Source organism: Diadema setosum, chromosome 19, assembly GCF_964275005.1.
Source record: "Diadema setosum chromosome 19, eeDiaSeto1, whole genome shotgun sequence".
NCBI lineage: Eukaryota > Metazoa > Echinodermata > Echinoidea > Diadematoida > Diadematidae > Diadema > Diadema setosum.
In genome coordinates, this window is record NC_092703.1 from 3,405,179 (window position 1) to 3,477,267 (window position 72,089).

General features: G+C 37.3%; 2 protein-coding genes across 2 annotated transcripts; one reads left to right on the forward strand and one right to left on the reverse strand.

Annotated features, from left to right (window-relative positions):
* The first annotated feature begins 6,585 nt into the window (after window positions 1-6,585).
* Window positions 6,586-33,234, forward strand: LOC140242899 (protein white-like). The gene is made up of 17 exons (XM_072322646.1): window positions 6,586-6,739; window positions 15,892-15,940; window positions 16,805-17,000; window positions 18,682-18,753; window positions 19,472-19,564; window positions 21,933-22,099; window positions 22,645-22,819; window positions 23,163-23,252; window positions 24,415-24,446; window positions 26,159-26,267; window positions 27,124-27,261; window positions 27,878-27,970; window positions 29,219-29,354; window positions 29,855-29,960; window positions 31,355-31,455; window positions 31,921-31,985; window positions 33,127-33,234. Exons 1-17 carry the CDS (start codon window positions 6,586-6,588, stop codon window positions 33,232-33,234), a joined length of 1,884 nt encoding a protein of 627 aa, XP_072178747.1.
* A 6,298-nt stretch (window positions 33,235-39,532) lies between these two features.
* Window positions 39,533-48,441, reverse strand: LOC140242900 (ileal sodium/bile acid cotransporter-like). The gene is made up of 4 exons (XM_072322647.1): window positions 48,280-48,441; window positions 47,153-47,346; window positions 44,006-44,210; window positions 39,533-40,081 (listed from the first exon to the last, which is right to left on the reverse strand). The coding sequence occupies exons 1-4, from the start codon at window positions 48,439-48,441 to the stop codon at window positions 39,533-39,535; spliced, it is 1,110 nt and encodes a 369-aa protein (XP_072178748.1).
* Between the last annotated feature and the right edge of the window lie 23,648 nt (window positions 48,442-72,089).

The following is a 72,089-nucleotide window of genomic DNA, read 5'->3' on the forward strand; positions in this document are numbered from 1 at the left end:
GCACTGTAGACATCCTTGCCAATATCTTTTCTCATATATACCTTTACATTGGAGTGGCCATGTGTCATTGTTTAAACGTTCATCACAGCGCTAACAAATTCATGAGCTTGATTATGATGTCTAAAGTTCAATTAAGCTATTAGGTAAAAATAGTACGTTTTAGAATTGTTTAAGCTGTTGATAACAAAAAGCATTAGGCAAGATCTCAGTACGTTTTATGAGAGGGAATTCAAGTAAATGCGACTAAGTTAGGGACAACATTTTTTTCACAGCCATTGTTGATTTCCTTTATCAGATTAGAAACTCGTCTGGCAGCCCAAGCATGGCCTCAGCAATGATGAGGCTATTTTTTTTTCTCCTCATCACTTACCGTTACATTTCGTTGCCTTGTACGAAGATCACATTAGGTCTGGATATCTGAAGAATGATTACGGAAATCCTACAAATGCAACTCTCTCCCCTTGGGCCACGACATTTATTTGACAACAGTTTTAACTTACAATAGCATGAATAGATTTGATGAAGCTGATTTTCATAGGTTGTCATTGTATGTTGACAACCTATGAAACTCATGAACCTAATAGACTCATGAATTTCACAAATAGCTTGTGGTGAATATTCAATGAACATGCCATGCGCTGGTTAATGAATTCATCAATTTGCATAGATTCACTTTGGGCGATTAAAGTTGACCTTGTGATTAGTGTTAAAAAGCATTCATTCGGGAAGTAAACAAATGGATTCCACTGATACAATAAAGAGCAAAAGTTCAATTAAGCTATTAGGTAAAAATAGTACGTTTTAGAATTGTTTAAGCTGTTGATAACAAAATACAAATCTTACATTGCACAGAAAGCATTAGGCAAGATCTCTGTACGCTTTATGAGAGGGAATTCAAGTAAATGCGACTAAGTTAGGAACAATATTTTTCACAGCCATTTTAAAGGGCCCCTGAAATCCAAATGCTGTTGATTTGTGTTGATTGATACTCTCAACACACTTTTGCGGTGATACGAATATCTACAAACATTCCATATATTTTTTACGATTTTTTCTTCTATTTTTCTTCAGATAACTTGGGAACGCCCACAAAAAATCCTTCCAAACCAATATTCCTCAGTTTACCTCATCAGTCAATCATTGCTAAAGTACTGAAATGTTTAACAAAAGACATTGGAATGCACCTTCCCCTCGACTCAGCATAACTTGCATGTTTCTGTGATACATGTATCAATGTGACTAATAAAAGACATGGCGAGGGAACATGCAAGTTATGCAAATATCTGATCAGCTGGTTTTGTGTGCTTATTCTGATGAAAGGTATTACCCAGGTAATCCCTACTCTATATGAAAAGTGAAATGGGTCCTTTAAAATTAAATTAAATCAAATTCAAATGAATGTGTTAGGAATCTTCTACATGAAATATATATACAATTCAAATGAAATACAGTCATTTCTTTTGTTTTCAAGACAATAAAACAGACAGTGTGTACATCCGAATATAATTGAGATAAACATGTACAGGTTGAAGAAAAGAATAAGAAAACACGTCAATTTGGGAACCACTCGGGATATAGTGAATCAAATGATCTGACTAAATTAAGGCACATGTATTGGGAGTGTGAATGAAGGAGACTGTCGTCAAATAAGCATATAGTTTGAAGATACGACAGCCTTAAAAGAGAGGGGGAAAAAGAAAATGGGCAAAACATACATCGTGTTTACTTATCGAAAACAAAAGAAAAAAAGAAAAATCCCGAGTCATTCTGTTTTGTTTTTTTTTTTTTTTTTTTACACAGGTTATGACTCTGACCTGGGGCTGATAACCTGAACTCTCCTCAGAAGTTCTAGGCAAAGACCATCAAGTGCCTTCCTAAAGACTGCAAATTAGTCGAAATTTGTACTGTAACCAATGGTGCCAACACATTTCCAAACGTCGTTCGTTCGCATTCAATTTCTAATAGTTCGAAAATTCTATTGAAAAACAATGATAAGATTGCAATATAGGGCTCACACCTGTAAATAAAATGGACTGTCCCAGACCCCTTCACAAATTCGTACCAAAGATACCAAAATAAATGAAGAAAAAAATTAATTAAAAATCAATGATGTAGTTTGGCAAAAAACTGAAAAGCTGTAGATATTGAGTATGAATTCCTCTACAAACTGCATTTTGGTTGGAAGATGAAAGCTTTTCTGATGGAATTTGAGGGGACTATATTTCATTGGGTACGTGTACGGAAAATAGGTGATTTTTTGAGTGACAAGAACTCGTAGTCTGGCTTTGCGGACCCCTGGACAGAATTAGAGCAGAACAACCCACCCTGGCAATCTGATGGATGAAAGGTAATATCTCACTTATTCAGGTTAGTGAAGATGAAACACCTCATTTCTCCCAGCTATTTTACAGAATTTTTTGAAATTTGAATTTTAACACACGTCTCTATGGGGAATTATTTACCCGTGTGAGCCCTTTAGCTTGTGCATTTAAATGGCGCCACCTATGCCAAAAAGTAGACAATGATATACAATACTTTGTACACCAACTATTTCTGTCTGTATGGTAAATATGATGTTGGTGAGAGTCAGCCGATCGACAAAGCAAAGTGAGACATTTCATAGGGTCACTCTCCGTGCGGCTGGAACGGTAGAGTAATTTCGCATTGTCAAAGTATAACCTTGTTCCTCCTTCTGTGGACATCGACACACGACGCATCCTTCCCACGCTCGCGCCGTGTATCTACCGGGAGAGTGTAAGCATAGCAAAAAGGTAGGCCTCGTTCTTCATTGTCATTTTTGAATAAGATTGATAGCTTTTGAAATTGTCCTTTTCTGAAATGTGCTTCGGCCAGTATATACGTAACCTCACTGCGACCATGCAGTCCGAACGCGAAGTTACAATAATTGTGTGCAGGAGCGCCCCGGGGTTATACGAAGGGTTTGTTTGCAAAAGCCGATAAGTCCATTTTTGAAGATTTTGAAGTACGATCTCTGTCAAAAAGTACAAAATGATACCTTTTAAATGATATATTGGTCACTACATATAAAGGTATATTTTTGAAGTTATGGTCAAAAGAAGCAACAATTTTCTTATTATTTTTATTTTTCTTGAACTTTAATCGCAAATATCTCCATTTGGCAAATATGGACTTATCGGTTTTTGCAAACAAACTCTTCATAACCCTGCTTACACGAGAAATTATCACACTGTAACAGACAACCTCGAAAACAATAACAACAGTAAAGTACAAACCATAATAGCACTCGCTGTAATCCACGTAATCAATACCTGCGATAAAATTTGACTGCCGCGATAAGTTACCGAATAGTTCATTGCGCAAGCTGCGTCTTATAAAACACTTGGCTAAATTCATGTAACTTCGGTTGGCAGAAGATCTCGTCTATTTAAAGGGATAGTCTCAAAGTAAAGAAATAAAAAAAAATGAGCATAATTTCTCTAGAAAACTAGGATTGAGCAAAAGGGGAATACATGAGTAAAAGTCATCGCCAACCCACTGAACCGTAAGTTTCACTTTTCTTAAATTCCAATAGTAAACCGTTTGCCCTTGTACTAGTAAATTTTACATGACTCGATAGATTTTCCGTATGCAAAGAGTAATTCGCGTCTCGCCGATAGACCGTTCCGGTGATGCATTTAACTACTTTTATGAATGGTTAGTTCACAAAAGTTGTCCATAACAGCCTCAAAGTTTGCCGGTGAATTTCCTGCCTTATTTACTAAGTTGTAGGGAGCAAGTAAATGAAATGCTTCGTTTCTATACGATGTAAGTAAAGAAACATCGTATATTTGCTCTTTAGGTAAATTTCGCTGCAGCTAGTTATGGCATTCAGTTATTTCTTTTAAAAACTCTGAGATCGTGGCTGTTAACGAAATTGTCATTTCGTGGACGAAATGGTCATTTAGTTACAAAATCATGTCATTTCGTTACAAAATAATCATGTCATTGACGAAATGACCAATTTCGTAACAAAATATTTCATGCCACACTTGGGGCTCCATGGTTTTTGTCCATGGTTTAAACCATGGTTTCATTTGTACCACCTTCGTGAATTCGGGCCCATGAGGCTACGACCGTTACCCTCACCTCCCCACCCCCTACCCCCCCCCCCCAAAAAAAAAAACACCACACACACAACTGAAATTAAAGGGAAATATTTTGTTTCAATTCTTAGGGAGTGTTTGTAATGAAAATGGACTGAAGAAAGAAAAAGAGAAAGGGAAAGACAGAGAAAGGAAAAAAGTAACGTCGAAGGTGACGAGACTCACCGGAGCAGAAACATGAAAGGTGCGAAGGTTGTCGTGACGAACACCAGACACTCAACGTGTCATTCTGAGTGATCTGTCCTCAGAATACAATACCTAGGTTGTACAGTCCTCTGCATATAATTAAAGGGCCCCTGAAATCCAAATGCATGTTGATTTGAGTTGATTTATGATACCCTCAACATCACTTCTGCGGTGAAACGAATATCTAGAAACATTCCATATATTTTTCACATTGGACATTGGAATGCGCCTTCCCCTCTATACTCAGCATAACTTGCACGTTTCTGTTATATAAATGTGACTAACAAAAGACAAAGCGAGGGAACATGCAAGCTATGCTGAGTCGAGAGGAAGGTGCATTCCAATGTCTTTTGTTGAACATTTCAGCACTTTAGCAATGATTGACAGAATAGGTCATCTGAGGAATATTGGTTTAGAAGGATTTTATTTTGTTTTGTGGGCGTTCCCAAGTAATCTGAAGAAAAATCGAAGAAAAAATTGTAACAAATATATATGGAAGGTTTCTCGATATTCGTTTCACCGCAAAGTGATGTTGAGGGTATCATAAATCAACACAAATCAACATGTATTTGGATTTCAGGGGTCCTTTAATTAAGCACGTTTACGCTTAGTGTATTATTTTGTTCCTGCTCCCCCACTTGAATAGCGAAAGTAAGGTATGTATAGGCAGTCCCTGTGCGTCTTCTATATACACGTTTCCACTCAACACTTTCATATTATCTACATAGATATGTGTTGAACATGAGCAGCCAAACTTGATTTGACCTACTACACAGGGACATTAATCGCTCGTTTATTAAGTCAAACATCTGTTTCTGATAAAAGCGTATATAGGGGCAGGGCATAGCTGGGGCATCACAACCCGTTCGACTTCTCCAAAAATCGTTAAGCGTTGCCTAAATTCCAGTGGCACCCGGGCAGGCTGCAAATTACCTGGTTGCCGCTCTGAGCTGTGACCATAGCCTACCACTTGGGATTACTTAATTCAATTCAATTCAATTCAATTCAATTCAATTCAATTCAATTCAATTCAATTCAATTCAATTCAATTCAATTCAATTCAATTCAATTCAATTCAATTCAATTCAATTCAATTTCGATATAATTTCCACTTTCAAGTATATAAGCATGACGCGAAATGAACACAATCATAAGCTTTGCAACATAACTGGCAAAGAATAACACGCAGTGATACAGTTAAGTATGATAGCAAAATCGTTTAACATTTAACAGTTTAAAGACATCTTACAATAAGTTCATAATCAGATAGAGCAAAATAAAAACCTTTTCTCTACTACTTCACTTGTTGCATAAAAAGGAATAGATTTGAAATTATGGGGGTATAAAATATTCAACATTTTCTTATTATTTACGTTGTTCTTTTCACAGATTTTAATCGCAAATATCTCAACTTTGACAAAAATGGAGTTGACTCGTTTTGCTGTCAAATTCTTCATTTGTATTGACCAATAAAAATGATTATTACCAGTTTTAATGAAGGTACACTACAAGCATAGATAAATTCTGAAAGTGCGTAACGTTAATATGACATACTTATGCGGAAACTGTCTATGAAACTAACTGGATCTTACATTAATTTTAGTGGGAATGTTAGTTTAAAAGCATCTCGGGAGAGAGAGGGGGGGGGGGGGAGAGAATGAAAGAAATAGAAACAGTCAAAGAAAGAAAGAATGAATGAATGAATTTTCTTCGTGATATCAAAGAAATAATGACACTTCATAAATAATTAACGTCTTGTCAAAAACACTACATAAATAATTAACGTCTTGTCAAAAACGGAAGTTATGACATAATATATGAACTGCGACATCGCGGGTAGTGCCGTTTTGACGGGTTTCTGCTTCCATAGTTCACTTTATTTTCTCAACTTGCTCCTGACACAATCATTTCCCCTGCCTTCAGAAGGCGGTAAGTCAAGTGGTCTTTCATTGTGCTCTAAAAATGAAAATATGCGGAATCCACTTTTATTAATATCTATTATCTATGTTACATACTTCCATGTTGTGACATCACGAGCTGCAAACCGGTATAAGGATTTAACCAAAAATGCTAAAATATATCCTTTAAATGGATCGTTCAATTTTCCTCGACCTTCATTATGCGTTCTACTGGTATATATTAACCCGTTTCTGTATTTATATTTTATTTGGACTCAATTATTCCTTTTGGTTTTGTTTTTGTTTTTTGTTTTGTTTTGTTTTTTCCAAGAGGCTTAACTGGCTTTTACATATCGTGTGCTTTTCTCTTCAGGTCAATGGCATACCACAGCAGCTTGAGTTCCATTCCTGTCGACCGGCGATTGACACTCGCCTGGAGTGACATCACCGTGACCTTTGATCCCAAGCGAGGTCCCATTGACAAATTACGAGGGCGCCCTTCACCTCCGCCAACGCGTATTCTGAAAGAAGGTAGGGCGTATGATAATGTAGACCAACACTTGTCCCAAATAGGGTAATATTTGTTATTCCGAAGGTTTATTAATCCGAAAATGAATTAAGGTTTCTTAATCAAAAAAAAAAAAAAAAAAAAAAAAAAAGGGGGGGGGGGAGAAGATGTGCGTACTAACAAATCTTCGGAATAACGAACCTTATTTCATTCTCGGATTTACGAAACTTCGGAAAAACGAACCCTTCTTTTTTTTCATTGTCGGATTAATTAACCTCCGGAATAACAAACCTTCATATTCTGATTATTAAACCTTCAAAAAAAAAAAAAAATCTCTGGAGTAACGAACCTTACTTCATATTCTGCTTACTAATCCTTCGGAATAAAAGATCTCTGGAGTAACAAACCTTCGAAGTAACGAACCGCAACCATCCCTAATGATTGTGTCTGACTCTGTAATGATTAAAGATTTCAAGTTCTCTGTTTATTTCACATTTCACTTCGACTTTAATCAGAGGCGTAATTTCAGATTGTAAGAAAGAGTTGATTACAGGAAGTGTATTGTATGCATTGTATTCGTTGTGTTTTTTATTTGAAATGGAAATAAATAATCGAAACGAAAACGAAAAAAAAAAAACAACGAAAAAGATGTGAAAGATGTTACAACTAATTGGACGTAGGGTCTAACAGGTTTTAGGACTGCTAGATACTCAAGCTTATTGTTTAACGCAATCATGACTGTAGCTAATGCTCTGATTTCAACTTGGCGTTTACATCCTTGGGACACGAAAATTGATAACGTATTCTTCTTTCTTGATGTAAATGCAAACAAACTGGGTTACAGACAGTACTGGAGTGTTGATAACGGCAGGCTCCTCTGACATAGCTCATTGTGTAGAAGCTAGCATACTAATTTTCATTATCGTTGTGCTTAGAAGTAGCAATGAGTTCTTATCACAGATGTCTGAATGTGCGGGTGTGTTGAAGGGGAGGGGGTTGTTCTTATAGTGACTGTATGCAGGTCCGATACCAGCACAACTAATTAGCCGAGGTTACAAGATTTAGCATAATACATCTATTATCTGCTTCTTCTTGTATATGGCACCACATGTCTGGTTTTTATATACTGTTCGCTGACAACTGTCAGTAGTGTGGGACAAATCAAGAGAGTTCGGTGTTCCTCGACCGTTTTCCTGTATGTAAAGTGTAGAAGGCCATTACAACGGGTTTGCACCCTGTCATCGTTTGTGCCTCTCCTTTACAGGTCCACCTTTTTTCTTTTTTTTCCCTATCCAAGGAATAGATTGTTTTGCCCCTTACAAAAGAAGGTAAAATCTACAACATTCAAAATCATTACATTCAAACTGACTTTCACATTAATGCATGTAGTTTATTTTATCTACTTGAGCTTTAAACACTAAATCTAATTTACAAAATTTGCATAAATATCTGATATCAAGTGTGATGGTGGCGTAATCATTAGAAGCACAAAATGATAATTATAGGCCTATTGAAAATGATCCCTTGACAAATGCTATATGATATTGCAAATAAATAGTAACTTCTGATACATCAAAATGATTTTATAGTCAGCCTGAGATCAACATAGATTAATTGCAATGCATTACACAAGAAACATGGAATTTGTAACGGAAGGCAAAGAAGAAAGATAGAGGAAACCTTACATCGGGCTAATTAATATCAAAGTTAATTAAATATCAAAGTTAATTGTCTAGTTAATTGCATCGAAAAGGCTCAGCTACACACACTGGATTGGAATCCTGCGTTCATTTGATTGCAAGGGAGGCAGGCTAACGACGGACTCACTTTGCCGCGCCCATTTCTCACATTTTAGTCATTAGATTTATACAGTGCACCACCGGTCATAACGAACACGGTTATAACAAAGTTCTGATTACAACGAAGTAAAAAATTCAGGCCGCATTATTATTCGCTCTTTTTTTTTTTTGTTTATTTGTTCGATTATAACGAATTAGGACTTCGTTATAATGGGAGTCCACTGTATCTTTCGAGATTTACAGCGAGAAAAGATGAGCGTGCGAGACAGAAGTGCCGTCTCCTGACGTCACGTGGTTAGGCCTGTACCCGCGTGTCTCACAGCTCTATAGTCACAGTTTTAGGGCCTAACGGTTCTCCTTTGTAACAACTAGGTAAATATTGGCGATGGGGAATATAAACTTTAGCCTCGATGCCTGACGAACTAGGATAATGGTTTTGTAGTTTTCTTTTTCTTATCGTTTACCTCCTCCAAACTATAGGAGTTTATGTTTTGGCCAGCGTTGGTTTGTTTGTTTGTTAACTTCAAGAGTTATGACCGGTTTTGGACGAGATTTTCAGGGAAAGTTGATAATGTCACTAAAAACAAATCACACCAATTTTGTAGTGATCCGCACCACTGTCTGGATCCAGATTTTTTGTTAACTTTTTGAAGGATTTTGTGAAAAGCTAAATTAGTATTGATCTAAGTTTGCTTCCAAAAGCAAAGGGTATATTCTGATGGTCAAAAGATTTAAAATGCAGAATGATAACAATGAATGTATGACTACAATATAACGTGAAAATAACTAAGGTGGGTGGAAATGAGTTGCTATAGGCGGAGGTCTGCGCTCTACGAGTGTGTTTCTAGTTTTAGATACTACTCTAAAAGGAGATTAGGTGATTCGATCCACCAAAGAGCAACTCGGGAAGTCGCAGTGAGTAGTTATAGCAGTCTAAATGGCGACGCCCTTTGGGAAATCGCGTGTTGTAGGCTAATCGGGGGTGTTCGTTTTCCATGGGCCCTGTGTTAAAGTTGGACTTAGAATTTCTCCATAGACGCTGTAGTTAAGAAATTGGCCGAAATTTTCGGTGACGGTCCTATGTTATAACGTGTGATGTGATGTTGATATTTTTCTAAGTCCGAGATATGGTGGAACTTAGAATTTTTTTTGGTGATGTGTTGAGTGAATGGGTGAAAATGTCTTGGTGACGGTTGTATGTTATAACGTGTGATGTGGTTGTGAAAATGTCTTGGTGACGGTTGTATGTTATAACGTGTGATGTGGTTTGGATTCGGATGGTGAGGACCGTGTGAAGATTGTACATGAATGTGTTAGTACCGGTTTTGGTGTTGCGTTGTGTGCGTTGTGTGCGTGTGTGCGTGGCGTAATGTGTGGTTGATGTGGGCGTGTTTTTTGTTTTGTGTGCGATGGGGAGTGGATTGGAATGTGGTGTGATTGGTCGTAAAAAACGATTGATCTTAAGACTACGAGACTAATTAGTTACACGTACAGGACAAGGGTTGTGAAGAAAAGAGTCGTTGGATATAAGGGGCTCTTTCATATTTCTTTGTTTTCTTCTTTATTTTCTTATTCTTTTTTTCTTCTTAATGGTGGACATGCGTGAAATATACATCAAACATCGAGGTAGAGAAGTTCGTTGGTATTTCTTTATTTTTTTTCTGAATGAATGAGGAGTATGATATATACAACGAATAGTTTGGAATGGCGTTCTTTTACATTTCTTTATTTTCCTCTTTATTTTCTACTTCATATGTTAATACGTGTGGTATAATTATGTTAGGTTTGAAAGCATTGTAAACACAGTTAGAATATATCATCGATAATAAATCTATCGAATTAGTAAGTTTTAATGATTCTATGCTTGTAATGACTAGATATGACTATTTTATACAGCTTAGCTACAAGGCAGCGAAAACTCGACATTTTTTTTTTAAATCACTTTCCTCTGTATCGGTTATACAAGCGAGCTATGTCTATAAAACAAATAGCGACCGAGTTACATTGATTTCCGTTCTTTATCTTCTTTTATTGGTAACACAAGTGATATACGAGAAACATGGTAGAGACGCATGTACTTGGTTTAAGAATTAGTATTACAAATGTACTAAAATTTATCAGAGATATAGCAATAACATTATATATCTAGGTCTATATTACAAAGGTACTAAAAATTAACCCGAGATATACCAATAACATATATATCTATAGGTCTATATTACACTATACCTTAACCCGTTCCTTCCGCGTCGATGCCCCCGATTCCTTTACGCGTAAGAACGAGAATGGACAATATTGGTCATCCGTCAATGCACTCACATCGTTGAGAAGCTCCTTGCTTGTTCTCTGTCGTTTTTATATACCTGTACATTGGGCCGGATGCATAAACGCTAGCAATTGCTTGTGCTAGCCTTTTACTCGAATCCGTATGCATAAAAACAAGCAATTGCTTGCGAGCAGAAGCTCTTGCTAGCAAGTACGTGTACAAGCAATTGCTTGCTGTCCGCAAGCAATTGCTTCGAAAGCAAGCATTTGCTTAAAAACGTATGCATAAAACATACCTTTTGCTAGTTCTTGCTAGCAATTGCTTACGATTTTCCAAGCTCTGTAAAATGAGCTTGAGCTTTTGCTTATCTGGGACGTTCCCTTTTAAGTATCATTTTCATATTCATGGAAGAAAGACAACAATTGTGAAGGAGTGGTATAAATCTACAAGAAATTACTCTTAAGTAGAGTAAGAAATTTTTCATTTCAACAACGGGAATGTCCAGTGGTTAGCACGCAAAATTTGATGAAAAACAGGTAGGATGTCTCACTTCGGTGGAGAGCAAGGAGACCTCTCTCCGCGTGCGATCTGGCAGATCTGGGCTACTGTAAGCTGCAGTGATGGGAATCAGCCAGTAATACGTGTGTGTGTGTATAGATGTGTGTGTATGTGTCTGTGTGTGCATTTCATAGCTCTTCTGCTATGTCAGGACACAGACATGCCCTTTCAAATACATGCTGCCACACTGGCCTTTGTTCTTGTGTTCGCACAGGCGTGACGTCCCTTTTGTTGAAAACGCAAGCAATTGCTTGTGCGGGACAAGCAAAAGGTATTAGCATAAGCAAAAGGTTATGCATATGGATTTAAGCAATTGCTTGAGCTAGACCTTTTGTTAGACGAGCTTGTGCTTTTACTTGAAGCAATTGCTTACAAGCAATTGCTTGTTTTATGCATTCAGCCCATAGTCTTGAACGTATGGTTTGAATTCTGCCGCGACTGTATTGATAAAGTTGTATTGTAGACCTATGGCAGCGTTTATACATTGAATATAATTATTTCGTATCGTATCATGCACGGACAGACAATGTCATAAAAATGGGATATGGGTGTGATGATTGCAAATAGCGTGAAATAGTAAGATCATATCGTATTTAACATTTTCTGTGAATATTTGCAAATAGCGTGAAATAGTATAGATCATGAGCAAAATACGAACGTGAAAACAAAAGCTGTCAATCGTAATTACAAAGAGGTAACGCGCCAAAACTAACCCTACATGGCGATGACGTATGCAAACTCGTCGATTTCTCACGACTATAACTTACATCGATTCTATGACGCCGCAACCCATAGGGCAGTGTATCCAAATATCGCAGAATGATTGTGTACGAAACAATATTATGTTTTGTGTTCCTTACGAATTATTCTATTTGACCGTGTGATTTTTTTTCTCACTTCTCTATGTTTATTTTTATCTTCGTGCAGGAGGGGGCATGATCGATGAATCCATCAAAGTATCTTTATTTCGGAAGAGAGAAAGTACGGATTTTATTGATTAGGCTTGAAATGGTTGAAAGTCTGGGTGTGAATGAAAACGGGATGTATCACGATTGCCTAACTGCAGAGGGATTTTCCGCTTCAAGCACCAATGATTTGATACATTACATAAGGCAATTTTAACGAAATCTAAAGAAAATGCAATGGATATATTTTGAGATCAAACGTTGAAATCAGAACACTGTTGAACCACCAATGCTATCCAGACGTACGTTAACAGTTGAATCAGTTGAATCAAGCTATCAGTTGCACTTCGAATGTTAACTTTTTTTGAAAAGTTGCACTCATGACTGATTTGTTCGTAACCGCTTTCGAGTATACAAAATGCACATTATGGTTGTTTTTTTTTCATCATTATTGTTTCATTTATTTTTATGTTCATGCGTGTGTAATTATTTTTGTATTTTAAAATTCACTTTCCTACTGCTGCTAAACTCCTTGAGCACATTTTGTCATGTGGAATTGTATGGCGCATCATTGCCCGGTATACTGATTATTATTAGAATATAAGAGAATATTTTCTATGCAAAACAAAATAACAGTAGGTTGATGTGAAAACTGCAATGATATGGTATAACATAAGAATAACGTACTTCTTCTCGTGCGCTTGTATTGAGGAAGAGTGTGAGGTCAAGCAGTTTCGTATACGTATTACATAACTTCTTTGCTGTCGACCGACGGCAGATTCGATATCATTGTGCTGGTGGGCTATACACTAAAACTGAAATGAATTGAACAAAAAAGCGTTTCGCTTACAAAGCGCATCAACGATTGCCCGGTATACTGATTATTATTAGAATATAAGAGAATATTTTCTATGCCAAACAAAATAACAGTATGTTGATGTGAAAACTGCAATGATATGGTATAACATAAGAATAACGTACATGTACTTCTTCTCGTGCGCTTGTATTGAGGAAGAGTGTGAGGTCAAGCAGTTTCGCATACGTATTACATAACTTCTTTGCTTTCGACCGACGGCAGATTCGATATCTTTGTGCTGGTGGGCTATACACTAAAACTGAATTGAATTGAGAAAAAAAGCGTTTCGCTTACAAAGCGCATCAACGAGTGCCCGGTATACTGATTATCATTATAGTTAGCCTCTTTAAAATTTTACATAACGCGCTTATAGAAACGTGAAATGATGCATCGCGAGAATATTTTCTATGCAAAACAAAATAACAGTATGTTGATGTGAAAACTGCAATGATTATAGGGTATAACATATAGAAAGAACGTACATCTTCTCGTGCGCTTGTATTGAGGAAGAGTGTGTAGTGAGGTCAAGCAGCTTCGTATACGTATTACATAACTTCTTTGCTTCCGACCGACGGTAGATTCGATATCATTGTGCTGGTGGGCTATACACCGTGACAAGTCGATGTCGTGATTTTATATCGCTTACTGATTGTTTTTACGAGTTTGTTCTACTGATTTGGTGAATTGTAATGGAAGGATACCTGTGAGATGTCTATGTTAGTTCTTCAAGAAAAATACCATCATTTCATTTCATTTATTTCCACATTAAAACCAACAATCATTACATTTCAAGTCATTGTATAAACAAATTTATTGTAGGGGACCAATTAAGGTCTTTCAGGCTGGTTGGGAATAGCCACCAAAGTAAATACAAGACTTTTTCAACTTATATAGGTACACAATAAATAGGACAAAAACGGTACACAATCAAAACAGGCTGAAGAAGGAAAAAAAGGAAAAGAGTGAAATACTGCCAGAATATACAAAACTATGTTGTTATTAAGTACGAAAGTGCGTCCTAAATTCTTTCTGAAATGCGGCAATGACTTGCAGTTTTTCAGTTCCTTTGGTAAATCATTCTACAAAATGGGACCTTGATATAAAAAAAAAAATGTTGACTCGGCTAATTCGGTTCGGTAGAGGGGAGGGCGAAAATTTTGTTGGTTTCTTGTATTATTAGAATGAATACTGCTGTTGAGATGTGAACATTGTTGTATATGGGGGTTGGTAATGCACCGAATAAATAATGTTGCATAAACAGAGATTCCTGTTTGAAAGCAGAGTATTATCTTGAATTGGTAATGTATTCATTTTTGGAACAATGCAGAAGTTTGCGACAAGTAATGTGATTGGGTTATAATACGAATAGCTTTTTCTTGCAACAAATGCGTTTCACATTCTTTTTAGTTAACAATAACTCAAATGAGATGAAATGGAAATGGTCGTCTGAGTATTTCAGCTATCGTGGATTCTGATATGAAACGAGAATCCCATCGTGTGAGATCCCTTCTTTTTAAATTTACTGAAGTGAAGGAATCAAACAAAAAACACTGCTAATCCCGCAAGCTGTATACATTCGGTATATACATAAGAACCTGACTGGGATTTAAATGTATATAAAACTCACGTTGTTACTCTTCGGACTGTTTGATGAGCAAAAAATAGTAAAACTGAATTGAATAGAACAAAAAAGCATTTCACCTACAAACTTGCACGGCACATACAGGGATTGTATATAATAACCACCACTATACGAATTGATGACATTCAATCCATTGGGACTCACCTATATACCAAGGAAACATACTCTGTACAAATCATATAAGAATGAATTAACTTAACCGAAGCACATTAATCAGACACTCTGCTTGTTATTACCTCTCACAATTAATGTAAAGCACTATGCCCCAGGGAAAGTCACCTGACAGTACGATAGATTTACCGAAATCAGTGGAAATGATATGAGCACATTCGACCGTACATGGTGAATGAATTTAAACGATGTGGGCGAGGTTTCTCCCCCTTCCAAGTTGAAGAGAAGTTGTGGCTTACAGAAATCATTTTGGAGATAGCGATGTTGCATAAAGTCACCATAAAGTGTAGATAGCAGTAATGCCCGATTAAAAAAAAAAAAACAACACCCAAATCCGCCCTTCCCCCCCCAAAAAAAAAAACCACAAAAACTAAAACACCCTCCAAAAAACAGAACCCCCTCCCGCAACAACAACAACAACAACAACAACAACAAAACAGAAACAAGCAAAAGAAACGTACCTACCAAAGAAAAGGAGAATACAAATCAAGGAAACAAACAAACAAATGGAAAAACAAAACAAAACAAAACAAAGCAAAACAAAACAAAATTTTGATTATATCATCTCACAGTTGCAACGGTGCCATTCCAGAGGAGAAGATTGGAAACTACGTCTTTTAAGACATCCCCCCAAAAAAGAGAAAAATCTTAAAGAATTCAGAACATACAGATTCTTATCATCGATGACCTCTCATCATTCGAAACACATTTTCTTAACGAACCATTTGCTACAGCAAATTGTCGTCCCACTTCGCAGTCACTTCATTCCGAAAGATTGTATTACAATTGTCTTCATGTATATGATATAATATATTAAAAACTTAACATCGACAGCCCTTTGCTCATCCTTTTCAAACATTATCTTGCTTTTGTGTGTTTGTTTGATAGTTGTTGTTGTCTTCCTTCTTTTTTTTTCTTGGAGGTTTGTCAAATCAAAAGTTACAAAATATAAGGATTCTCATTTTCTTCTCTTATCAGTATCTGGAGTGTCCGGTCCGGGGCAGCTAATGGCATTAATGGGAGCAAGGTAAATTGGAAGATTTTTAAGATACCAATATAAAGGTGATGATATATACTTCATTTTTTATGGAATTTTCAATTGCCCCCTACTTACTACAAAGTTCAGGCAATTATATGTGATGGTAATAAACCATTATATTCACTAGCGAAGTCAAATTCATTGGGTATTTGTAAGGACTAATTAACAGTACACATAATGCAAATAACTATTTCATTCGCTTGTACAAAAAAAAAATTCCATTCATTTTCACAGGAATACATCTGTCTAGCAATTGAAGGGATGGTAAAATATTTGTGGGGATGAGGACTGAGCTTTTAACTTTTTGCAAGAAACTGAGACACCACTTATTTGATAAAAATCTGTTTTGAAATGGCTGAGGAGTATAACAAAGAGATCCTAATAAAAGGCGGGTCCCACCTTATATAAATATTGCTTGTTTTGGATATGACAGCCATTTCAAAATCAATTTTCATCAAATGAACATTGAATTGCTCTTGAAATTACATGCTCTTTCATATTTAATAAGATGTTTCTCATTTTCTCACGCCCTCCCCCCCCCCCCAAAAAAAGTTAGAAACCTGAAGCTAGGCGTCAACCAAAATTATACCATTCTTTTAAGTTTCATGCAAGCTTCGGGAAAGTTTTGTGGTTTTCAGGAACCGTCTCTTGTGTAATCTAATAAGATGGATTTCGAATATGTCAGAAAACTGATCGACGTTGTACAGTAGGTAGTAGTACGACAGATTTTGTGTGTGTGTGTGTAGGGGGGGGGGGGGGATGGCCCCCAGTTCCGCGGCCTCTGTTAAGTGTGTGCATATTCTAATTTACAGTATAGTGATTACCATTCCATTTTCTCCCGTAATCGACTAGCGGGGCAGGAAAGACCACGTTGCTGAACGTGTTGACCAACCGAGGAACCTCCGGGCTGGAAGTGAAAGGCACGGTGTTGTTAAACGGACACCCTGTCGCCGAACTGGGCTCGACAGCCGAGGAATTGATTGGCTACGTTCAACAGAATGATATACTGCCACCAACGTTGACAGTCAGTGAATATCTGATGTTTTCTGTGAGTATGACAAGTGCAGAGTCTTGTCTTTTAGGGTATTAATAGCTTTATTGAGGTGAGTGCGACAGAAAGAACTTTATGCCTAATCCTGTTAGTCTGGAACGAGCAATAAAATTGGTTTCTTCCCAGTTAAGTTGTTGCTGTTATGATTTGCCAACAGAAGTAAAGATCGAAGTTTCTTCTAAAATGTTGCGATAATTTTCGGTTATTGACAGTTAACTATAAAAGCCAATAACACTTATTTCACAATCCTTTTTATAACCCCGGTGAGATAACGGGATGGATAGAAATCCCCCCCCCCGATGTCGACTGGACGGCGGTTAGGCGGTCAGTCGGTCGGTGGGGCGGTCGATCTGTCGGTCGGTCAGTTGCGAGTCTTGTGGATCAAACTACTCCGTCATTTTTTGTGCAATTGACCTAAACTTTGGCATGACGCTGTGTGACCGCTATCATGGGTAGATGTATTGTGCGAGACACCTTTTCTTCAGTATTGAGTGATGCGTGGCTGAGGTAACGACTAATTTTCATGAAAATGATATTAAAATGTCGTGGATCGAACTACAACTCTGAGTTTCAAAGCAATTCAATCAAAATTCGGTACATGTGTGTAGTTGTACAAGACACCTTTTCTTTTGAATGTCAAGGAATGTGTTATCATGGCAGCAGCAGTTTATATACAAATTATGCAAGCTTTTGTGAATGGATTTACTCTCAACTTTTGAAATTGGACTTTGAAATTGAGTTGGACTTGGAGACAGAATTATGATCGCCATAATACTTTAGTGTGAAGAAGCACTGTAAACATGTGAAAAAAAAGAAAATCGTCAATGGCAACTCATGAGTTGCCATGGTAACTGTTTTTAAATGAAAATCATACAAAAATATTGTGGATTAACTCCACAATTTAGGCCCTAATAACTCCCATCAGTTTTTGAGCATTTGACTTGATATCTGACAAAATGTGATCACTGATACATGTGCAATCTTTATCTTTTATCAATGTAGAACCATGTGTTGTCGTAACTTTTTGTTTGGAATGAAAATCATACAAAATATTGTGGATTGAGGTAACTCCAACAGTTTTTGAGTATTTGTCTTAAAATTTGATACACGTGACCACTATAGAATGTAAACCTGTAAAACATATTTTTCGTCAATGTCGAATTATGTGTTGCCATGTTAACAACATTCTTTCAATAACACGGTACAAAGATATTGTTGAACGCGCAAATAATTTCCTCAGTTCTGAGCATTTTACTTGAAATCTTTTACCTGTGACTGCTAGAGTATACTTTAGTATAGGTGTGTTAGCTTAATCTTTCATCAATGTCAAACAATGCATTGCCATTGTAACAGCACTGTTTGAATGAAATCATATGAATATATTGTGGATCGAGCTAACACCCTCAGTATTTGGCGGGAGTATTCATTAATCGCAGTGATATTTCTAGTTGAAAATACTGTAAACACTGAAATAATATTCAACACACACCTGTCATTCACTTTGTCTTTTTTTTTTGTAATTTTCCCATTTCCAGCGAGAATTCATTATATTACGAAACCACAGCTGTTTGTTATATCATGATAATTATGCATCGTAAATGAAATTAACGTAAATTGAATAACGCGATCACTATTATATCATAACTTATCTCGCATGCTGTATCTATTTATTCCAAAGGCTACGATGACGATGTATAAACGTCTCTCACCTCAAGACATAATCAATAAGGTCGACGAACTTCTAACCCAGGTAAAATGAATGTTGACGTTTACATAAAAAAATTGTTGAAGTATAGCACATTCCGACTGCCTAAATGGGCCGGACGCATGTGTTCGCCAACAGACCTCGATCGATAGTGAATGTGCCCTGGACGCGCAGCTACTTCTTTTACTCCGTGAACAAAATCTAAACCACGAAATTTGATTTGAACTAACTTTCTAAATTCACGCCAGTGATCCGTTTAATTATGCTCTAATGACAATTCTTTAAACTCTGATTATGTAAATATGTTACATCATACCCTATTCTCCTTCTAACTTGCAAGTGATTATGATAATGATTTCGGAAATAAAAGAAGGAAAAATAATACATGCTGTTAATCCACTTATAAGGCTATTAAAAAGAATTGCTGAATAGAAAAAAAAAAACAACTTTCCAAATATGTTTTTAACCTGTCCGTACTAACTTGTGGGAATCTTATTCCTCATGTGAAGCCTCATTGCTGGTTTCATTGGCAAAATATCGATTTGTATTTCAGAACATTTTCAGACACACATTAATATTCCTCTGTGTGCTATTGCATTGTCTCCTGAGTGATGTAGTGTATTAACACCGGTGATGGCGATTCAACATTTTTTTTTTTTTTTCAATGGATGTTAGAGTTATTCATGACTGGCTTTGGAATCGGAATATTGTTGTTGCAGTGCTGTGTCGTATGCAAATATAAATCAATTCTGTTTATCTTCAGTTTTCCTTACTGGATTGCGCTGACTCCCTCATCGACGTAGGACCCGCACGAATCTCGGGGAGTGAGCGAAAACGCGTCTCCGTTGCATGTAAGGTATGTCATCGATACATATCGATTGTCTATCGATGCAGGGGAATGTGAGCGCTGTCATCTACTTTTTTTTTTTTTTTTTTTTTTTGCGATTACTACGGGTCCACTGACTTTACTTCGATCTTGGCAGATTCCCTGACACCATTCTATATTGACTTCTTCTGATATGACATTGGTCTACAATCACAAATCTTCTAGAATAGTGTTATTTATTTCAGAACGTTTTCTATTTTGTAATGTTAGTCATACCTGCTTTGTAATCATTCTTATACTCAGTGTTTTGTTTCTACACCTAAGCCGCCCCCCTGAGTGATCTTGTCTTTCATGATCTGGTTAATGATAATGTCTGCTGAAGATAAGCATCAACATTCCTGATATGATGCGCCGATACGTTGGCTATTGCTCAAAGTATCATCAAGACAGTCACGTGACAGTTAGGACAGTTCAGAGCCTTTCAGTTATGCTCTCCACAGCTCTGCAGAAAATGGTCCAGAACTGAGTAAGTAACTATTACCTCTTACTACGGTAAGAAAGGTGTGGAATAGTATTGCATGAAACCTGTCTTGCCTTTGTTAGCTGGGGATCCTGGGGGCATTTCATGAAGCGTTTTGTCAGATATTTCGTCTGCGTCTGACAAGATGTTAAAGCTACTGAAATCCTTGCATCTGATTGGCTGAGAGCAAATTTGTCCGACACAGTAATTTGTCGGACAAAATGCGTTATGAAATGCCCCCGTTAACGGCCATACACGTCATGATGACATCACGAAGGAAACAAACGTATCATACTTTTGGGCTGCAGTTTAGTGGGTGCAAAAAAAGATAGGAAAATTGTATAATCAAGCACATTTGAAACATATACCATGTATACACTTATAGGTGTCATTGTCATCAAATGTATTCCTGACTTTTCTGAAGTGAAGACCCAGTCACATCAGCAGAAGCAATTACATAGTGTGATTTCGCAAGACTTTGATTGACCTGTAGATTTAAATACAAATTAAGACATAGGGAAGGTGGTATACGACATTGCACGCTAACATAAAGTTCATTGCATATGATGACACTAGTCACTCAATGGGGTATATTACATTCATCATCATAGATAATGACTATATAGAATATCTTTTTACATGATTCTTATCAGTTACAACTGAGGGCTGCTAAATATAAGATCAAAGGACAATGTTCTCATGCTTTTCTCGATTTTTTTGACGATTTGTTTATTCCCGATTGATTACCAAATAATGCGATTTAACGACTTGCATTTTATGTTGTTCAGTTGTGCTTTTCGAGTTTATTGTTATGATAACATTTGACGCCCCTCATGAGCGTTTCTAGATCTACAAAATGTGACAGTTGTGGAAGCTGCTTTAAATTCGTAACTTTTTAATGCTATGTCTATTAAAATTTCATCAAACCAATAACTTACATGTTCTACAAATTGTACTTCATTTACACGTACTGAATTACAAATATCTGAGGTAAATTCTCATAAAGCCAACCATAAATTCGAATGTGTATCCTGTTTTGTCTACGATTTACAGAATGGGTGACCATTGTGCCTTTTTCGTAAAAAATGAAAATTCCGTCATTCCTTTCATAGCACTTGAAATCTGATGGGCGACTTTGTGGGATAAGGAGGCACATATATATCAATCATTTATTATTATTATTATTATTATTATTATTTATTCGACTTTCAATCACAAATACATTTTTCGAAATCAGAAAATTGTACATTGGAGTGGTAAGGGGGCACCAGGTTTCTCATATAGTGGGGAGTGTTTAGACACGGAACTTGTTGATTTGTAATTTTAGATTGTTAAAGAGATGGCATTATAGTTTTGGTTGAGATCTACCTTCAGGTTTCTAACTTCTTTTTTTGTGTGTGAGATAATGAGAAACCTCTTATGAAATATGAAAGACCATGTAAATCTTATTAAGAGGGATTCAATGTTTGTTTGATGAAAATTGGTTTTTGAAATAGCTGAGATATCCAAAAAAGAGTAATACTAATGAAAGGTGGGACCCACCTTTTATTATAGGATCGTTTTGTTTTACTTCGTTTTTGGATAATTATCTCAGCCAATCCAAAACCAATTTTCTTCATCCAATAAACTTTGAATACCTCTTAGAATGGTATGCTCTGTATAACCAAGGAGGTACATAGTGAACTAGTATACCTCCTTGGTATAACTAGTTTCATAATTGTTTTTTTTTTTTTTGGTATCTTGCAAAAAGTTAAAAGCCTAATCCTCATCTCCACCAATACTATACCATCGCGATGCATGATGGGCGTTCGTTTTGTTTGTTTGTTTCTTTGTTTGTTTGTTTTTTATTCGTTTGTAACGCAATATTCTCCTTACTAGCTTTTTGGCGAGCGCCGTCTGCTGATTCTCGACGAACCGACAACCGGACTCGACTCCTTCGTCGCACAGCGACTTGTAGAGAGTCTACGCTCTCTGGCTGAACTGGGTTATAACATCATTTGTACCATCCACCAGCCTTCTTCACAAGTCTTCAGTATGTTCGACGAGTAAGGATGTACATTAACTAACAAAAAAAATCAGTATTGTGACTTTGATCCTTGAATATGAAAAAAGAAAAGAAAAATGGGCCCATATACTTGAGGATGAAATGTTTCAACTTCGGTCACAAAGAGCTGAGATTATCTCATGTTTTTAGTACAAAATTAAGAAAGTTATTCTTGCACTAAAGCCAATCAACAGTGTTACATTGACGATATGTACTGTATCAATAAGTCCATGCAAAGTCTCTTGGAAAGATTTTCTGTCTGTTCAAATGTTGTGCCACTTTATTCCAGGGCTTTGTTCCTGATGAATCCTATTCGAATTTGGTTAATTTAGTCATGTATATTTTGCCCATCGTGAAATCCATTATACAGTCAAACCTGTCTATATAACGACCACCCAAGGGAGACGAAAAAAGTGGCCGAAAGGAATTGTTTTTAGTGGTCGTATAGGGCAGGTGACCGCTATAGACAGATGGTCGCTAAGACAGATTTTACTGTAGTTCACTCTTTGCCACATCTTCCACTGTAACCAATCTCTCGTGGCCCAGACTATTTCTCATGGCGGACGGGAATTGCGTGTACTTTGGCCCCCGCCAGGATGCAGTGGCATATTTCTCTGAACTAGGCTACACGTGCCCGGACACCTTTTCACCAGCGGACTATCTCATCGATCTCCTGGCGATCAAGCCCGGTTTTGAGAGCGCGTGCCACGAGCGAATCTCTGTAAGTGACTCTTGGTGCACCCTTTTGCGATATATCATATCATATTCGTTCAGGAAAGTACATTACAAATGCATTAGAACCGTATCGTTAATTGGGAATCTACTATGAAACAAACACTTCATGTATAAAACCAAAATACTGCCCGCCAACTCTCTGACTGTAGCCAACTCTAAGCCTAGTTATTGTAAAAATGGTGGTTTCTCGTTTTGGTAATGATTCCTATAACAATGTGCATGTACTTCAATTGATAATACGAGCTATGTCGATTGGTTTATACATAATAGTAAGATACCTTCTTCTTTTTGTCCTAACTCCTCTTCCATGTCCATGTCTTCTGACACAGGCTGTCGCACGGGCGTATGAGGGCAGCAGACAGGCATCCGTTGTGACCCAGAGGTTGAAGGCTGAATACACGAAGTCAAGCGATGAAGACGTGAGGCTTAAATCATTAATGTAGATACGAAATGTTGCTCCTGCAAATGATGTTACATTTCCATAACTACACATTAAGTACCTTTACACTAGAAATTAAAGTAATTTACTGGCAACTCTGTTGCACAGTAATTTACTGTAGTTTTATTTTACAGTAAGTTACTGTAAGTGCTATCGGCAGTAAATTACTGTACATTCCAAGTATGCTTCTGTCAATTACTGGCAACCATGCTGCCCATTAATATATGCTATACAGGTGTACTTCATCTTTGACACAGTAAGTGAATAACACTTAACAGTAAAATATCATTTCACCATTGGAACTATAGTCGTGATAGCACCTTACAATAATCTTATGAGGTAGTGATTACCTTCCGGATTTATACAAAATACGAATGTACAATAATTTTACAATACGTGTATCTTTACATCAATCGGTCAGATGATAATCACCTTGAAGATTATTGTAGAATACATTATTCGATTGATATCATAGTATTACGTTACAGCTGGGATCGCAAGAAACAAAATGTGAAGAAGAAACCGCAATAAATAGACTTTATTCAAATCATTGTTGTGTTGATGCTCAATAGGACGTTCTCATCAAAAACTATGGTCACAAACTGACATGATGGTGAAGGTTGAATTGATAATAAGTGAAAGAAACTGCAATAATTATCTAGCCAAGTTGTGTGACTTATAGAGATACATGGTACATGTATAATGCATAAGAAATCGTTTGTGCAGGGAGTGGGTTGCAAACGGGTGGTTATTGACGAGTTCGGGTAATACAGCCGCGCCGGGAGTCCACGGCTTAAAGACCAAAGATAGTTTATGATTTGGATCATTGTATCTATGATGACAGCATAATGGTGATGATGTATTTGATAGGAATTTTAATAACTTAGTTGTGATGTGGTGTTTGGGGACTTTATCTTATCACGAGCGAGAATTCCAATTTTGTCAATTCCATTGCAAACTAGCGGCCATGGCAACAACAACCTAATATTCTTGCAAATCAGCTGCTTAAACACAAAATGGCTATCGATGCGTAATTTCTGTGAAGGACGCGAATGGAATTGATAATAATTTTGAGTATCCATACGGTAAGCATGATATCACCGTATTTCCCTCCCTCTCTCTCTCTCTTTCTCTCTCTGCAGAGCTTTTTACTGGACGAAAACTACACTGGAAGGTAAACGGCAGAGATAAAAGTAAACTTTCCTAATAATGTCGTCAGAGAGTCGAGTGAGTATGTTATGTTTGTAATAGTCATACTTATTAAACCCGGGCCGTACCATGTACAATGGATTTGAGTCACCCAACATAATTTCATCGGCGTGGATAGATCATGCGCGCGAGATGCTACGCAATATTACGCAAGTGACACCAGTCCTGGCGCCACACCATCAAAGTTTAAATAGAAAGCACTCGGGTGCAAATGCCTCCGTACAAGGTTCCGTCACGCCGTAGAGGCGCCATTTGCAACATAGCACTTTGCATTAAAGTAACATGTGCGCGCATCATCAGGACTGGTAACATAGAGGTTAGCTGTATTACTGATCAAAGAGATTGTAGGGTCCTACAATCAAGTCTTCTTTACTGATACATTGTTGTAACCTTAAAAGAGGGAGCTTGTCTTCCTTTTGGGTTCCGAATGATACAGAAAGCTCACGGTGTTGTGCACATTTTCCGAGGTCCCTGGCAAAACAAGGGTTGTAAATGGTTACAACGTTAGCTTCTTGGTACATTAAACTCTTTACCATAGAACAAGGACAACAGGAGAATAATGTCCTCAGTGTAATAACTGTTTGTATAAACAAGAGATGGAGCACTGTTCTAAATTCTGTTTGGTCATCAGGGTCCTCTTGTACATTACTTGAGTGAAAGAAACATTTATATTTCCTTTTTCTAATGCTATAATCCAAATGGATCGATAGGTTAAAATCTTACTTTTGCTTTCAAATTATATACGTAAAACGTGGTATTCCTCCATTCCTTTTAGTCATTGTTATTTCTCCTTGTTATTAATTCAATGGATAAAATACCAGGGTAGCAAAAAGTCAATGTATAAAAAGTGACTGCTACCGGTAGGCCTTACCACCCGAGTATACCAGATCACTTCACACCAGGATTTCTCAATAGGCCTACTCTTTACGAAAGAATTGAGATGGACTCCCGACGACAGACATTGCATTGAGGATAAAGTGCCACACCTTGCGTGGACTCGAATCTCATGGGAAACCCTGGGCACCGTTTCATGAAAATTATCAGCCCTGACAAGTTGTCAGTTTCTGACAATCATCATGGTAACAGTCAGACTCCAGAGCTTTCATCCAATCAAAACCAAGGATTTTACTAAAGTTGTCAGAGACTGACGACTTGTCAGGGCTGACAACTTTCATGAAACGGTGCCCTGGTCTTATTTGTGATGTTTTGACTGCTCATGCAGCGCACGCCATCTCCTTATCAAATACCTGAAAATGTTATTACTATATCGTCCTTTATTAAATATGTATAACCTTTCTGCTTTAGAGAATGATTGAACGTATTAATAATTAATGGCAAATTATAGTTTTCACCGGAAAAGAGTGAGTTTGTGTCATTCTTTACAATCTATGATACAAAGAACAGAAAGTTAAAGTGCAGTACACTCCCGTTATAACGAACGTCCTGTTACAACGAAACAAAAATTCAGGCTGCAACATTATCAGCTCTGTGTTTTTGTTTATTGTTTATTTGTTCGCGTTTGACGAAATTTCGATGTAACGAAAGAAAACTGCCGGTCCCGAAGACTTCCTTGTAACGGGAGTGCACTGTATTCGTTGGAAGCAGTTTTCAGTACGATATTGATACTTTGATGTGAAACCTTATAATGTTGTATAGCGATTATTGTATGACCCACAGAAGTCAACCGATGCCCTGGATGAGTCAGTTCGTGTATCTATTTTGGAGATGTGCAGTTGGTATCTGGAGATATCCTACACTGATCCTCATTCGCTTCCTTCTAATCTCGGTAAGAAGCCATTTGGGTGGAAAGCAAACTTTCTGAATAAAGGTTGAGAAATTGTAAGTAAATGCTATTCTGTTGGGACATGATTCCTCGTATTAAGCTTGATACTTAACCTATTCTTATTTGAACTTCAAAAGTGAATTTTATTTAATCCTCGTTTAATTATTCGATTACTTGACTGCAGCTAATATTTGCAGTCTACCCCTTTCAGACTACCCGTTTGCCAAAGTTATACCATCGTGAAATAATTGACGAGGGATTGTATTCTTTAAGCTATGAAATGATGACGCACATGAGTTTGCCACATGAATGTCCCCTGCTTTTTATATTTTTCTTTTTGTACTCTCTGTTTCCAATGAAGATAGAGTAATGCAATCACCTGTAATATGCAATTACTCGTTAGTTACGTTTCATATTTAGTGAGAAAACTCAGTAACTCGGGAAACAGTCGTGCTCCAGCTGAAGTTCCCTGATCAAAAACAAACGACAAAACAGTAGCAAAAAGGCAAGCATAGCAATAAAAAACAAATTAAAGTAATGATAATAAAAAGCTCCATTAACCAAAGAAGAGCAATCATGCTGTTGCACATCAATCACGCCAGCTTGTAACTACATCGCAACTAAATACAAGCGGGTTCTAAAATTGATACACGTATCACAATAACAGAAATCTTTCACTGTCTGTGTGGTTCCGTCGCTGTGTTATTATTCTTCACTCGTCCTTTTTCCTGAAAATACTATATAATGTCGTTGCATCAGGAATAATGTAGTGCGTACACCTCACAGTATCGGACGAGGAGAAAGACCATCCTAACATTGGTTGATTTTTTGTCTTCTCAACATCGTGTTCATCATTCAGTGCGCATGCGCCCTGCTGATGGTGATCTATTTTCATCCTGCGCCTACTTACACCAGCTCCAGGGCGAACGGAATCCAGGGTCTTCTCTTCTTCCTCTCCTCTTTCTTCATTATATTCAACTCACTGCTCATCTTATCAGTAAGTCACTGAAACAAACTAATGGGATACCATATTTTAGTGTTGTCCAAGTACCACCAGATAGTTGTGGGTGTATAGTACCACCAGATAGTTGAGGGTGATCTCCCAAGACTATCACCAAGTCAACATTATAATCCCGATATAACCGATGCATCAAAAGTGTAGTCCCGACTCTGTCCCTATGGTATGATACTATTCCCGATAATAGAAGTTGAAACGTGATTCCCAAGGTATATACTGCATGATCATCTCTGACTTGATCGTCGCGTTGTTCGTAGAATCTGGAGTCTATATGAGTTCACTGCCAAATCCTCGACATCAGCAACACGTGAAGGATAAGTTATCATCATTGAAATGATTTTCCCGTAAGTCCGACTTATCAATCCGGAAACCGTGGTAATCTTTATGATTTACTTTAACATGTGGCTTGAAAATTAACTTTCTAGCAAAGATGAACAAAATTTACAATTTGCTTCAATAATTGAGAGCGCTAAACTTATAGTGTTTTTATGATTTAGTCAATGTAACTACAATTGTATGCTGATTTTGAGGAGAGTGATAGTGAAGAAAGGTTATGATTGTGACAAAGAACTCTGGTCTTCGTTCTTGGCACCAGGTTCTTCCAGCTGAGCTGCCCCTCGTGATACGAGAACACCGTGACGGTTTGTATCGCTTGAGTGCGTTCTACGTCACCACCTTCCTCCTTCAGGTGAGACTGAGGTCAAGACTAGCTATGAACCGAGCTTTTTCTTAACTTCGCAAAGAGTAGGCCTATACAAATTGCGTATTCAATTTTTATGCATTTATTGGTAACGAAGGTTGTTATCGCTTGCTCTAAAGCCCCTTTTTAAGAGAGCTGTTCATACCGCGACAACGGTGTCCGGGTAAATTTTTTCCCCATCCCGCCTGTTGAAACGGTCCCTGCAAAATGTTACTCGGACGTTGATGCTCGGTAACTGTTGCCGAATTCTACCCTAGCCAGCTAGGGTAATTACTTCGACATTACCCGACGTTACCCCGACATTACCCCGACATTTCCCCGACATTACCTCCAACAACCCTTTTAATATCAGGTTAAGTCACTAGCTATGAACCGAGCTTTTTCTTAACTTCGCAAAGAGTAGGCCTATACAAATTGCGTATTCAATTTTTATGCATTTATTGGTAACGAAGGTTGTTATCGCTTGCTCTAAAGCCCCTTTTTAAGAGAGCTGTTCATACCGCGACAACGGTGTCCGGGTAAATTTTTTCCCCATCCCGCCTGTTGAAACGGTCCCTGCAAAATGTTACTCGGACGTTGATGCTCGGTAACTGTTGCCGAATTCTACCCTAGCCAGCTAGGGTAATTACTTCGACATTACCCGACGTTACCCCGACATTACCCCGACATTTCCCCGACATTACCTCCAACAACCCTTTTAATATCAGGTTAAGTCACTAGTATTTGAATGGAAAAACAGTGTGCGTGTGTGTGTGTGTGTGTGTGTGTGTAAAATTTGTTTTTCTACAATGACTTTCAGCTTTCTCCGGGGACATTAGATTTACTGGAAGCTAGTATTCAGTGGTGTAAAGTTGGGAGAAGTTTCGTAACAAAGTGTTCCCAGGACGAGTCCTTCGACACGATAAATGACGTCAGACTAAACCGATTGCCATTGGTCAAGATCCTGTCGGACTGCATTTTTTTTTTTTTTTTTTTGGGGGGGGGGGAGGGGGTTTCTAGGCAGGATTGTAACGATATTTATTGATTTGTTAATAGCCATTCCTTTTTGAAATAATCGCCATCAATGGAATACATGTGATGATCTACATCTATACATCTACATCTACATCTACATCTACGTTGGTACTCAACAAAGTCCAATTCTGGATATGATGCTAAGGATAATGTCATTAAGACTTATGATATGTTTTCGACAATGACAATTTTCATTCCATGTTTTTATCTCGGATTGAGCAGAGTATCATTGGTGCTCTGTTCATGGTGCTCTCAGTTTTAGTGGTGTACTTCGTCACGGGACTTAGACGTGATCCAGCCGCTTTCTTCATTGCTACGGGTATCCTTATCATCATATTCCTTGTTAACGTTGGATTCGGTGAGTACCAAGCGACGCAAGACGAAAAACATCCGACGTAGGCCTTACTTATAGGACACACTCCTGCAGACACCCTCGGCTACTTAGTATAATTTGGTTGAAATTCACCATATTGTTGACCGGTTTCCTTTTTTTTTTGTCGTAATGCAGATTGAATAAAAGGCAAGGCAGCCTTTGTTAGCCGCGAAAACAAGAATTTTATTCTCTTTAGAATTGCAATTCAATTCAATTCAATTCAAAGTTTATTTCATTTTCCGACAAAACATAAGTTACACTTCTTTTGACAACAGAGAATAAGGTAAACAGAACATTATGTATTGAAAAGAATGTACAACAATTGAGGACCTTATAGTAATTGCATGTACAGAAAGGCTTTCAAACCTAATATTTGATAAACCACAAGATATATTAGTCTCGACAGGTAGCAGTTCAATGCAACTGAATGCTTCATAAAGTTTTCATAATGTATAATGTATTTTTTTTTCTTCATCATATCCCAGCTGCACTGGTATCGTCCATATATGAGACAACAGGTAAGACGGTTTCTCAGGCTATTCCACTGGTCTTCCTCTCAAACGTCCTTGGAGGCTACTTTTGTCTACTCAAGTGAGTCATGCTGCCCTGCTGGAAAGAATACAGTGTCCCACAGTGTGAGAAACACAGTGTGAAACAGTGTGAACACAGTGTGAAATCTCTTCACACTGTTAACGTCGAGCGTTTTAACAGTGTGAACACAATGTGAGTGGTCAATATTCACAGTGTGAAACAAAGCATTACTAAGTGAACATTGTGAAAACCAAGCCACAATGTGAAATCATCTTCACACTGTTAAATTTTTCACATAGTCGACCATAGTCGACCATGTGAACGCATTGTGAACACACTGTGAACACACTGTGGGACACTGTGTTCTTTTCATTAGGGTGGATCTACATCCCAAGTTATTACGTCAGCATTTTATCAAGACTATCCTGATTTCCTTCTGATTGCATAATATTTGAGGAGAATTCAGACCCCTGCTTCCTACGACAGATTTTTATTTTTTCACTGGTTCGTATCGAATCAAAGACATGTGTTTAGTTGGAATAGTGGGAATTGCAATGTAGGTAGGCCTTCATTGGTGACAGATTACACTAATCGAAATGTAGCAATTCTCTCGCCAAGACGTTTTCTTCATTTTTTTTTATTCTCTTGAACACTATTTGTTATATCTCTGTGATAGATGTAAATTCAACTTTCCTATATTAAAGGCAATAATTACCATTTGCAGATGAAACAAAAACCCAGCTTTAGTGCTTCAAAATAATTCTAGAATTTCAGTTTGGGATACAAACATCCAATGTTCAAACGTTAGTCGGTATAATCATGTTAAGTATTGTTGAATATGCAAAATGTGAACGATAGTTATATAAAAAGTGTTTCTAGTCTGAATCGTCTACACCCAGTTATGTGAGAAAAATTTTGATATCTCCCTATCTTTTAGGCTTTATTGGGAAAACGTTTATATGATAGGATGTTTTGTGATACAACTGACATACACGTATGCATCAAAATATTATGGATAACTCGAACATTTTTGAAATCACTGCTCCCAATGGTACGCAATACCTTTATTGTATGTTAAGATATACTTTGCACATAAATGTTTGTCATCCGTTTGGTTTTATGCTTTATATCCTTCAATCATTACCCCTCCAAGTTACCTGAAACGGTTTTGTTTGTCGATCTCATGTATTGATATCGTGATTTTATCAATATATTGACCCAAACCACTCTGATGACCTTAAAACGTTTGAATCCATAATATCTTACATGTACCAAATGTTACAATATTAACTATAACAAGTAGGACATTCTTTCAATTGTCGCATTGAACAATGTTGCTGATATTGTTTGCTATGCACAGTATTTTCACGGCAAATGTACAATGAAGGTATTTGTTGCAATGGAATTTTATTAAGAGTTCTTTTTTGTTTTTTGTTTCTTACTACCCCTCTTAGCTCCATACCACAATACCTGGATCCAATTTTGTACATCAATTGGTTGCCATGGGGATATGAAATGATGTCTATAAACCAGTGGCGTGGCGTGAACGACATAGGTGGGTAGAAAAAAAAGAAAATAAGAGATATCCTTAGTTTGTTGCTTTATCGTATACGAGAGTCAAAATGGAGTATGTGTCTCATATCTTAAAGTCGGCCCAACTATGTAGGTAATCGTTTGTCTTGAGTTACTCATTGAATGTCCTCTTTGTACATTAAACCGTTATGCCGAAGCGTTCCCAGTTGAAATAAGATGTAACCAGATGAGATAAAATGTAACCTTATATTCCTCTGAAATAGAAATCGGCTTTAAGCTCAGTGTAAGATTACATTAAACATGAATGTGAATTACTTTGTTCATACGCAGTGTCGGAAATTCTCATGGAAGAAGCAAAATAAAATAGTATACATAGGATAGCTTTGTCTCATGCTTTTTTTCATAATAGCACAGCGTCCGGACAAAAACTAAAAATAAAAATCGATTGAAAGAATTATCCAGACTTACTTTTATCTTGCCTCACCAGTTTGCGTCGAGCAGCCGTGCTTACGGACTGGCGACGCGGTACTGTACCGATGGGGCTTGAACAAGGTTGGTGATGAAGCTCCGTGTCTTTCATATAACATCGTCTACAATCACTCTTCAGTAGGATAGGAAACCATAAGTCTATTAGAAATGCCGTTTTTTACAGTTCAATATTTTTAGAAACAAATCCTGGTATATCTCACTGATCACTATTCTGAAGTTATTCAACCAGGAATAATCAGACTTCATTGACAAAAACATTGAATTTCCGTCATTTTTTTTTTTTTTTTGCACACCATCAATATAAAATTGTGAGGTTATGACATGGTTAGCTCACTCATTTGCATATCATATCCACTGTACAAGAACTGTTTTGCAGAAATTAGCAAAACTTCAAAATGTCATAACTTCCTTATTTTTCTTCCAATTTCAGTCAAATTTTCACCGTTGAACTTGTTAGACTTTACTCTTTTTTATCAGACTAACTTATTTGGACTGGATTTTTCCCCTTAAAGCCACCACATCTCTCTGAGCCATGTGACACCTGCAAACAATGGTCAATGCAGGAATAAAACATAATGGTATAGGGCTCGCTGGAATACCATTGCTAACACTGAAGACGCTCCCTTGGGTAAATTTTCGGGGTGGTGTTCGTTATTCTGAAGGGTCGTTAATCCGAAAATTAGGTTCGTTATTTCAAGGGCTCATTTTTCCCTAAAACCACACGTCGAATTCCTATTCCTAGCTCGTTAATATAATTATACAGACATGAAATAGGGTTCATTACTCTGAACATTTGTGGCGTTAGTCCGAAAATGAAGTAAGGTTTGTTCTTCCAAACGTTCTTAAATCAGAAAATGAACAAAGGCATATTTACAAACACTGACTAAACAAACTTTAGGGCATTACAAACCTTATTTTCGGATTTACGAACCTTCGGAACGATAAACCCTATTTCATTTTCGAAAAGGAATCTTTCGAATAACGAACCCGATTTTTATGAACTTTCGAATTGACGAACATTTGGAATAATGGACCTTTTTGTCATTTTCGGAATTATGAACCTTCGGAATAACAAACTGAAACCAAATATATATGGCCCATCATTACTCCCAAGAAATATTGCTTTTCATATCCTTAGAAAGTGTCATTCTAAGTTGACCTTGATACCGTCCCAACCTAGTCTCTTTTCCCTGCTCCTTTGTAGGATGCCTTTACGAAGGATCTTATTCTCATCATCGTCCAGCTAGCTGGCTACCACATCGTCGCCTTCATCATCCTGTCCTTGAAGATGAGATACAAATGGTCTGGATAGCAGACAGACAGACAGACAGGTGCAGAGAAAGACGGCTAGAGCAACGGACAAATAACCGGCATTTTGCAATAATTGTATATTATACTAATACTCTTACATTGCAGGCGAGAGCGAAAGGTACACAAAAGACAAAGAAAAAAAAAAACCCAGACACAGGTTAAATGGCGAAAGCACAATTTTTAACAACACACTCCTTAAAGGGATTGTACACTTTCAGGTGAGAGAGGGCTTCAGGTTTCCACTGTTTTTATGATGATTGTTTTTTTGTTGTTGTTGAGATAATGACAAACTTTTCTAAGAAATTAAAGAGCATGATAATTCTAAGAGGAATTCAAAGTTTTTATGATCGAAGTTCGGTTCTGAAATGGATGAGATATCTAAATCAGACTACCCTAATAAAAGATGGGACCCGTCCTTTATTATTATCGCTTGATTTTACTTTGTTTTTGGATATCTCAGCCATTTCAAAACCGATTTTCATCAAATAAACTTTGAATTCCTCTAAGAATTGTATGCTCTGTAACATTTCATAGAGCTAGGGGTTTTTAATTATGTCGCAAAATGTTAAAAGCTGAATCCTCACTTCAACCAATACTTATACCATCCCTTTAAATATGGGTAGACGATTGGCAATGTTCATAACAATATCACCCTTTGGACGTCAGCACCATGTGACACTGTCTCACTGAGTTGAAATCAGTATTAAAAAGGTGGTTCTATTGTACAGGCAATGCTTTGCATGTTATTCTGTCTGTGTCTGTGACCATTTGCATTTCCATTATAGGCCTCTCCCTATTGCATATACACTTGTGTATACAATGTACATACTACAATGTATAGGCATTTTGATGACTTATAAACATAGCACAACATTCCATTCCGATCGCCTTCACCCCCTTTACATTTATATTCTTATAACGGTTCTACTCAAGATGAATTGGGAGAATCATGAGGATCACGGAAGATTGTAATGACAAACAGTTTGACTCTTTCTTTTCAAATCTGCCGAGTAATAGAAACTTGATAGATCAGTACATTCCTTCCACGTTAGAACGTTGTGTTAATCAATATGAGAGTAATGACACCGCTTCACGAGATTGGGAATAAATCACATTGGTTTAAGTTGCGGTAATAATCTGGCGTATGGCTTCCTGGGATTGAAGAGATTATCAGTCTTAATTTGTTGATACAGTACTGTACGAGTTTGTATTTTCAAGACAGTGGTGGAATAAAACAAACGTCAATAGGCCTACGCTAAACCGTTTAGCTCAGTTCAATTTGATTTTATTTCTGCACTTTCTCATGAAACTCGTACATGAATAAACACCTGGGCCCGTTTTATCAAAAGATACAATCGAATATAAATTTCCATTATGTACACAGGCTGTAACTCTTCATAAAACAGGGTACTGGTTTGGATTGAGTGAATGCATCAATATTGAAAGAATACACCAATGAAAATTTGAGGAAAATGCGCAAATCCATTAAACACTAATGACTCTTTAAAGTTTCTGTGCAGCCATTGCTTGATCGGAAGATTACTACAGCTTGTAATGTCACGTATGCACAAACAATATAGAGAAAATTTCAAGAGAATTCCAAAAAAAAAAAAAAATCAATTTTTAACGAAAAGTTCACGTTTTCTCGGCTTGTTACTGACATATATGCTAAATGAAGTTGTTCATGTTGCCTTCTTAAAGAGGAAAATAAAGTCTAGCGCTGCATCATTTATGGAAATATGTTTATTTTTTTCTTTATATCGCTAAAATTGCATAGTCAGTTGCATTAACCCTGGTTTTTGCCGCAACTATATTCAGAACTTGTTGAGATTCAATAGTGTATAAAAAAAGAAAAGTCAGACGTCTATACAGCTATTTTATATATATATATATATATATATATATATATATATATATATATATACAATATGTATATACATACATGTATTTGTTTGAGAAATTTTAATCTGCTAGGTCATTACTAAATAAAGAAGGATCAATGTTTTAGATGTGCCTAAATTTGATAACTCTGTCAAGTTTGACATATAATATGACTATATATATATATATATATATATATATATATATATATATACACATATATACATACATACATAGATATGATACTTTCTAAAATACTTGAGAAGGTGGTTTATAATCGTTTACTTAAATTCTTGATTCAATGTGATAATTTAGCTGATAATCAATTCGGATTCCGGAAAAAACATGCAACCACCAATGCTATATCATTACTGGTAGAGAAAGTTGCGAAAGCTATAGACTCAAAGTCGCATACAGTCGGTCTGTTTCTTGACTTCTCCAAGGCCTTTGACACAATAGACCACGAAATACTTTTGTACAAATTAAATCATTACGGCATTCGTGGAAAGGCCTTGGAGTGGTTCAGAAGTTATCTTACCGGAAGAACTCGGTTTGTTACTGTGAATAACCATGACTCAGAAATAAGTTCGATTTGCTGTGGCGTTCCACAGGGCTCCCTCTTAGGTCGTCTTTTATTCATTCTTTATATCAATGACTTTCGCGACTCATCCTCTCTGCTGTCTTTTCTTCTGTTTGCAGATGACACAAATCTTTTTTATTCTCACTCAGATCCTTATGTGTTGCTTGATTCCGTGAATAACGAACTGCAACTGGTATTTGAATGGATTCAGGCGAATAAATTATCGCTCAATATAAATAAGACTAATTATATGGTTTTCAGTAATACAATAAAGTTTCTTCCAGGTTCAGTATTAGTGAATGGATTGCAGTTAAATCAAATAGATTCAACAAAATTTTTAGGTATTTATATTGATAGTAATCTTTCTTGGAAGGTTCATATTGATTATCTATGTATGTTGTTGTGTAAAAACGTTGGAGTTATTCACAAATAAGTATTATTGAAGTACCTCTTCTGCAAGCCAATATTGCATTCTTTCTATTCAACTCTAATATTACCTTACTTAAATTACGGAATATTGGCCTAGGGGAATTGCTCTAAGACTATTAATTGATTCGTTATTTTTGATTCAGAAAAAGGCCTTGCGGATTATAAATCGTGCAAATTTTTTGGATCATACAAATGGATTGTTTGTTTCCAGTAAATTACTAAAAGTTTCTGATTTGTATTTGTATCACGTTGGAATTTTTATGTATGAGTTGAGCATTGGCGATCTTCCTAGTTTATTTTCCTCAATGTTTGTTAAAAACAGTGAAATCCATTACCCTACAAGACACAGTGGATCATATCACTTTTCCTCCGTTCGTACAGTTTTAGCCCTTAAGACAATTACTTCTACCGGCCCTTCTTTCTGGAATGAGTTAGATTTTGTTCGGCTGCAATCAAGTTCTCTAAGTTCCTTTAAGCAAAATCTAAAAGCCATTTTTTTTTAAATCCTATGATTAGTTACTTGCCGTGATCATTTGATTTAATTATCTGTCCTTATTCGCAATGATGCCTCGCTCGGGTAACTACATTGACTACATTTGTTTGACCAATATTGCAATTTTATGTAGCATTGAATCCTTGAGTTTTACCTTGAACATTATAAACTATTTTGTACATTCCGTAGATTTTATTATAATCTCGACATACTGAATTTTGCATGTGTTTCGTCATCTTTCGTAATTAGTATGGTGTACTAAACACTCATATTATTTCTTTGGAACCTACATCCTATTATACAAGCATTGCTTTTTAGTAGGTTCCTCATATTTACACATCATTATATTACATGTCCTTATAGATTTGTGAAATTATGTCTAAAATTGACTGTTGTGTTAAACATATTTTACTTCGAAGTCAAATGGAACATGAAGCCTGAATATGAAATGTGGAATATGGAACATGAATAAAAAAAAAAAAAAAATCAAAAACTTTACTAACTTTCTCCAGCCTCGTGTCAAGTGACATTATACATGTATATTCTTTCATTCATTTTCATTTTTATTGAATGCAATCCAGAAATAGTAATTACTGGAATCATAACCCTTATATACATGATTGCACTAAAAAACAGAGACTTTATCCTGACAAACAAAGCATACATTTTTCACGTGTTAAAATCGATTCTTCAATGGTATTAACTGTAATGCAAAAATCTAATCTATATCTCTTATAACTACATTTCAGACAACAGCAATGACGTGTTTTCCTTGGAATTTGCAAATATGAATGAACAGGAGAAATGTAAACAAGTGTAAGTTTGTAAGATTTTGTTTGTTTGTTTTTTCAGAAAGAGAGAGACAGAGATGAAAGCTACTTGACACAGATTTTCCAAATCGAATATATCGAAGTTACATGTGAGAGTAAAGGTTTACATAACTACAAAAAATGCGAGTAAAAGATCAAGACAATTTTTTTCTTCAATGCTTCTCTATATTAAAGCTTCCACACATCGAGCATCGGTAACCGCAACGGTCCATGTTCTTTGTTTTGTTTTTGTTTTGTTTTGTTTTTTGTTGTGGTGCGTCAAAAGGAACCATGTCTGGTTCTGATACAATATCCCTTCCCGGGTAATGATTCTGTTATTAGAATAAATCCTCAACTGTGATTTTGCTGCTCTTGATTTTGACATAAACAGCCGATAAAGGTAAATTTTTGGTGATTTGCACCAAAATTATTGATTTTTTTTTTTTTTTTTTTTTTACAGAACCAGACATAGCAACAACAACAACAAAAAAGGATCTTGGTAAGCTTTAAAAATCTTTTCTGTATTTCCTACTTGCATTTACCCCTTCAGTCACATCCCAAATCAAATACAATTTATTGGTACCCACGCAAAATTTCGCACATATTTTTGCGTACATGTTTATAAAAAAAAATAATCTATACTGATCTAGCAATTAAGCTATCTCTCTTTCTCTCACGTTTCACAAGTTTCATAATGCAAGTATACTGTACGTGGTTTATCTTTTCATTTCCTAGACCAGCAGATTTTCGTCTTCACACGTTTGTTAAAGGGGATGGCGAGTAACTGATCAGTGGGAATCAGTGGGAGCAGCTGGAGGATGATTGTTCCAATTCTTGTGGGATTCATTTAAGAGTACATTATCTATTCTTGTGTGAAAATTATTTGCTTCAGAATGGTCTCATATTCAAGTCAATGTGCAGTTTAATGTTTCCAGGTTTGCATGCCTGTACAGTGACGGGGCATTAAATTGCACATTACTTGAATATGAGAAAATTCTGAAGCAAATAATTTTCACACAACAATAAATATATACTGTACTCCGGATGATTTTCAGATTTTTACACTTGAACAACTATAAACTAGTTAAACTGAGTACAGAGTTTCAGAATTTATAGTGATTGGGATGAGAAATGAGAATGTTTTCAAAATCTATAACGAATCGCAATGAACAAGGATGATGACATGGCAGCCTCACCATAAGAATGTGTGAGTTGGGGCTCAAGGAAGCAGAACAAAAGAAGAAGGCATGCATAGATTTTTCACAGGTGAACTTGTTGAGCAAGCGGTATTATAATGGAATTACCCTGCTACATTTCTGAAATATATGAGGCTCTGATGTCATCAACACTGTTCAGTGTAATTTGTTTAAAATTTTCAATTTATTGGTTTCTCTGATCGAGGACCACAATAATTTCCAGGAATCTATACACGGAGTTGTCGATTTATGCACTACATGATGTGAAATTATGAAAATCGTCCGGAATGCCCCTTTAAATGAATCCCACAATGATTGGAACAACCATCCCCAAGCATTCACACTGTTTCCCACTGATCAGTTACCATTTTGGTTACTAGCCATCCCCTTTAATCTCAACACCATAGTTACTTTTTTTCGGATTGTCTAAATAATTATCATGGTTTAAAGGGATCGTATAGTTTTGGTTGAGACCTAATTTCAGGTTTCTAGAATTTTGGGGCAAGATAATGAGAAATCTCCTACGAAATATGATAGATCATGTAATTCCAAGAGGAATTCAGCATTTATTTGATGAAAATTGGTTTTGAGAAAACCCAAAATAGAGTAATCCTAATAAAAGGTGGGACCCAACTTTTATTACGATCACTTTATTTTACTTTGTTTTGGATGTCTCGGCCATTCCAAAACCGATTTCCGTAAGATAAACTTGGAATTTCATAAGTGGCTTCTTGGCATCTCGCAAAAAGTTACAAACCCAATCCTCGCTTCCACCAATACTGTACCATCCCTTTAAGCTTTTCCTGAAGACATACCAGCTGATGATTGACACCTTCTGTAATGGTAAATCACTCTCATTCTTTTATGTCGTCATCAAGCTTTTGCTCATCTTTGCTCATCGACCACCTTCCCTACCATTGCTTGTCGGGTTGACTGTTAATGTCTGTACGAGGTGCATATTCCGATTCAATTTCAACATCCTGCGAGCAACCCATATTGGAATCCCTGGCCATGTTCTTCGGTGCGCTGTCGATGCCGTCCATTTCTGTGGCCTCTGTATCCTTCACGATCTCCTCCGCATCGTCTTCTCCGCGTTTCCGCAGGTGTTTCACGAGTCTGTAGACGACAAGGACGACGAAGGATTCCGAATAGATGAACACGGCGTAGAGGGATGGGTAGAAGAGCATGTCGAGGAAGAGGGGTGATTCGGCGAACGTTAGGACCGTCAACGTCAGGGCCAGCGACACGTTCTGGGAGCCGGTCTCGAAGGCGATGGTACGACACTTGACGTGAGACTGGCGAAAGACGAGGGCGAACCCGTAGCCGATGGCGTAGCCAAGCATAGGGAGGATGCCGGCGCAGAGCCAGAGCTGCCAGCCGACGTTAAAGATATTTGGGTTGAGGAGGATGGAGATGACGAACGTAATGACTACACAAAGGAGTGCTGCAACCACTCCAATCTGAAAAAAAAAAAGCCAAAACAAAACCGAATTTTGAAAACGATGGCAAATCAGGGACACAAATTGTTATAATGTTGTACACTGCATCTCTATGTTAAAACTTAATTGATGGTGCATGGCAGAACTACACAGTATGTGGATTGCAGAATTTCTCCTTCACACGAGGTCATCCCGTTATGATGCATAGAGGATACAGTTTTGCACAAGGTTTTCATACAGCTGAACATACCGGGTTTGATATTCTACTCACACAGGCATCATTGAACAAACATTAGGAGAAAAACGAGATATTAAAAGGCAATTTATAATATCTTCATCTTGAAGTTTGTTTAACATGTTCATGATGTTTGAAAAATACAATAAAAGAAAGGAAGAAGTGTAATCGAATTTTGAAGGAGTTTATCAACAAGAATTCATCAAAGAGAAAAAAAAAAACTTGGTGGAGAGACGGAGCAGCTGTAAGGGGAAGAATCGGACGAAATAACTGCAATGACAGAAAATACCACATTCCTACCACATTTCAGGTACTGGAATTAGTTCTTTTCCCCATTGTCAAATTTCCAGAAAGACTACAGGCAGTACTACGAACCAGAGCCAAGTAAGAATCAGAAACACAAATTGTAACAGAATTCCTCCAAAATCTTACATGAACGTGTAGCAGCATCTTTTGGATATCTTACACTGAAAAAAGCCAAGACACATATGAATGCTTTCTTCTTCTTCTCCTCTTTTTTTTTTCAACGATGCTGTTTACGCTTTTAAGGTTAAGGGCACGTTAAAACGAGTTTTCAAAACAGGTAATTTTTATTAAAATTATGTTAAAGATGATTATTTGCTCCCAAAGACTTTCTTGAGAAAAAAATGGTTGGCATATTTTCAGCTTGATCTCTGTCAGTAGCAAAGTATTTTTTTATGTAAAATTATTCAAATAACCAGCAGCGAAACTAAACAAACTCAAAACAATGGAAAGTCATCGCCTTTCTAGCACGTTTGGCACAGTATGATAATTGTGTATGTTTACACCGCACGCTCAGGAATGCGAAGACAAAGTGCATGATTCTTCCCTTTATTTTTGATGAATCAGTATACAAATGATGCACAGGACAGAGTGGATCGGTGATAATTGGATGCGCGAGATTAACTTTAGAACTGTTAAAACTCACGAGCACAGCGAGTGGGTTTCAGACTCTGTTAAAACGGGGGCATTCAATATTCTCACTGATCCACGAAATAGGCCAGTGTATCATTTGTGTTATAAAATGGGACTGTAAATTCATGACATACAACCATTTTCGCCACCATGCGTCCGATACACCTACAACACCATCCAAGACTTGAGCCACGCGTTCGGATTTTACCAGACGCATTGTGGATCAGTAAACAAAAAACAAAAAACAAAAAAACACAAAAAAAAACACACACACACAAAAAAACAAACACCAGTGTATGACAATTGACCAATCAGACTGCAGAGTTTCTAAAGCCCATTTTATAACTAGACTCGGAATTTGTCAACACTGACAAATTAGGTGATCCGATCTCTTGGGAAATCAATGATTTGAGTCCTGATCCCAATAGGCATGACTATACAGGTTTCATCTGTGTTGAGAGGACATTGGCCATGTGATGTTTGGAGTCTCATTTAGAAAAGGGAGTCAGACCTGCCATCTTTGGTACCGAATTCCGTATGCACTAACGAAGATACAGAATGAAGTATATTTGACCTTTGACCCCATTTTGCACACCAAAGATGGCATCTGAGCAAAAAGTAGTTATTTTGTGAAATGATTCTTGTAAAATGGTCCTTGCGTGTGCAAAATATGGGAAAGATAGGACAAGTATTCACCAAGATACAGGATGAAACATTTATGACCTTTGACCCTAATTCACATACCCAAGATGGTGTCCGATCAAGTAGTTGTTATTTTATGAAATAATGTACGTGACATGAACTAAACATGTGCAAAATATGGGGGTAATAGAGGCTGTTTTTCTTGAGTTATTGCAAAGAAAGTTGCAGAAAGAAAGAAATATCTCAATACATCGAAGATAAGCTTTAATTTCAACCAAGTTTTTTTTTAGCATGATCCAGACATCGTATGAAAAACAAAAGGCATATTTCTGATAGCGCAAAGTCTCAGCTACAACATATTAAAATCTGGGAGAAATTCATCGAAGGGTGAGTGAGCTAGTGCTCGATAAAGACAATCATGTCAACTTTCACATCTAGAAAAATTCCCTCCCATAGAGATAACACGTCATAACGAAGATACAGAAAAAAGTACATATGACCTTTGACCCCACTTTGCACAGACAAGATGGCATCTGAGCAAAAAGTGGTTATTTTGTGAAATGATCCTTGTAACATTGTCTTTACGTGTGCAAAATATGGAAAAGAAAGGACATGTATTCATTAAGATACAGGATGAAATATTTATGACCTTTGACCCTAATTTATATACCCAAGATGGTGTCCGATCAAGTAGTTGTTATTTTATCATATAATGTACGTAACATGAACTAAACATGTGGAAAATATGGGGGTGATAGCGGCTGTCTTTCTTGAGTTATTGCAAAGAAAGTTGCAGAAAGGAAGAAATATCTCAATACATCGAAGATAAGCTTTAATTTCAACCAAATTTTTTGACGTGATGCCGACGTCGTATGAAAAAACAAAGGGCACATTACGATAGCCCAAAGTCTCAGCTACAACATACTAAAATTTGGGAGGAATTCACCGAAGCATAAGTGAGATAGTGCGCGATAAAGATAGTCATGTCAATTTTCATTTCCAGAAAAACTGCACTCCCATAGAGGTAACACGTAAACTGGTCAAATTTGACAAGATTACTTTGAATCCATTTTTACGATGTGATGCCGTCATCCAATCAAAATGCTGTTATCATATTAATGAAAAAGCATTTAATAAGCTACAACATACTGAAATTTGTGTCAAAATTGGCAAAGGATAAGTGAGATACGCTCGAGTGAACTTGAAATTTGATGACGTCATTTTGAAAATTTACTTTTTTTACTTTATTAAGAAATTTGATATCTTTTAATCATTTTTTCAGTATCGCCAACTCATGAAATGATATGTACAACTCATCAGCTTTCAAAATATGTAAAGAAAATGGGGGGTCACCGTCCATCGTGACGAGTAAAATCGGATTTAAAATTGGGGTTTTTTTGGCATTGTTGCACTGTATATCGCCATTGACGCGCGCGCGGAATTTCAACTTTGACGGGTCCGTATGACGTCATATTGAGTCGGATTGACTTGAAACTTGGTAGAAATAATCCTTGACATTTCAGGCATCCGGTCCGTGTGAAAAAATGGGAAATTTCAATTGCATATGAGCTGTGCGTGCGTATATGTGCGCGCGCGTACGCGTCCGTCCAATTTTTTCAATTTTTCAAAAAATGCTCCAAATGGTCTGAAACGTGTGCAAAAAAAATTTGAGCTCGATTTGAGCATACAAATATTTCAACGCGCGCGTACGCGCACGTTTCAAGAGAAAATATGAATTTTGAGAATATGAGTAGAATGCGCATAACTTGAAATATATGTGACGTAAATTTCATTGTAAAACTCCATTCCATTAATGAGATATGATTGAGAATGTGTTTTCATTTAATGACGTCGTAGTGACGTCACGATTGACCAATCACAATGATATTTTAGATTTGTCGTCCTTGGGACATGATACATATATGGTATGAGTTTGAAATTGATATTCTGAGAACTTTCTGAGTAAGTAGATGCACAAATTTTGTCCAGAAAGAAAGAAGAAGAAGAAGAAGAAGAACAAAGAATCCGTACAGATACAGAAGGTGATCCGAGAGGATACTCGGATCACCTAATTAATTTTCTTTTAGTGAATTCACCGTCCAACCCATGCAAGGCTTCCTCAAGAGACTTACCCGCGTGACCCACTTGGCCAGCTCTTTCTTCCACCAGCGGAGCAGCACTCCGAAGGCAGCTGGTATCAGAATACTGACGACAGTGGTGACAATGTTGACGTAGGGAATGACGGCCGTTTCGCTGGTCCACACCCTGGTATAGATGAATAGGTTGAGGGGCATCATCCCAATGGCGACTGCGGTAGAGATTGTCGTCATGGAAACGCTGCACATAAACATTGAAAAAAGACTGAATATTAGAAACGATTAGAAACATCAGTATTAAGCGCTGTATAGATGTAATTTATTATCATTGTTATTATCATAATTATATTATATTTTCGACAAGAGATAATATGATTTCCCAAAGTGCTGAGCGCTTTGGGTAACTAACGCCATTGAACTGTCAAGAATTACTGAGTATGTGACAATGATAAACACGCCCATCCAACAGATCATTTACTTCTATCCCGGTCGGCAAGTCGTGTAGATCAATGATAATGCAATCACGTGACTAATGCAGCGCGTATCGAAATCGTTGTCTAGAATGCGTGGAGTGACGTCACATCATAAATCCTGACTGTGACCATCGATCTACACGACTTGCCGACCGGGATAGAATGAAATGATCTGTTGGATGGGCGTGTTTATCATTGTCACATAGTTCTTGACAGTCCAATGGCGTTAGTTACCCAAAGCGCTCAGCACTTTGGGAAATCATATCTCTTGTCGAAAATATAATTCCCGCGCGAAGTCAAGGCTTACATTACACTTCTAAGATGCAGTTTCTATGTATAGATAATACACACATACATACATACGTATAAGTATACATTATACAGTTCCACTACGGCATATTGTACGGTTATCGTGATTTTCTTTGCCACCTCCGCATGCATTCGTTTTCAAAAGCCAATTAAGGTACTATACTCTGTTTCTAGCCCGGAACAAAGTCCACGATAAAGCCACAGGTTCAAAACACGTATACATGCATCGATCATGTACAGTACGATGTTCTTGGGACGTCATGTTGAATTCCCTGCCATTATGCTGTTTTTGAATGATTCCAGTCTGTCGTAAATAATGAGTATTCTTTCCTTTGTGAGGCGACAGCGTGCAGGTCACAGGGCAACAGGGAAAAAAAGTATAGAGAAAATATCTTGGGGGAAAAAAGAGTGTCAAGAGGTGGCCGAAATGCATCGTAGAACCAGGGAGGTGTGAGGAGTTACCTCCCTGCGTAGAACGCACACAGTAAACGACATGGATGAGAAAGCGATTGCACTGCGAGGGCGCGTGTTCGGTTGTAATGTTCAAAAACTTAAAATTTCACCTTCATTTTCAGTCATTAACTGCAGTACTACCTAGATAATAGTTGATAATGGTTTGTATCAGAATGAGGTTTTCTGTTTTATTCTTGTAGGACAAGATATTCTTGTTGCTTTGTGCAAATGCAGTGAGATAAATGCATGGCAACTCCATCTTTATTCGTGCTAGAACATGACAATTTTTCATATCCATCGCATTTAACAAGAACATTTTTGAATTAAATGCTCGGGTATAACAGAGACCCAAATTCAGTACAGAAATTTCTGAGAAAATGGAATAAGAAATAATTACATCCTGATATCCTTAATTATTATGAGTTACTGGAATTTCATCAATAGAAATTAAAATGTAAAACTGAATGATCATCAATCTATATTTGCATGACTTCGCAAGGGGTCTCGCACAAGGATTTGTACTTGGGCCGTTCTGAGATTCATGTATTCAATTGGAAACTAACGTTTAAACGAATAACACTTGTGGGGCCTACATTAAGGTATTCATGAATCATGTTTTACGTGGGTAACGTACGAATTGAATGTTCCCGGGTTATCTACGTAATATAGATTCTTTCAAATATTTATTTACTTTTGGCTTTTCACTAGCTTGCCAACGCAACTGACTACGAACGATGACAATAATATGTGACCGTGCACCTCAAAACGAACATAAAGTCGCACACACTGATTTTGCGTGAGGACTGAAAATAAGTGAAATGGGTCAACCTAGCCGAACTTCACTTTTTCATATTTTCTGAAAGAGCGGGTCTTCTTTTACATTATGCTAAAATTTGGTATCATAAAACGGGCAGGAAAGTGTGTGTTTTTAGCAGTTTATCTCGAACATTTTTTTTTTTTAGAATAGTGTGATTAGGTATGTCTTTGGAATCCCTTTTTCATTTCTGAAAAACCTTGTCCACACTCTTCACTTTCAACTCTGATAACTTTTGAAAGGATAGCGCTACTGCTTTGAAAGTTGGCATTAATTATGGACATAATGTGTTAATGAGGCATGCTTAATTTCAGTTTAATCTGATAATCTCTTCATTGTTGTTACTCTGGTGGTTTACTTCCTGTTTTTTTGTTGTTGTTTTTTTGTCCCATTCATGGCACAGCCAGCACGGTTTGGTAAAGATTAAGCGCTTGAATAGACACTGTACTTCAGAGCCTGTTTTCTCAGTTCACACTTTTCCAGAGTTTGTGCTTTCTTTCCAATATTTAGATAGGTTAGGAGAGCCTATTTGATTTGAGTTATACATCATTTTAAAGCTTAAAGTCTGCTCTTTCAGAATATGGTCGTAACTAAAAATTCATGCCTGGCGACTTTTTGTTTGTTTTGAGGTGCAGGGTCACATATGGTACTAGTCCCATGTCGGTTTCACTACTCTGTCCTCCCAAGGAAAAAAGAAAAACAGTATCTGCAATACATTGCAGATACTGATTACATTGCAGATACTGATTTTCTCCTTGAGATAGTAGTACTGGGGATACTGGCTACGGAAAAATCGCAAGACTCTGCAAGAGCATACTAGACGTAAAGGGCTGTTCGTTACATCTAATGCATTGTATAATGCATTGTTATTGCGAAGAAACTGATGATTTATAAAGTTATTGATCAGTATCAAGAACATCGTCCGTAATAATTGCAATAACGAGAGGGATAACAAAAATGTGATTATGATTATGTTGGCAATTCTGATAATCACTAGCATCATTGTCATGATAGAAGTGTTTCATCATTATCATAAACAATATCACTGACATTATGTCGGTTATGTTGCTGGGTTGTTATTCAAAGAAGGCCCAGACTTTTATGGGGGGAGGGGGGGGGGGGGGGGGGAGATACCTCAAACATACGTCCCCGTCCGCCAGGAAGGTAAACAGGTTCGAGAGGGTACCACCAGGGCAGCATGCCAGTATCAAAACCGATATGGCGGCGGCCGTTTCGAGTTTGAAGGCAAGGCCGAGGCAAAACCCAATGAGCGGCATCAAGACGAACTGGGACCCCATCCCGATGAAGAATGCCACGGGACGGCGAAACTGCACACATTGTATGTATGTGTGTGTGTGTGTGTGTGTGTGTGTGTGACGGACAGAAAAGGAAATAGACAAAGAGAGAAAGAAATTATTCATCAACAGAAATTACCAAAAGACAAATTACAAACTACCATTTCAATACTCTCACGTGTAGGCACGTGATAAGCATACAATTAACATACCTGTAGAGAGAACGCTGACAATTACTGCCATATGCTCAGATCTATAATTCATGATACTCAGAATCTGCTGAGTATGAGTTCAATTTTTGTAATTTTATTCACCATTAGGCAATTTCGATTTTGGTCGCTTACTGAAATCAACCTTTCATTCTGCCATTAAAGCATTAAACAAAGAAAGCACCGATCCTTGTGATCTATGTAATAATCATGTAGTCACAGTGGTCTGTAGAACATCTAAGCATTTCTACCGCAGTACCTACTTTAAGGAGACCTCCAGATGAGTTTTGAGCCTTCTTATGCGACAAACTGAAAGAATGTGCCTTTCAATCATTAATCTTAAAAAAAGAGAAAAACCTAGAGACGTATATTGATTACTAATTGTTAAAGTTTGACCCTACAAGAATGGACTACGGTAGATCGAGACAGATTGTCACTGCATAATGCATTGCCTTGCACGTTTTTCCACAATGCTATACAATAGCGACGTCACAGAATTACAATGTCTTCTCTCGCGGCTACCGAGCAATGCTCTGAACATCTCACTGTACTCACGTGTGCATTCATATTTTTTTTTAAACTAAGCAATGATTTGCGATATAATTTATCATCATGACTCGTTTCCACCACCAATGCACCCTTCCTTTAACTCTCCCTGCAGCCACAAACATTGATATCAACACATTGAGACTTTGACGGTGTTTATCAAAATGCAAAATGCAAAAAAAAAATCAAATCACTACTTCTAAGAACGAACCGTTTCTTTAAAGTCTTGAAGGTCAATTGCCACGCCCATTGAAATCATTAGGAAGACCAGGATAAGAATATTCAGGACTTGCGTCATCAGCGTCAGATTCATTCCACCGTAAAGGGGGTCCTCTGTGGTACTATTCGCAGTCGTGTACTCCATTGTTGTCATGGTTGTGGACGTCATTTTCAATCTCGAGGTGTGCCCTGGATAGATAGGCGGGTTACAGCAATCCTCGTTATGTTGGCTTACTCGATGAGAAACGTATGGGACTACAATAATGAATGAGCTGACATTCAGTTAAAGGGATGGCAGAGCATCGGTTGAGGTGATAATTCAGCTTGTAACTTTTTGCGAGATATTTGGAAACCGCTTAATGTTGAGAAGTCTACAATTCTAAAAGGAATTCAAGGTTTATTATTTGATGAAAATTGGTTTTGAAATGGCAGAGATATCCAAAAACAAAGTAAAACGTAGGAATGCTAATAAAAGTTGGTTCCATCTTTAATTACGATTGCTTTGTTTTGGATATTATAGCTATTTCATTACCAATTTTCATCAAATAAACTCTGAATTCCTGTTACAATTATATCCTCTTTCATAATTCATGAGAGGCTTCTCATTATCTCAAAATATCGTCATCAAAAAACGTCGGAAACCTCAAACCCCATCTCAACCGAAACTGCACCACCCCTTTACACGCTATTTGAGAGTGCTGGTATGTTTACGGGTTTCCTATGATAATGTTGGTCGTGGGTCTACGTCAGTATTTTTTTTTCGGTGTCTGAGTGTCGAATTTCGTGTATGTGTGTGTGCGTGTTTGTGTGTGTGTGTCTAAGAACGCCTCAAAGAGCTCATCCGCTTTTCCAAATTGTCGCCAATTTGATTTTTGTCCCAGAATAAATTTGTTTCAATTGATAAGACTCTCTAAATTCAGCGACGCATTCAAATTTAGGCCTTGTAATCACGTTCCCCATGCAAGCAAGAGTGCATAATTTATTTGTCTCACTCGCTGCTCAAAGCCCGAAATCGTCCTAGGCTAACCTTTCTGTTGCCCATGTTTTCACATCTTTTCCTCTTTTGAATACGAATTATTGGGGCAATGTCCAGCGGAAGGAAATGAATGGGCTCGTCAAGCGAACGTTTACACTGCACCACCATGTCTACTTCTACAATATCCCTTATGTGTACACACCCTCCTCTACAGGAGTGACGAAAAAAAAATTAGTTCCTGGTCAACTTATTAAAGGGGAAAATTTGTTTAGATATACTTCTGTCTGAACCCAAGTAAGTTCCGGTTGTCTATAGACATGAAAGTTGCGTGCCAGAATTGTTGGTCTCTGTCGGTTTACCACGAGTACTTTTAATTTTACCCACTTCATTTTACCCACCTATTACAGAGTGAGTCTACACCAGCTGAAAATAAATTGAATACAATAAAAAAACATAAATGTGAAGTAATGAAACGTACAAAAGAGGAAAGACTGTGCATGTGTTAAATGAATACACTAAAAGTCTAATACCCCTTTCAGTAACCCTCTTGGCTCGGACCAGGGGCGGCCCAGGAGCGGACCGAGTCGAACATTTTGAGTTTATGAATGGGTGGGGGCCAAAGTGGCCCGCGCCACGTGCGGACTATTTTGGCGCTGATGCAGCTAGCACCGGGCGCGGACCAGGCGCGGGCCTGGCGCTGATCGAAGAGTTTATTAGGCCTACCCCTTTCAGTAACCCTCTTGGCTCGGACCAGGAGCGGACCAGGAGCGGACCAGGAGCGGACCAAGTCGAAAATTTTGAGTTTATGAATGGGTGGGGGCCAAAGTGGCCCGCGCCAGGCGCGGACTATTTTGGCGCTGCTGCAGCTAGCACCAGGTGCGGACCAGGCGCGGGCCTGGCGCTGATCAAAGAGTTTATGAACGATAGCAGCGCCAGGCGCGGGCCAAAATTCCTTTCACGGTCAAAGGTCACAGCTTACGCTGCTCAGCTCATACACCGATGTCATAAGCGCGCTGCACGCACATCAAATATCGCGCGAAAATGCACTTCCGCTCTGTCAATGAGGTGTTCATTTACATGGCAGTTATCCCTTACTTGACCGAGTTTATGAATGGGTCATCGTAAAAAGTAGCGCGGCTCTGATATAAATAGTTACTGAACGCAATTTTTACTGCTTGGCGCGGGCTAATTTAGCTCGGACCAGGAGCGGGCCAAAAAGTCATGAGCTACTGAAAGCGATATATGTTTCTAAATCTTGCAAACGAAATGCCAACTCCTAGGACGTAGCGGTCAAATGAAAGCGGAAAATCCTAAATAAGTTAGGAAGTAGGAAAAGAGAAAATATGATATACATTTTCCTTGATAGGATTAAGTTTCAGTTTGCGTATGCATTTTCTTAAACTATATGTTTTGTTTTATTGTAAAAAAAAAAGAAGGCTGCATTGCTTTCGCTTGGATATGCAAAAGTCCTGTTGTACTCTAAATGTTTGTACATGCAAATGTCATAATGTACTCTATATTTTTGTCGGAAATGAAATAAGATGAAATGAAATGAAATGAAATGAAATATGCCAAATTCCTAACTAGAGAGAGAAAAAAGTTTATCTTGATATAAGATATTGATACAACATAATACGACAATATATTATTTCATTATTCATCGTGGTAATGGGTTGAGGGGTATCCAAGCAGTATACACTGGTATATGAATATGATGTTATTCACATAGCTTAGCTTAAAGACCGTGGCACACTATACGACTCTATACTATTAACCCCCTCCAACCCCCCCTCCCCCCCAAAAAAAATCCAACCAAACAAACAAACAAACAAATAGAAACAAAACAAATAAATAGATAAATAAAAAAGGAGCGGAAGGGCCGGGGTTTAAACCCCCTAATATCCCCCCCGCATCCGCCTCTGACATTACATCTCCATGCTTTTACTGCCGCTATTTTGTCCTTGCTAGTGAGCAGTGTTACAAATTTCAATTCTATAGAAATGCAAAATGTTCTCTCACTCCACGTCGATAGACATAGCAAACAGCGACAAGAAGCACACGCACGCGAAGGGATTACAGATTTAACCATCAATATTGTCCATGGATACACATTTTTCTCACTTTTTTAATTGAAAAAAAAAATACACAAAAAGTGTGCACCAGATCGTTGACTTTCAATAAAAATGCAGAAGTTCCCTCGTGTGGCAAGGGGCTTCCTCGCTTAAGTGCTCCACCCCTCCCCCTCCCTCCGTCCCGGAAAAAAAAAAAAAAAAAAATCTTGCACACGGTAATGGCACACTATTACATAAAACTTCGGGTGCTATTTTCCCTCACGACGGTATCATTTTTTTTTTTGTTCGTCTTCGGCATTTCCGTCTCTCACTCTTTACATGAAATCGCCTATAGAACTTCATGTGTTGCAAAAGTTCGAAAACTCCCTCATCAGAAGTATTTACTCTGTGCAAGCAACGGAGAAACTATAGTGATCAGAGGTTTTAACTTTGCACTGTCAATGCAAACCTATAGTAACCAGAGGATTCTAACTTTGCGCGAACAACGCAAAACTACTTCAGAAAAAAAACTCTGATCAGCAGTCTTATTATACCTGCACCGGCAAAGAAAAACCCCTGATCAGTAGTTTCATATCTGCTCGCACAGCGCACGAAACCTCCAATCAACACTTTTATCTCTGCAAGCATGACCATGGTGCCAAACCTCTGATCAGTAGTTTTTATCTGTGCATGAACAGCTCGAAACGTCTGATCAGTACTTTCTGAATGCATGCATGTGAACTAGCTTCTCTGTTTATCTGTCATAATGATGAGAAGGAAGGCTTTCAAGATGAATATTGCCTTAATTAACGCTTTCCAGGGTTTACGGCATGTCTCAGAATGGTGAAAATTAGATGGAACTTGATTATATCTGCAGAAAGTCAGAGAGAAAGTATAAGATAGCCAATTTGTTCGAGAAACATGAACTTTAATCTTCTGAGATGAATTGCCGAATTTTAAGAATTAGTATGATAAATTCAGCAAATAAAGGTCCTGTTTACCTTTGGGAGCAATGATATAAAAATGTTTTCAAGATATCTCTTTTGATGCATATAATAATGTGTACGTCAGTTGTATCACAAAAACATCCTACCACATAAAATGTTTGCAGTAAAGACTAAAATATAAGGATATATCACTATTTTTGTAATTAAACAATAACTGTAGACGGTTTAGCCAGGAAACATTTCTATTATAACTATTGTTCACATTTTGTATGATAAACAAGACTTAACATCTCCTATACTGATTCAAATTTTTACACTGGTTGTTTCTATCCCTAACTCACATCTTAGAACTATTTTCAAGCACTAATACTGGGTTTTTGTTTTATCTGCAAATGGTAAATTATGCCTTTAAGAGGCTTTTAGAATTTCTGCAACCAAACTCATAATGAACAACGAAAGAAAGAGAAAGTAGCTCAAAAGAAAGAAAAACAATTCGGAGGCACAGACCTACAGAATGAAACATCAACAATGATTACCCTGGTGAAATTACAATAAAAAGATACATCACCAAACCATAGTACATGGTTTCATGGATTTCATTGTGGCTGCCTGTGACGTAGGCCCTACATCACCGAGAAGCGGCGTGCATAGATCCTCTATAGCCCGGACCATACGGTATAGCGGAGACAGAAAGCTTCAGTATGACACCAAACGCTGCGACTGCTATATTCTAAATTACAGAAATATAAGCCTAAGCGATTAAACTCGAGTGTGCTCATCTTTTATATGAGCTTTAAATTGGCAATGTTTCATACATGACGAGTAGTATTCTAATATTGCATAAATATTACCGATCAAAGTTGAGTTTCCTTATATATTTTTTAACATGATACTAGCCATGACGACTGTTATTCTGATATTACGGAAATGTGCTTCATCAAAGTAGAGCTTCTTTGAAGGTCCTTACCTTGTGTAAGAATTGTTCAAGCTTTAAGATGATCCCAAACATGACGACTGTTACTCTAATATTACAGAAAATAAGATCGATCAAAGTCGAGTTTCCGAACTTATGCTGGGTTATTGGTATAGCAGAAAGGCGTATCAGCAGATACATTGTATCTATGGGCTATACTTTAGGAATTTGCGTACTAAATCTCTTTGGTTATAACATTTCTTCATGCGCGCCCGTCTGTATACTCTATCTATACTGTATAATAAACTAGGCAATGAAATACGGTATCTTATTTGCATAATTTTTTTTTTTGCACAGTTGCGTGCAGTTACCAGCTGTCCGAAGTACTCCTCAATCCCCTCTTCCGTTTCTCTTGTTCAGCGTGTAGGCATTCTCTCTCTCTCTCTCTTTCTTTCCTTTCTTCCTTTAATTTTGTTTTTGCCCTTTCAATCGTATCCCCCTCAGTTTAGTCATGTCATGTTGTTATGTCTCTGTTGTTTGTTCCATTTTGTCTTAACTATTTTTGTGTGTTATGCACTTGTAATTGCAGTAAGTATTTTTGAAGAAATTCTTGAGTGGTCCACAATCTACAAGTATTGCTTTATAGTTGACCTCTCAGTTCTCTTCCCCCCCCCCTCTAAACATAACTTTGTATTTTCCGGTATATACATAATTTATCTTTATTAGTTTGTAGACTATTGTTTGTTTTTTCGTACTTTGTAATGTAAATAATTATGCTTCTGATTGAATTCCTGATTTACTTTGTGTTGTGTTTTGTTGGAAGAAAAATGAGAATGAAATAAATGAATGGAAATAAAAAACGCATGTGTTTACCGCACGCAGGACTGGTGCTGATTGGTGCATGGCTTTAATGAACCGCTAGATAAGACACAGACACAGACGTAATTGCACAAAGTCAGTTACCAGTATCAGCATGATAAGTAGGCATATTCAACGATGGCATGGACGCCAATGTGAGATAGCTTCGTTGATTTTCCCATGATATAGATAGCACATAGAATGTGGTACTGTTGGATTTAAAAAAGAAGAAGATATTAAAGCCTTAAGGTGATATCAAACATGACGACTTTTACTCTCATATTTATACAGAAATACAAAAATTATCGAACAAAGTCGAGTCTCCTCAGTTTTAGTGCTGGGTACTGTTTAGCAAACACTGTGTGTGTGTGTGTGTGTGTGTGTGTGTGTGTGCGTGTGATCTATTATGTTCCCGTTTCAAAATGATCTATTATGTTTCCGTTTCACGGACTTGTGCGAGAATATGTGTTAAAAACTAGAGATTGTAATTTGTCATCACTGACAAATTAAGGTGATCCGATTTTTTTTCATCAATGATTCGAGTCCTGATCGCAATAGGCATGACCATAGAGGTTTCAGCTGTGTTTAGAGACATTGGCCGTGTGATGTTTGGATTCTCATTTAGAAAAGGGAATCATGTCTGCCATCTTTGGTACTATTCTGTATACACTAGATAACGAAGATACAGCAACAAAAACATATGACCTTTGACCCACCTTTACACTCCGAAGATGGCATCTGAGGAAAAAGTGGTTATTTTGTGAAATGATTCTCGCGACATAGTCTATGCGTGTGCAAAATATGGGAAAGATAGGGCAGGCATTCACCAAGATACAAGACGAAACATTTATGACATTTGACTCTAATTTACATACCCAAGATGGTGTCCGATCAAGTAGTTTTAATTTTATGAAATAATGTACGTGACATGAACTAAATACGTGCAAAATATGGAGGTGATAGGGGCTGTTTTTCTTGAGTTATTGCAAAGAAAGTTGCAGAAAGAAAGAAATATCTGAATACATCGAAGATAAGCTTTAATTTCAACCAAAATTTTTCACGTGATTCCGACATCGCATGAAAAAACAAAGGGTATATAACGATAGCGCAAAGTCTCAGCTACAACATATTAAAATCTGGGAGAAATTTAGTAAAGGGTAAGTGAGCTAGTTGTCGATAAAGACAATCATGTCAATTTTCACATCTAGAAAAATTCCCTCCCATAGAGATAACACGTCATAACGAAGATACAGGAAGAAGTACATATGACCTTTGACCCCATTTTGTACAGACAAGATGGCCGCTGAGCCAAAAATGGTAATTTTGTGAAATGATCCTTGTAAGATGGTTTTTACGTGTGCAAAATATGGGAAAGATAGGACATGTATTCACGAAGACACAGGATGAAACATTTGTGACCTTTGACCCTAATTTGCATACCCAAGATGGTGTCTGATCAAGTATTTATTATTTTGTGAAATGATGTACGTGACATGAACTAAACATGTGCAAAATATGGTGGTGATAGGATATGTTTTTCTTGAGTTATTGCAAAGAAAGTTACAGAAAGAAAGAAATATTTCAATACATCGAAGATAAGCTTGAATTTCAACCAAGTTTTTGGAAGTGATGCCGACTCCGTATGAAAAAACAAAGGGCACAATCACGATAGCCCAAAGTCTCAGCTACAACATACTAAAATATGGGAGAAATTCACCGAAGCATAAGTGAGCTAGTGCTCGATAAAGATAGTCATGTCAGTTTTCATTTCCAGAAAAACTGCACTCCCATAGAGATAACACGTAAACTGGTCAAATTTGACAAAATTACTTTCAATCCATTTTTACAAGGTGATACCATCATCCAATTAAAATATTGTTATCACAACTTTGAAAGGAGATTTATTAAGCTACAACATACTGAAATCTGGGGGTAAATCGGCGAAGGATAAGGGAGATACGCTCGAGTGAACTTGAAATTTGATGACGTCATTTTCAAATTTTAGTTTTTTTTATTTCATTGTGAAATTTGATACCTTTTAATCATTTTGCCAGCATCAGCAACCCATGAGATGACATGTACAACTCATGAGCTTTCAGAATACGTAAAGAAAATGGGGGGTCATCGTCCATCCCGACGAGTAAAATCAGATTTAAAATTGGCGGTTTCTTGGCATAGTTGAACTGTATATCGGCATTGACGCGCGCGCGGAATTTCAATTTTGACGGGTCCGTATGACGTCATATTGAATCGGATTGACTTGAAACTTGGCAGAAATATTCCTTGACATTTCAGGCATCCGCTAAGTGTGAAAAAACGGGAAATTTCTATGACATTTGAGCTGTGCGTGCGCATATGCGCTCGCGCGTACGCGTCCGTCCAATTTTTTCAATTTTTCAAAAAATGCTCTAAATGGTCTGAAACGTGTGCAAAAAAAATTTGAGCTCGATTGGAGTATGCAAATATTTCAACGCGCGCGTACGCGCACGTTTTTAGAAAAAAGTATGAATTTTGAGAATATGAGTAGAATGCGCATGACTTGAAATATATGTGACGCAGATTTCATTGAAAAATTCCATTCCATTAATTAGATATGATTGAGAATGTGTTTTCATATAATGACGTCATAGTGACGTCACGGTCGACTGATCACAATGATACATAAGATTTGTTGTCTTTAGGACATGATGCATGCATGGTATAATTTTGAAATTGATAGGCAGAGTACTTTCTGAGCTGACCTCTGCACAACTTTTGGGGAGAAATAAAGAAATAAAGAAGAAGAACTAGAGATTGTAATTTGTCATCACTGACAAATTAAGGTGATCTGAATTTTTTTTTAATCAATGATTCGAGTCCTGATCGCAATAGGCATGACCATACAGGTTTCAGCTGTGTTTAGAGACATTGGCCGTGTGATGTTTGGATTCTCATTTAGAAAAGGGAATCATGTCTGCCATCTTTGGTACTATTCTGTATACACTAGATAACGAAGATACAGCAACAAAAACATATGAACTTTGACCCACCTTTACACTCCGAAGATGGCATCTGAGGAAAAAGTGGTTATTTTGTGAAATGATTCTCGCGACATAGTCTATGCGTGTGCAAAATATGGGAAAGATAGGGCAGGCATTCACCAAGATACAAGACGAAACATTTATGACATTTGACCCTAATTTACATACCCAAGATGGTGTCCGATCAAGTAGGTTTAATTTTATGAAATAATGTACGTGACATGAACTAAATACGTGCAAAATATGGAGGTGATAGGGGCTGTTTTTCTTGAGTTATTGCAAAGAAAGTTGCAGAAAGAAAGAAATATCTGAATACATCGAAGATAAGCTTTAATTTCAACCAAAATTTTTCACGTGATTCCGACATCGCATGAAAAAAACAAAGGGTATATAACGATAGCGCAAAGTCTCAGCTACAACATATTAAAATCTGGGAGAAATTTAGTAAAGGGTAAGTGAGCTAGTTGTCGATAAAGACAATCATGTCAATTTTCACATCTAGAAAAATTCCCTCCCATAGAGATAACACGTCATAACGAAGATACAGGAAGAAGTACATATGACCTTTGACCCCATTTTGCACAGACAAGATGGCCGCTGAGCCAAAAATGGTAATTTTGTGAAATGATCCTTGTAAGATGGTTTTTACGTGTGCAAAATATGGGAAAGATAGGACATGTATTCACGAAGACACAGGATGAAACATTTGTGACCTTTGACCCTAATTTGCATACCCAAGATGGTGTCTGATCAAGTATTTATTATTTTGTGAAATGATGTACGTGACATGAACTAAACATGTGCAAAATATGGTGGTGATAGGATATGTTTTTCTTGAGTTATTGCAAAGAAAGTTACAGAAAGAAAGAAATATTTCAATACATCGAAGATAAGCTTGAATTTCAACCAAGTTTTTGGAAGTGATGCCGACTCCGTATGAAAAAACAAAGGGCACAATCACGATAGCCCAAAGTCTCAGCTACAACATACTAAAATATGGGAGAAATTCACCGAAGCATAAGTGAGCTAGTGCTCGATAAAGATAGTCATGTCAGTTTTCATTTCCAGAAAAACTGCACTCCCATAGAGATAACACGTAAACTGGTCAAATTTGACAAAATTACTTTCAATCCATTTTTACAAGGTGATACCATCATCCAATTAAAATATTGTTATCACAACTTTGAAAGGAGATTTATTAAGCTACAACATACTGAAATCTGGGGGTAAATCGGCGAAGGATAAGGGAGATACGCTCGAGTGAACTTGAAATTTGATGACGTCATTTTCAAATTTTAGTTTTTTTTATTTCATTGTGAAATTTGATACCTTTTAATCATTTTGCCAGCATCAGCAACCCATGAGATGACATGTACAACTCATGAGCTTTCAGAATACGTAAAGAAAATGGGGGGTCAACGTCCATCCCGACGAGTAAAATCAGATTTAAAATTGGCGGTTTCTTGGCATAGTTGAACTGTATATCGGCATTGACGCGCGCGCGGAATTTCAATTTTGACGGGTCCGTATGACGTCATATTGAATCGGATTGACTTGAAACTTGGCAGAAATATTCCTTGACATTTCAGGCATCCGATAAGTGTGAAAAAACGGGAAATTTCTATGACATTTGAGCTGTGCGTGCGCATATGCGCTCGCGCGTACGCGTCCGTCCAAGTTTTTCAATTTTTCAAAAAATGCTCTAAATGGTCTGAAACGTGTGCAAAAAAAATTTGAGCTCGATTGGAGTATGCAAATATTTCAACGCGCGCGTACGCGCACGTTTTTAGAAAAAAATATGAATTTTGAGAATATGAGTAGAATGCGCATGACTTGAAATATATGTGACGCAGATTTCATTGAAAAATTCCATTCCATTAATTAGATATGATTGAGAATGTGTTTTCATATAATGACGTCATAGTGACGTCACGGTCGACTGATCACAATGATACATAAGATTTGTTGTCTTTAGGACATGATGCATGCATGGTATAATTTTGAAATTGATAGGCAGAGTACTTTCTGAGCTGACCTCTGCACAACTTTTGGGGAGAAATAAAGAAATAAAGAAGAACTAGAGATTGTAATTTGTCATCACTGACAAATTAAGGTGATCTGATTTTTTTTTTAATCAATGATTCAAGTCCTGATCGCAATAGGCATGGCCATGCAGGTTTCTACTGTGTTCAGAGACATTGGCCGTGTGATGTTTGGATTCTCATTTAGAAAAGGGAGTCATATCTGCCATCTTTGGTACCAAATCTGTATACACTATAACGAAGATACAGCAACAAGTACATACTAGAGATTGTAATTTGTCATCACTGACAAATTAAGGTGATCCGATTTTTTTTTAATCAATGATTCGAGTTCTGATACTGCAAAGTCTCAGCTACAACATATTGAAATCTGAGAGAAATTCACCAAAGCATAAGTAAGATAGTGCTCGATAAAGAGAGTCATCTCAATTTTCACATCTAAAAAATTCCCTCCCATAGAGATAACACCTCATAGCGAAGATAGAAAAAGAAGTACATATGACCTTTGACCCCACTTTGCACAGACAAGATGGCATCTGAGCAAAAAGTGGTTATTTTATGAAATGATTCCTGTAACATGGTCTTTACGTGTGCAAAATATGGGAAAGATAGGACATGTATTCACCAAGATACAGGATGAAACATCTATGACCTTTGACCCTAATTTACATACCCAAGATGGCGTCTGATCAAGTAGTTGTTATTTTATGAAATAATGTTCGTGACATGAACTAAACATGTGCAAAGTATGGTGGTGATAGGGTATGTTTTTCTTGAGTTATTGCACATAAAGTTGCAAAAAGAAAGAAATATTTCAATACATCGAAGATAAACTTTAATTTCAAGTAAGTTTTTTTGACGTGATCCCGACATCATATGAAAAAACACTAACGATAGCCCTAGGTCTCAGCTACAACATATTACAATCTTAGAGAAATTCACCGAAGCATAAGTGAGCTAGTGCTCGATAAAGATAGTCATGTCAATTTTCATTTCCATAAAAATTGGACTCCCATACAGATTACACGTAAACTGGTCAAATTTGACAAGGTTACTTTCAATCCATTTTTTCGAGGTGATATGGTCATCTAATCAAAATTGCGTACGTACATTTATGAAAGAGCATTTTATAAGCTACAACATATTGAAATTTGGGTGAAAATTGGCAAAGGAGAAGTGAGATACGCTCGAGTAAACTTGAAATTTGATGACGTCATTTTGAAAATTTACTATTTTTACTTTATCAAGAAATTTGATATCTTTCAATCATTTTGTCAGCATAGCCAGCCCATGAAATGACATGTACAACTCATCAGCTTTCAGAATATGTCAAGAAAATGGGGGGTCACCGTCCATCCTGACGAGTAAAATCCGATTTAAAATTGGCGGTTTTTTGGCATAGTTGCACTGTGTATCGCCATTGACGCGCGCGCGGAATTTCAACTTTGACGGGCCCTTATGACGTCATATTGAATCGGATCGACTTGAAACTTGGTACAAATATTCCTTGACATTTCGGACATCCGATTCGTGTGAAGAAATTGAAAATTTCTATTTCATATTAGCTGTGCGTGCGAATAAGTGCGCGCGCGTACGCGTCCGTCCAATTTTTTCAATTTTTCAAAAAATGCTCCAAATGGTCTGAAACGTGTGCAAAAAAAAAATTTGAGCTCGATTGGAGCATACAAATATTTCATATATATATATATATATATATAAAGTGTGTGTGTGTGTGTGTGTGCGTGCGTGTGTGTGTGTGTCTGTGTCTGTGTGAGAGTGTGTGGAGTTGTATCTGCAGGGGCTGTAGAACCTGGGGTGCAGCCTTCTCCGCCCCCATCCCCAAGTTTTTGTCTTAAGACGACTTTGAATGTTCGATATCCCCAGCAAATAAAAACTAAGACAAAAATAACCCATCAGATCTGCGATATCCAGATGTCATTTGAAAGTTCTGTATAACGTGGCGAATAATTATGAAATTGAATTCAATTAATTATCAAATTGGAAGAACATCATCACGTGTATAGACCGATTCAAGCGACTGTTCATGGAAGTGCGCCCTCTTAAGGCGACGCCATAACTGGGGGCCAAACAGGCCGGGTCGGCAAGCGCCCTGCGTGCGTGGCAAGGTAGCCAGCGGCAGCCAATTCTTTTACCACCCGGCGCCAGCCGGCCAGCTAGCTATATATCTCTGGCGCTGGCAGCGATCGACGCAACTGGCTTTGTGACAACTAGAGTCTACATTTTTTTTTTCGCTCGCTAATTAAAAATAAATAAAATTAAACAACTTTTACCGACTATGAGCGAATGGGTAGAGGACATACGGCTGTAGCCAAAACTTGAATTTCAAGGTAAATATCGGTACGATCCGTGAATAATTGTGGACTCTATTTCTTTGGCGATGGGTACTCGCGTGTAAGCCCCGTATATTTACATTTGTGTAAGAGAATAAAAACCGCTGGGGAGAATTATTTTTTTTTCTTTTTTTATCTTTCAATATTTGTATTAAAGAACATCAAACAAAATTACAGAGATCAAAAACATGATTATACAAATAAAAATATAAAAAAAAGAAAAAAAATCAGAAAAGGCAGCATACAAAAACCAATCATGTCCATTATGAATTACTAAACAGTATACATTCTATCAAATAAAACAGTGTTATAACGAGGTTTTTAGGAACATACTTTTACCATTAACCCTTTGCTTCATCAGGTCCGTAGTCTATCAAGATACAAAAACAAACAATAAAAGGGAACCAACAAAATAAGTGACACATCCGGGACTCCGGGTTCAACTACATAAATAAGTTAAAAATCCAGTCTCCATTTCCGAAAATGTAAAGCAAGCGTACCCTTTTTCTTTGCCAAAAAATACTCTAAATCCTTGTTAGTCTTAAGACAAGCTTTCAATCCCATGAACTCTGGGGTAGTACCCTGAAATTTACAAATATAAAAATAATATTTTACGAGAAGAAAAATATAAGTTAAAAATTTATCCTCATGTATACCAAACATTTTTTCAAAATCTGAGACGATTCTATTTGTACCTTCTTTCTGATTAATAATACTGATAACCTCATTCCAAATTGGCTTTATTTTCTCACAGTGAAGGAATAAATGAACAATCGTCTCTGGCGTCTTGTTACATAAAGAGCAATTTGGCGAATCTTTTCTTTTAATCTTAAACAAAAAATCATTCAACGCAATTGCTTTATGAAAAACTTTGAAATAAAAAGAACGAAGCCGTGTATTAATAGTACACTTAAAGTTTCTAAAGTGGATTTTCTCCCAATTCAAATTTACACGGTCCACACCTAATCCTTCCCAAAAAGTGATACAGTTTTCAGGAAAACACTCATCAATCATAATAGAATATGCGTATTTAGGTACTTTTAAGGTTTGTACAAGCTTATCAACAATCTTTCCATGTATATCAAGATCATGTACATTAAGTCCATCCAACCAAGGAGAAGGAATGTTCTTCAACAAGAAATTATATTTTCTTCTATCATGAGGAGAAATTCGGAAATCGAGTACTAACTCTTCAAAAAGTTTATAACCTGGATGAGGGGGATTAAGAAGATCATGAATAAAAATAATGCCATTCCTGAACCATTCTTCATAATAAAAGAATTGCTTTGACCTAGATCTTATGTTTCTATTATACCAAATACATTGAAATGATCCCAAATATAAGAAATCATTATTATATTCTTTCTTTACAAACTTCTCTCTAAAAAAGTATTAAGTTCTCAATGAATCAGCTAGTTGAGTACAATCGAGTCTATTCAGAACAGTTTCAGGAGCATGAGCTTTCCACAAAATATCTCTTCTCTTGTTGAATTTATCTGATGCATATAACTCAATTTTTTTCCACAAAGTATCATAATTATCATCTAAAAGCAGTTTAACCCATTGCAATTTTTGAGACAGTGAAAAAATGTAGGGGTTAATCATACGAAGACCACACAAGGAATAATCATTACATAAACGCTGCCTCTTTACTCTGTCGTTGCCACCATTCCAAATGAATTTATAAAACATCTTATCAAGTTCTTTAAAGAACTGTTGTGGAATCTTTATACATAAAACTGAGAATAAATATAATAATTGTGGCAAAATCAAAGTTTTAATAACACAGGTCTTCCCAATAAGCGATAAGTTTCTGGCTCTCCAGCAGTTCAAATTTCCTTCAATTTGTTTCAGTTTAACTTTATAATTAAGATCATACATTCTTTTTAACTGCAACGAAAACAATATTCCAAGAGTTTTAAAAGTATCAGTTTTCCAAGTTAAGCCTTTATCAGCATTTGGAAAATTTTGGGACCCCTTTTTTGCCCCAATCCAAATTGCTTCTGTTTTTGAAATGTTCATTTTACAACCAGAACATGCAGCAAATTCATTCAATACCTCAAACAAACTATCAAATGAAAGAGTAGACCCATCCAGAAAACAAGTTGAGTCATCAGCAAGCAGTGATATCTTCAACTGAGCTTCATAAATAGGAATACCTGTTATATTATCATTCTGTCTAATTGCAAGAGCCATTGTTTCAATAACCATTAAAAATAAATATGGAGAGATTGGACAACCTTGGAAGATTCCTCTCTCCATGTTAATAGGGGTTGTGAGAAAACCATTATTCATAACAAAAGATTTTCTAGAAGAATAATTGGTCCTAATCCATTTAATAAAACTCTCTCCAAAATTGAACCGTTTCAGAACTTCAAACAAGAAATCATGATTGACACTATCAAAGGCTTTCTGAATATCAACGAGAAGGATTGCCCCAGGGATATTATTAATTTCAGTATATTCAATTACATCCATAATCAAACGAATATTAGAACCAATATTTCTACCTTTCAAAAATCCAGACTGATCTCCGTGAATCAGTTCTCCCAAATATTTTTTCAAACGATTTGCTAAGGTCTTGGCAAAAATCTTATAATCCACCGTTAACAATGAAATCGGTCTGTAATTCTTTAAATAAAAACTATCTTTGTCTTTTTTAGGAAGCAAACTTATAACACCATTTCTTTGAGATTGGGACATTACACCCTTTTCCATTGAATAATTGAATGAATCCAGAAGCATATCAGAAATATCAGGCCAAAAAGTAGTATAAAATTCTACAGGTAATCCATCTAAACCAGGAGTCTTATTACATTTCATGGATATAATAGTATCATAAATTTCCGTTTTAGTTATAGGCTGTTCCAAAGAAATCTTATCATTTTCACTTAATTTCGGAATATCAATATTGTCCAAAAAGGCATCATAATTATCAAATTGAGAATTATTATAATACAAATTTTGATAAAACTTATGAATTTCATCTAAAACAGCAGAGTTATCACTTATAATGTCATCTTTTTCATTTTTTATCCTATGAATACCTTTTTTCTCCCCAGATCTCTTTTCCAAATTGCAAAAATACCTTGAACTTTTCTCACCCTCTTCCATCCATCATATCCGAGAGCGAATCATAAGTCCTTTAGTTTCAATATCAAGAATTTTATCAAGATCGGCTTTTAGTTGATTCAACTGTTCAAGGAGATTATTATTACTAGGAACACTATGAATTTGCAACTTAATGGCCTCTATTTTCTTAAGTAAAGTAGATTTCTCCTGATTCCTTTCTCTCTTTTTCCTAGCTCCATATTCCATACAGACTCCAGAGATAGTACACTTCAGGGCATCCCATATAGTGTTAGGGTTACATTGGGAGTTTTGATGAATAACCTTAAAATCATTTATTTTTTCTTTCACCATCTTGATAAAATCAGCATCATTAGTTAAATAACTGCAGTTTAGTTTCCAATATCCAGGACCATTAAAAGGTTGGTCATCTTTAAATTTAAGCATTACAACAGAATGATCTGATTGAACACCTGGACATATTTTTGAATCTAAACAATTATTCATTGAACTATCAGAAATGAGAATATAATCAAGTCTGGACGATACTCTAGGATTACTTTGATGTCGAGTGTAATGTCTTAGATATGGATGAAAATTACGCCAAATATCCTTCAAGTTATATTCATCTATCAAAACAGAGATTATTTCACTAGCTTTGACATTAGTATGTTTCTGTCTATTACCTTGGTAATCTAAAGGGCCTTGTTGCGACACGGATTGTCGCCCCTACACGGATTGTCGCCTCCTGCTCGGGGCGACAATCCGTGACGGGCGTTGGCGGCACGGATTGTCGCCCGCCCTCGAAGCACATTTTGCTGGGTAATATCGTTCTGGACATAATCATTGAAATACTAACACATAACTTACATTGCTACATCCATGCAAACATGCCATGTAAAAAGGTCATGGTGAGGTTTCAAGGAAGTGTGTATGTGCGCGTGCACATGATAATTTAGTGTCCGTTTGTGCTTGTGTGTGTGTGTGTGTGTGATGGAAGAATGTGTTTATTATGTCATTTTTTGCGTATGTGTTTTTTAGCTGCGCGTGGGGAGGGATACCTAGCAAGCTGTTGCTGGCATAAACGTTGATATTGCTTTTATCAGCAGCTTTGAATTTGATGAGTTTGTTTGGCAGATTTGTATAATTATGAATTCGGAGTGGAGCTTGCGTGCGGGCAGATGCTGCTTTTCTGCATACGGTCCATTATGTCTTATTTATCAACATTGGGAAATCGTTTCATCAGGAAGGAATGTGGTATCGGTTCGGGTGTGCGTCGGTATGTGGGAAGGGGGTTACATTTCGTTATTGCAAAAGTTTGTTACTCTGAAGGCTCATTCGTCCGAAGGCTCATTCGTCCGAAGGCTCATTATTCCGAAGGTTCGTTATTCCGAATTTCATTTTTGGATCAACGAACCTCTAGGTATAGGGAATTGTGTGTTTCGGATGTTAAAATGAAGCCTCGGAAAAAACGAAACTTCGGAATAACGGAACCTTCGTGTGTGTGTGTGTGTGTGTGTGTGTGTATGTATTTCGGTTGGTGAATGTGGGTGTGGGATGATTTAGGTTTTGTTTAATCAGGGGTTGGTGGGTTGGGGATTGGATTTGAAGAAGGATAGTTATAAATGGTATGACAGATGTTGGTAGGATTTAATATTTAGGATAGATGTAGGCCCTAGATTTGTTTCGGATGGGGAGGGGAGGGGGTGGTCGGGTTTTTTATGACTGATTTCATTCTAGATTCGTGTAATGTATATGTGTGTTTTTCTAATGTATATGCCCTTGTAAGTAAGAAGGTGTTACATGATCCAAGCCAATGTATTCAAGGAATACAGGTTTGGTAGGGCCCTACATGTCAAAACTTTCTCGTGAAGAAATTGTTAGTAGGGTTGGTCTATAATTGAGTTATCTATGTTGAAGTCAGATTATTTGTGGTATAATTATTGACAAATTGATTTGTTTCTGTTTCGAATTGGCATTTGTAACTGTTACACCCAGAATGAGTCGATTTATGAATGATTTGAATGAAAACAATTAATATCAAGGAAAAAAGTGTTGAGTTGGTTTATTTGCATTATGAGGATTTGTTTGAGTGTTTGTTGGTGTTTGTTTGTATAACGTATGTATTAGCGGTGTGCAATGGCAGTTCGTTTGTGCTAAAATCAACTAACGATTGACAATTTTTTTACGGCGTGTGGAAATTATTCGCTCATGCATAAAGCATGCCAAACCTATTCTGGGACAAAGAATAGTGGTATGGACGTTCTAGTTTATAAGACTGATGGAAGAAAATGACTGCAGTGAAAAATGAACATAGACAAATAACATTTGGGGAGGGTACCTCCCTCGTATGTATTTTCTCTCGGTCTCTCTCTCGCCTAGCCTGCCTCACCGCTGATATTGGTTCACACACCCATACTATTTTTAAATCAACGCTGGTGTGATTTTTTTAAACACGTGCTCATACACTCTGAAGGCGTTTGTATTGCCACAGTAGCGCCGCTATATTCCACATACACACCTAAGCATACAGGCACACGTATACACACAGACAAACAAACCACTACCACTATGACCACCACACATGCACAGTTTCTACATATTGTATTATTATACTCCAAGCACACACACATACACACATTTGCACACACACACACACACACACACACACACACACAACAAATCATACACATCACATATCATGCAGCTCACAATACACACACACACACACACACACACAACAAATCATACACATCACATATCATGCAGCTCACAATACACACACACACACACACACACATACGCATAACTTACCAGTCATACCTTTCCCACCAAAGCTTAACACCGGAGGAACCACCCCGAGCCCGGGGCGACAATCTGTGACGGGGCGACAATCCGTGTCGCAACAATTTTTTTTTGCCAACACGGATTGTCGCCTTCGAGGCCAAAAACTGGGAACTGCACAAGCGTCACGGATTGTCGCCAGGCGACAATCCGTGTAGGGGGCGACAATCCGTGCCGCCAGCGCCCGTCACGGATTGTCGCCCCGAGCAGGAGGCGACAATCTGTGTAGGGGCGACAATCCGTGTCGCAACAGGCCTAACACAGCATTAAAGTCTCCTGCAATTATTAAGGGAACTTGATTAAATTGGTCAATTTTAGCAAAAACATCAAGAAAAAAAACAGGATCATCCTCATTCGGGGCATAAATATTGCAGAGTATTACAGACAAGCCTTTGAAGGTAACAGACAATATCAAATATCTACCATTTGGATCAGCATACAAGGAGTGAAGTACTGTGGCAATATGGTTACGTATCAAAATTGCAACACCCCTACGATTTGATGAGTAGCCACAAAACCAAGCATACTCCCCCCATTGTTGCTTCCAAAATTTTTCATCATTAGCAGTCGAATGAGTTTCTTGCAAAAATATAATATCACTGGTAATAGAACGCAAATGATGAAAAACTTTTCTCCTTTTAACGAAATCCTGAATTCCTCTACAGTTAAAAGTACTTAAAGTAATATACATAATTAGATAAATTTAAAACCATCACTTACAGTTACAATTAATACATTTACTTTCTGTGTAGGGGAAAGACGCCTCAAAAAAATTCACCATTATAATATGGGAAAATTAAAATGTTTGAAAAAAGTAGTAATACAAAGAAATGTGCATATATGGGACTGGATACAAACACAAATGAGAGTACGGACATCCTAAAAACCTCAAGCATAAAAAATACTATGAAACAATGAATTGCTGCTTTGTTATTGTAAAAAAAGATTGACAAAATTACAAGCAATACGCAAAAAAGAAACATCTGTGACAAAGGTAAATTGAAGGGCGCAAAATCACGAAAAAAAAGATAACAAAAAACAGGGCTTCAAATCAAGACCAGCCCTGTGTCTGGATACCAGGCAAGGAGTGAGAACAGACAACCTACAAAAGTGCAGGCCAAAAACCAGCGATGCAAAAACCTGTAATATCAAAATACCCCATAAGTACCTTTACACTAGCATAAATCCAAGTAATGTACATCATGTAATCAAACCAACACTGGTGTCAATACAATGTGTAAAACTATGCATCGAGTTTAAAGACTATCAACAAAAACTCAAACAGCAACATCATAAAACATTATCCTACATAATCCTATGGAGCAATGGTTTAACACAGAGAGCAAAGTAATAATTACATGTAGTATACACACATCATTTAAAGAAATTGGTACATGCATCTGATATATATATATATATATATAAAAGATGTGTTCCAAACTTCCATGGTAAAATAGAAAACCTCATTTAACTTCAAAATTATTTATTTCAAAACAAGACTCCCAACTCCATTCTTTCTTGGCTCCACTTATCAATCCTATAAAATATCAGATAGCGTTTGCAATGTTTCAAAACTGAAGAACCAAGGCTCCCATCCAGATCCAAAAATTGAGCACATTTCTTGAACAATATTATAGTTTACATACCATAACTTAACTATGAATAAATGACATAAAAAATACATAATATAATAACAAACTAACAACTATTAACAAAAATGAGGAAAAAATATCACACTGAGTTTTCAGTTGCACAAATCCAATATGGCTTAAAATAGAAACATATCCAAAATATGTAGTTCAAATATAAAAATAACTTTGACTCTGAGAAGATATATTATTTCACTTTTGTTTACATACATGTTCCACTGTTGAATATGCAGTCTATTCGGGGTTACAATCCATAAGTTTATTTTAAAAGAGCTTTCTTCAGGAACTTGGGGAAGAAAATATTTGCATAAAACATCTCCAAATGAGCAAGTTTCAAATCCTGTGACATCTCCCCATTGATATCAATAAAATAGTGAAGATGGATAGTGAACTTCACACTCAGCTTCAGTCAGAAAACAAAAAACCTTGATACGTTTATGAGTCATCATTTCTAATAGATGAACAAGAAAACAGATCCGGTAAAATAGTAGAGAGCTCAAATGTTATCTCCAGCAAATCCCACACAAGTAAACATCTGTACATGTATCTATGCAAGGCACTGTAGATAGTAACCCTTCAAAATATCTACTCTAGCTAGCTCTCTCGTTTCAGTTAGTAAAAGCGCACTGAAGCCCGGATTTCAAAATCAAAGCGAAGACAATCAAGAAGGGTCTGCAATCACCAGCTTTCCAGATGTGTTGTCCCTGAAGCACAGCCTATCTGGATACGTGAAAAATGGTCGTCTTCCTTCCTCCCTCAAACGATGAAACTGAGGCATCTTCTTCTTCCTTAGGTCTAGAATGCGCTTGGATAAGTCCTCCGCAATGAAGAGTTTTGAGTTGTGGTACAGCTTGCACTCTTTCATTTTGCTGATGCATGCTTTACGGACGCGTTCTTTTGCAACGAATGTTGCAAAGCCAATATGTATCATTCTTGGCTTTCCATTCTGATTGTAGTTGTGCAACGAGCTCGGTGTACGATGGCATCTTTCGATAGCTTTCAAGTCCTCAGACTCCACTCCAGCAAATCTAAGAAAGTCTGATACAACTTTGTGACAGTCTTCTTTTCCACCCTCACTCTCAGGTATTCCAAATATGACCACGTTCTTCCTTCTATTCCGGTTCTCAAGATCATCCAGCTTAAGCTTAAGCAACTCATTGTCCTTTTTCACAACGTCAACTTCTTTGCGGACTTTTTCAACTTCAAAATCCAAATTTTGGATTCTTTCCTCCTGTTCCTGGATCTTCTTTGTGAGTTTCTCAAACAAGCTTTCAATTTTTGAGTCCAATCTGCCTTCAAAATCTCTGAACCACTGTGGAGGAGAGTCCGTTAGAGCTTCCGAAAACAACGGCCTCTTCATTGTGCTGGGCGCAGCCATGTTGTTAGTATCGACGTGACCTTTGACCTCCGGTAAATCTTGTTGTGTCTTGCCCGAATGGTCCATAGGTTTGTGTGTACTGTTGTTACCGTTGGGCGAATCGCTCAGTTTAAGCTTTTTGACATCAGGCGAAAATTTAGAATCGGTACTCACATGTGTACGGCTGTTCTTTGAATGATCCATTTGTCCGTTTCAAAACCTTCTATAAACGTTTAGGTCCACATCTGTAGTATTCTGGATCATACACCGTTCTCACATAGCTGGATTTTGGCCTCAAAAGGAGAGCTGAGAAAATGTGCTACATTGTGTCACTCGGCCGCGCAATTGAGGCCGGACTCGGCCCCGCACTGTAAACGGGGTCTTATTCACATCAGCCCGAAAAGGGGGTAGCCCGAATAGTTGAAAATTTTAAAATAGCTAATTCGACAGCTGAGTATGTGTAAACAGCATCAGTAATGTGTGTGCCCTCTCAAAAATTCCTCATGATTTGTGTGCAGTTTGCCTCGGTCGATCGGGTCACACACGCTAGGCATGATGGGATTCATCGCGCTGATTTCTCGAGTCGTTTTCACATTATCAGATAGCGCGCTACTATCCCGCTAATTCAGAAATTTCCCGAGTTGGACTCGATAAATTTTCTCGATCTGAGCGATACAACTAGCGCGTTAATTTGTGTTCACATTATCAAATTGCGCGCTATTTCGCTATCGGGAATATTTCCCAAGTCAGAAAATAGCGCGCTATTTCGAAACATCAGGCTGATGTGAAAACGCCTTTGGACAACGTCCTGCGTTGTGCAATTTTGCAAGCGCATGGACATGCGCGGGAATGTAATGAAACCACAGCTGACGGAGCATACCAGGAATTTTGCAGCCGACTATTTCTCTCGACCGCCATGACCGCCTATTAGTGCAAGAACGCATGTTAGAATTCATCGGAACCAGTCTCGGAACGAGTTGCACAAGATCTCCGGCAATATTCCGCCTTTTCCCGCAATTAGTCCTGTTTGACAGTGACCCGAGGGACGAGAACCGAGACTGCTGGAACCTCTCGGCGCATGTCATTTTGTTCCCCTGCTCGTTAAATCCAACGCTGCCATGACTAACTGCGAATGTAATACCTGTATATAAGACAAAATGTAGGAACGCCCATTATCTTCTTCCATGAATCTCACTGACTGTCAGATACCCTGGCACTGCATGCATGCTGACACAGTCAATATTGCAAGACTGTCGTAGGATGTGTTGTGTTTTCAAGATTGTAGTATCGTATTTTTCTCCCGCCACGTACATAGTATGCAAACAGAGAATTAAGAGAAAGGTATGAAGAAATACAGAAGCATTTAATTTAATGATAGCTGGGGTTTTTCAAAGAATGTAAAAACACATTCAATGGGTTAAGCAATGAGCCAGGTGTGTTGCTATGTCAGTGTACAAAATAATTATCTTTTGTTAGGCATATTACTTGAAGCCCCCATTTAGAAACAACCATTAAAAACAAAAACAAAACCAGTACCCAAACCGAATTAATCTATTAATCAGCAACGGGTATTGTGTACAATGTATTTATCTAAATTAACGAATTCTTGCTTCTACTGCAATGATATGATTGAAAAACTGCTCCTAATGGATAAACACCGATCATTCATTTTTATTCTAGCAGTAGCCATGATCAGAAATAAAATGATCACGGGTATTATACATA

Excerpts from the sequence above, each read along its gene's own strand:
- LOC140242899 (XM_072322646.1), top strand. The coding sequence starts at position 6,586 with ATGGCATACCACAGCAGCTTGAGTTCCATTCCTGTCGACCGGCGATTG. Across the intron at positions 29,961-31,354 it reads GGCTACTTTTGTCTACTCAA|CTCCATACCACAATACCTGG; the intron begins GTGAGTCATGCT and ends TACCCCTCTTAG. Across the intron at positions 31,986-33,126 it reads ACCGATGGGGCTTGAACAAG|GATGCCTTTACGAAGGATCT; the intron begins GTTGGTGATGAA and ends GCTCCTTTGTAG.
- LOC140242900 (XM_072322647.1), bottom strand. The coding sequence starts at position 48,441 with ATGACAACAATGGAGTACACGACTGCGAATAGTACCACAGAGGACCCC. Across the intron at positions 47,347-48,279 it reads TTCAAGACTTTAAAGAAACG|TTTCGCCGTCCCGTGGCATT; the intron begins GTTCGTTCTTAG and ends CAATGTGTGCAG. Across the intron at positions 44,211-47,152 it reads GACGGGGACGTATGTTTGAG|CGTTTCCATGACGACAATCT; the intron begins GTATCTCCCCCC and ends GTTTATGTGCAG.